The sequence below is a fragment of the Lactuca virosa genome, chromosome 8 (assembly GCF_052849685.1).
Source record: "Lactuca virosa cultivar CGN04683 chromosome 8, Lactuca_virosa_CGN04683_v6, whole genome shotgun sequence".
In the NCBI taxonomy this organism is placed as follows: Eukaryota; Viridiplantae; Streptophyta; class Magnoliopsida; order Asterales; family Asteraceae; genus Lactuca; species Lactuca virosa.
In genome coordinates, this window is record NC_136433.1 from 137,457,174 (window position 1) to 137,529,262 (window position 72,089).

Here is a 72,089-nt window from a genome sequence, read left to right on the forward strand (position 1 = left end):
GTGTCGTGTTCGTGTCATATAAAAGCTTGTCGTGTCGTGTCAAACAAAAACACGACACGATGACCTGATTTGTCACCCCTATTAAAAATACGAGCAAATAGTATTTTAAATTTCAAAACAATATTTGCCACTTTGTTGCTGAAGTAGTACTAATATACATGTTGTCATTGGGTTTTATTTTGAAAATATTTTTAAGAGTTTTTATTTATACACTTCATCGGTTCATCCTATTAAACACTCAGTCTATTTTAACTTTTTCAATTGGACAACTATTTTCAAGAAAGTAATATTATATTTTCCATACTACTCTATTTTCTAGAAAATAAATACATAAAAAACCATAACAATTAAATTTACAATTTCTATAAACTTTAGGGCTAATGTCATAAAAACTCTCAAGTTTTCAAGGTTTTGTCGGTTTTGCCTAAAGTTGAATTTTATGTCCGTTTTTACCCTAACATTTTTGAAAAAATGTTCGGTTTTACCCTTTTACGGTGATAACAGATTTTTCAGGTTACCATTATATTAAATTCGCAAAAAAACCCTTAAGTTTACCATTTTTTTTTGCATTTTTACCCTTAAGTTTATAATTTTTTTTACACTTTTACCCTAAGTATTTTTTTTATAATATACGTATTCATGCAGAAAAATCGTATTTATATACGAAAAAATGTTTTATTAAATATTGTATTTTTTTTCATGTTATATATATATATATATATATATATATATATATATATATATATATATATATATATATATATATATATATATTTGTTTGTGTGTGTTTTTGCAAGGTTATATCATTTAAAAAGATAAATAATATTTTTAGAATTATGAATACGTGTTTTATAGATATAGTTTTTAGAAGTATAAATACATATTTTTACATTTTTATATATTAATATGTATCTATACTTCTAAAATATATTTATACTTTAAAAAAAACATATATCAAAATACATATTTACACTTCTAAAAATATATGTATATACTTATATAAACATGTTCATGATTGAACAAGTTTTTTTTATTGATATGTATATTTTTAAATACATAAAAATACTTATTTGTAGTTCTAAAAACATATTAATTTGTTTTTTTTACATCTTAAATGGTTTATCCAAGAAAAAAACCTACACACACACACACACACACACATATATATATATATATATATATATATATATATATATATATATATATATATATATATATATATAAAGAAATAACATTAAAAAATGTAAATACAATATTTAATTAAATTTTTTTTCGTATATAAATATGATTTTTCTGCATGAATACGTATAATATGAAGAAAAAAAATACATAGGGTAAAAGTGTACAAAAAATTATAAACTTAAGGGTAAAAACATAAAAAAACTGTAAACTTAAGGGTTTTTTGCGAAGTTAATATGATGGTAACCTGTTATCACCGGTAAAATGGTAAAACCGAACATTTTTTGGAAAATGTTAGGGTAAAAACGGACATAAAATTCAACTTTGGGCAAAACCGACAAAACCCTGAAAACTTGAGGGTTTTTATGACATTAGCCCTAAACTTTACTATGAACTTAATCACATTATTAATAACAAAACTTTCAGAAAATGGAAATCATTAAACTAAATAAATAGATGCCAGAAAATATGTTTGTCGGAAAATAATGTCGTTGGAGTTGTTCGCCGGAAAAAAGTAATCTCATCTCTTTACAACTTCATCAACCAAACTAAGTATTCTCCTACTTTTCATATTATTTCCCTATCATTGTCCTTAATTACTGCTTCTTTTAGAGATCACAATTTGTCCATATACTTTTTTCCTTGTAAGAAAGACTAATAAGCAAGACTGTTAATTTGTTTATTGGCTAAAGGAAAGATCGAAAAAAAAAACTAGGCTAGGCTTGTTAATGGCGGTTGAAAAGGAAATTGCTTATATATCAACACATGCATTGTGTCTTTGCTATTGAGCGATTGACCATAACGAAGGCTGGTAATTTTCTCATCTTCTAATGGCAAAGACGACTTGGTGGTAGCCATCTGATGGCGGTGGCGGATGTAAAATCTGTCGAGAGAGAGAGAGAGAGAGAGGAAATAATGGACCCTAATAACGGTGATATGGTGGTTGGAGAGTTCCGATGAGCGACGACTTAGTGGCGACATTGCTCCGACGGCGACATTTACATTTGTCAACAATTGTTAGATGAGTTACTGAGTTCATATGACGAATACGCTAGAGTTTTCGTTGGATGCGATGAATTAGTTACTTCATTGTCTTTCTTTATGAAGACCGAGTCAGCACCAACAAAACACTGGATGCTTATGCCTGAGACAAGCATCTTGATAGTTAACAAGCTTGGTGTGATCGTCCAATTTTTGACCAATGAAGGCTCTATAACTTTTTTTTTCCTCTTTGGAGATGCCCTAAAGAGTTTCAAAATCATCAGGTCCTTACATTTGCACTTGTGTACACCAATCACTATGTGATGATACAATTAGAAGGAGAGTATTCAATGTGACATCCTCTAATTTCCAGAACCAATTAAAAATTTTCTTTACACTTTAAAAATCATTTATTTATATTTGCGGAAAATCCCAGTACAAATGATCATTTTAATTACAAATGATTGTTTCCAAAATGTTAAAACCATGAGGATGTCATAATCAATACAGATACATAAGTTACAACGTAAAGACCTGATCGTCCTGAATACTATTGCAAGATGTCTCTTAATCACTCAACATCCTAATCAAGTCCAAATAGCTTAAGTCTTGATACCTGTGATGCATATAAATTGAGTGGGTCAGGTTGGGGAAACCTGGTGAGATACATAGGGATTTCAATCCCACAATATTGATATGATAATATCACTTAATTATCAGACCTGCAAAACCAACCGTTACCATACAAAATATCCATATAGGCTTACATTTCTACATATCAATTCCTACCGATCCTCACAGATCCTAGTCCACGATTATCAGGGAGAATTATCTCGCCTAATGAACCGTTAAAAGGTTTGACTACACAGCTAGGAGCTTCCTTGGCAAGTGTAAGTCATAAGGCATATGAGCCATTAGAGTGTTTGATGAGTATGATATCCCATTTCATCTACGTTTGTGAGTAATTAGCTCATACTAGAAATGTAATTCACAAGACTGTACAAGATGATCAAGTGTTGTCACCTACTATGAGAGGTGACCAGAAATACCATTACAGTTGTCTGATCTGGACCCACCATTTATGGTCATCCAAGGGGAATATTATAATGTACTCCCATACGGAGCTACCATACATCGACACCTGAAAGTGTCACGGAACAAAACTTTACTATCCGTTCCTAGCTTACGCACATTCTCCTAATGAGACTACCCAATATCAAACTTAACTGAACTACGTATCTTCCATAAATCTAAGTTTATCCCTAGACTAGATTACAATGTCGGTAACCAACTTCTAATACCAACTTTATTCTTAGGCTACATTAACCTATCTTTAGAGTATATATATTACATACAGAGTATTATGTATTATTATTCATTTATCTTATCAGTAATGCTACTTCTAATATTATTAGATAATATTATCTATTTATCCTAACATAAAATAGAACCATATCTGGTTCGCACGTACTCCATAACTTTTCATCTTATGACATTTAATAGATTGGTGAATTAAAATTAATACATAACTTCTACAACTTTTCAACTTATGCTAATTAATACATTAGTTAATTCAAATATTGTTCTCTATAAGGACATAATTTTCATGTTAGCTTGCTTGCATTTGCTTCTTTTTTTTTTTTTTCATTTTGTTATATAAGTCCATGTTGTTTATGTAATTGAAAAATATTAAAAAAACTTGGATTTTAAATTAATTAACCATGAAGATAAATAACATTAAATTGAAAATTATGTTAAATTAGAAATTAGAAATTATGTTAACTTGAAAAGATATTTGAATATATATATATATATATATATATATATATATATATATATATATATGACTAGCTTATTGTATTCTAACTATCTATTGTGTGGATGTAGGATTATTTATGGACCAATCATTTTAGTTATTTTAAGAAAGTGATTAATAAATATTATTTAATTAAAGATAATTGAAAAATACCATCTAATTTTATTGTAAGGGTATTTTAGTCAATTAACATAAATTTAAAAAAGGAAAATTCCAGATTATATGGGATATTGAATTCTCTTGATTTAAAAAATCTGATTTTTTTATTAATTCGATTTCAATTCTAACTTAATTTGTAAGCAAAAACCGATTTTATTTTGTCAGAATATTAGTTTGTTAAAATAATAGTTCTGTGATAATGTTATGTCAGAATGTTATTTAATCATAACATATATAATGTTATTCTGTCAGAATATATATTTAGATTGAATGAACTTTTAAAGAATAACAAATTTTAAATACAAGTTAAATTTTTTTTTTCTCACATTCTTAAAAAATAAAAACATTTATATACTATTTTATGATAATGTAACACTCACTAATAACAAACAAATACAATATATAGATTATTCTATCAGAATATACATTCTATTGTAGAATATTCCGCCAGAATATGACGATAAATAGTGTATTCTTTTTGGAAGACCGGCTTGTTCTAGTTGAGTGGGTTTGTTTCCTCTTCTTCACATGTGAACGTTAAGAGCTTCTTCACAATAGAAAGGCTTTGTTTTCTATCAAGCTTCTTCTTTAACAATGCAGAACTAATCCAACACTACAACAACCAACATTTAAAGATTTTTAACAATTAGTATAATTCGAATAATAAAAAAATCAAAACATATTACACCTTTTAATATTCGACAAGAACCGACCAGAGATATAAAAAAGACATGCACTGTATTTGTGGGTTCCTTGTTCACTTTATAATTCTCAAATATCAAAATCAAATATCCGAAATTCACTAATTTAACATTGAATATTTGAAAAGAAAAATATGAATTCAATTAACACTCAACGGAAGTATATGGACTATGGTACATTAACAATCAATATAAACCATTAAAATCTCACAAGCTAACCAATAAATGATTTTTCATTCAAGTACCCAAGAGAATTGTGAATACAGAAGGGATTCACTAAGTTTTAGGACTTTGGTATTCCAACAACAACCAAAATTATGAATATCAAAATTCACGCTACTATTATAATAATCATAATTAATAATAATGTAACTCAAATAATTTATACGCATTCACACTCCACTCTCTCACCATGAACGAATGGTAGCAAAGGTAAAATACCATTTATTTACTTAAGATGGAAGAAATCATTTACCTCTTAGTTATATTGCAAAACTTTGACGCTGGGATTGAGATATTGGGGATTTTTAATTTCTCACATTGAAACTTGCTTGGATAGAGAAGCCGTCAACAAGATTTAAGTTAGAACCAATGTGATCCTTCTTCAATCGAGTCTGAAAATATCATATGACCATTTTCTGGTGAAGATTGCACCGGTGATTAGTAGATGATGTTCATCTGATTGGTGATGGAGATCGTCGACCGACATTCTAGAGAACGAGATGGAGAAAACGTAGAAATGTTTAGGGTTTAAGAGGTAACAAGACATTTAAACTAATTTCCATTAATTTGCCTGAATTAATGTTATACTAATTTAACATATAATTACTAAAATTAATTAATGGTTAAAATTACCCTTTAACCCTTATTTAGGTTTTTGAAACGATTGGCCTACATTGATTCCTACGTCCTAACATTAAATATCTAGAACATATAAACCCCCTCTCTCTCTCTCTCTCTATATATATATATATATATATATATATATATATATATATATATATATATATAAGTAAAGAAAGTGAATAAATAATCAAATATAGTTTTTAAGTAAAAAGAGTTTAACAATACTCAAAAATTATATATAACTTTTAATTGCATGTAACCTACAGATAAATACAATCAAAATCATATGATTCAATATCATTTTCATAATATACATTTTAATTTTTCAAACATTCTAATTATCATATCTCTTATCATATAAGTTTTCTTTAACAACACATATTTTTCTATATTTTTACAATATAATTTTATTCATGCACAACGCGCGAATGTTTGACTAATAGCCTATAAACCAAGATGTGTTAGATTAGAGTGGAGTGTTCATGACCACCTATTTTTATTAGTATTTTTTGATAATTATATATAGTATTAATTTCGGATGGTCTTAAGAACAATAAAGTTCTGATGTTTCAGACATTGGCCACACTATTTTGAAGGGTTTGCAACTTTAGTCCCTCTCACCTCCCACTCTCACTTATTTCAATCAGATGTACCCAATCACATCCTTCTGATGGTAACGTGGCTTTTTTTTGTTGCTCTAGGATGATTAGGATTCTTCATGTGTTGCCACGAATCATATGTTTGAAACAAAAACATATGTTCCATCTCCCTCTTACCCTAATCCAGACAGCACCTTCCAGTCGATCGGATCTGCATCAGTTGAAAAGTTTCACCGGTTTTCGATGTTCAATTTGCCCTCTGTCGCCATCCTTCTTACCGTGCTTTACTTCACTTGCTAGGCACTTCGTTGATTTTGCGTTGACGAAACCTCATGACCATTGGCTAACGGAAATCGGTCAGCAACACGATACCACCAACGTTACGCGACCACTTATTCTCTCTCTCTCTCTCTCTCTCTCTCTCTCTCTCTCTCTCTCACATACATATGTCAAATAATTGGATTAAAATTTAATTTCTTTTCGAATCCTTCACTATATTTTCAACTTTTAGGCCATTTCAACTGAGATGAATGATAAAGGCTCAAGTTCAGAATAGGAAAAAGTGATACACATTAAGCTGTCAAAATTGGTAAAGTTTTAAAGGAGATTCTTGCTATGTTCACCTATGTAGGACTCCATGACAACCAAAACATATGGTTTGATGATACTTCCAAATTTTCATGTGTAGTTATCTTCAAGAGAATGACTAATTTTTCCTTTATATTGCATATTTGCAGGTGAGGAAGCATTAAAAGGTTGTTAAAGTGTGTTAGCAATCCCTACGGTCAGCAACCTACATAACATTTTGAATGTATAAATGCTAAATTGTGAACTAGATTGGTTCTCATGTATAATATGTATATAAACAGATTTTATGCATAAATGGTAAGCTAATATAAATATGAAAAATATTGCCAAAAAAATTAGAAAATCTTAGGATATTTCTGTTTGCGCAAAAGAAGTGAATGCCCTCTTTCTCCTTATATGGTTTCTAACACTTACTATTGTCGTAGGCTAATGAAAAATGCAATTGTTACAGTTTAGATGCAAGAAAATTAGAAGAAGCCAAGTGTGTGTACATAAATAACATCTTTCTGCAATGTAAGATAGCTACTGTGATTTTAAACAATTTCATTTTTTGATTTTTTTTTCGGATGGTACTTATATAAAGACACTAATAGATTTGATGATGATTTTATAGTATGCATATTAATTACTTACCAACCGGTCGTGAATTTGTAGTTGGATTTTATGACAAAACAACAAGTCTTGCTTTTACTAATTTTTACTTATATTTTCAATACTATGCATGTATCAGATTATATAACTTTAGCAGTCAGTAATATTGTTATTTACATTTTTTTAGTGTTTAGGGGTGGATCTATTGGTTATTGTATACAACACGAGTACCAATGTTGTTGTAGATAAAAACGATATGATTGTTGAAAATAGTCGTAAACATAACCTCAACTCCATGATTAGGTCTAACACAGTTATTAGGCCTTTGGTTTTGCTGACTTACATCTGTTCTTTGATGGTGTTTTATGTGTATTCAACTGTATAAATAAACTACATGAAAATTGGTAAGCCACTTCAACAATTTCACCAATTTACAATGCTAGCTGAATTAAAAGATTAAATTGACATTGACTTCTTTGAAAACATCATATTTTTTTGTGTAAAACCACTATTTCAGTTCCACGATTGACTTTCTAAGGGGTAAATTGGTAATTTCACAATGTCACTTTTTGGTGTTTACTGTTTGCCCTTGCCCTGATGGTAAGGTTTATATTTAAATTATCCATTGGTGATGATCCTAATGGCCATGAGCTTGTCGATGGACACCTGTCCATACGGTACGGCGCGACTATTTTCCAAAAATACCCTTGTAATCTTATCAAATCCAAACAAAGTAATGTACTTTCTTTGTACTTTATAGTTGGAGAGCATAGTGTTGAGCATTATCTTAATGCTTTTAATCCCCAATGACGAATCTCCTGCAAATGTTGAAGTTGCGGTAATGACCATATTGCCCTTGCGTTATTTGTTTTTTATTGAGCATTTGTTTAAGATGTTTGTGTTTATTTTTTTTTGGGGTGATTACAGAAAGAATGCAGAGATAGAAGAGATTAGTTCAGGAAGAGAACAACTTAATGAAAGACTCAATGTATTTTGGCAGCGTATTAACGTTATGAAAATCTATTCCAGTTACTTTCTTGGTTATGTAAAGACTATTATGCAATTTTAGTTTTTAAAACAAAAAAAGGTACTAACATCTTACTTTTTTGTCTCAGTTTTATAAACTTTTCAAAGTGCAATGCTTAATTGGAATAAAGGTAAAAATATTAAAAAAAAAAACGACCTGGGGCGAAGTGTAAAACCCTTTATTCAGGAAATTTCATTTTTGACCCTTAGTATGAAATTCGTTGCAAAATCGTCCCTTTGTCACTTATGTGAAAAATGTGCGTTATGTGAGTACGTTAGGCGTACGCTTATGTACGTTGGGTGTACGTGGATGATGCCCAAACCCTAATTTTTAGGGTTTAAGCCCTATTTAAACATCATTAACTCCTCAAGACCTTTTCCCTCATCAGCCTCCATCTCTCATTTCGTCCCTAGCAAACCCTAATCCTTTGTATGAGCCTTTTGTTGGTGATTTTAGTGTCACCATGTCATTTTAAGTAACTGGAACCAACATGTGAGCTAAGGGGCTTCATAGTTTGTACTCTAATATATGTACGGGGTTGTGCGGAGTGCACGCATGTATAAGATCGAATTAGAAGCCGGTTCGACGACTAGTCGGGGGTCCGGGATTTCCAAAGGGGCAGCGCCCCTTTGCGGGGTCTAGGGGCAGCGCCCCTAGCGGGGTCCAAGGGGCAGATCCCCTGGCTGGAAAATTCAATTTCTTGAGGGTGTTTATGGTAAAACTAACGAAACTCGCTAGTTTTGGTAACCCTAAATCCTCATTAAATCTGGATTAACATTACTTGCTTCCAAAGCAACTAATGACGGCCCAACCTAAAAAAACCATAATATCGTTTATTATATAAACGGCTCTTCTTTTCAGAAGAGGGTTACGATCTTAAGCTCTCGTTTGATCATACTTTCACAGAATCCTCTAGCATATTGGCTTACGATTTCTGTGCCTAGAATCGTAAGTGTCCACTTGGATTATCCTAGGCTGAATTTCTTGTAACCCAGGTGTAACACCCATAAAATTCAGGCCAATTTAAAACATTTTAACCCATTCAAAAACCATTAAGTTATTACAACTTGTTTTCAAAATAGTTTAAACATCAGAGTATCCCCAGAACCAAATCACAAAATCATGAAATATGAGGAGCGGTACGATCACGCCTTTGCCTTGCCACGATCACCTGATGTACCTAAAACAATAAACTGAAAACCGTAAGCTCGAAAGCTTAATGAGTTCCCCCAAAATACCCGTACACACATAACCATACACATACAACAATGAACAGCATACTATGGGTCCAATCAACCATCAGGTTGGAATACCCCAGGACCTCAACCGTCGGGTTGGAATGCCAACATACTACGAGTCCAATCATCCTCGGGATGGAATACTCTCGGCCCACAACCATCGGTTTGGAATGCCCACACGCCTATACATACAATAACTACTATGGGTCCAATCATCCCTCGAGATGGAATACCCCAGGCCCTCAACCATCAGGTTGGAATGCCCACCTACTATGAGTCCAATCATCCTATCGGGATGGAATACTCCTGGCCCTCAACCATCAGGTTGGAATGCCCACCTACTATACATACACTAACTACTATGGGTCCAATCATCCCTCGGGATGGAATACCCCAGGCCCTCAACCATCAGGTTGGAATGCCCACCTACTATGAGTCCAATCATCCTACCGGGATGGAATACTCCTGGCCCTCAACCATCGGGTTGGAATACCCACATACTAGCAACCATGTACACCTATCAAATAACCATATAACAGTCTACAAGACAACATACTAGGTCCCTATCATCCTACCGGGATGGAATACCCTCTACTACTGCTCAAGACGTGCACATATAACAGATAATCTCCTACCAGCATACAGACAGTCAGACCAACTACAGGTCACTAAGCATAGCCACATCTAATCTACCAGAATACCGATCTAACAGAGCATACCATCATATAGCCATCCTATCTACCAGGATGCCAACTAACATAACACAGCAGTAACTATCTCAAATAACAAATCAAAGGGCCGGCCTTCGTGCCTTAGACCCTTGGGTATAGTGAGGATAACTCACCTTGCAACTGCCGAGCCGAACCACGAAAGCACAATCCCGAAGCACTGCCCCAAACTCCAACACCTATAGCCATCAATGATCCATTGACATAAATATCCAAATTACCATAATACCCTTGAAGGTCAAACTGGTCAAAGTCAAAGTCCTGGCCAAGGTCAACTTTCCTGATTGAACCTACTCGCCGAGTCAACCCGCTGACTCGCCGAGTTCCCAACTTCAGAAAACTCTTATATCACAACTCGACTCGCCGAGTCACTCCATGACTCGTCGGGTTCAACAATCTCGGAGTCCTATCATGTCCAACTCACTGAGTCACCACTCAACTCGCTGATCTGAGTCTTAACCAGAAGAGGTTGGGGTTTTGCGTTCTGACTCGTCGAGTCCAAGAACAGACTCGCCGAGTCCACGACAATCTTCAACAGACTCGCCGAGTTGTTCCTCCAACTCGTCGAGTTCATGCCTATCTTCAACAGACTTGCCGAGTCCAAGAACAGACTCGCCGAGTCCCTTCAGTCCTTTATTCATACAGAGGCTTTTCGAGTCATGCAGGGGCTCGAAACTGTAGATCCACTCTTCTAGGGCATGACTCTCACGTAAAGTTGCAAACTTTACGTGGAAACAAAGAGCTATAGGCCCAAATCAATCTAGGGCTAAGGTTTAAGACAAGGATGCTTCACCAACAAGCCAAAGGCTGATACTTTGAGAGTTTCTGGACTAAGACAAGTTTAGATCTGAAGTAGCAACCTCAGATCTAGACCCCTAACCCGAAATAGATCTTTAACATGCTAAAATGGCCCCAAATCTCATTCTTGAATAAATATAAATGCAATAGAGTCAAGGTAACAACTTGTTACCTCCAAAATGTGCCCAAGCTGAAGTAGATTCTGGATCTATACCAATCCCTTGATGCTAGCCTCTTGATCTTTAAGCTCCCTTCTCAATATTCCTCCTCCAAAGCTCAAATCTCTTTAACAATGGAAGCTCACACGATTTTAGGGTTTACTAACTCTCAAGGGAAATAAGGAGGCTGAAGGGAGGATATATGGTCCTTTAAATAGGGTGCAACCCTTAAGATTAGGGTTTTTCTCTTTTCAGCACCAACTCGTCGAGTCCAGCTGCCGACTCGGCGAGTTGGTCACTTAACTCGCGACCAGATCCCGCTCCGACTTGACGAGTAAGCGTACCTACTCGTCGAGTATCTTCTTCAATTTACACTTAAGTACTTCAATCATACTTCTAAATTTTGGGATGTTACACCAGGCATTTGGTAGAAATATCAGTTCGGAAAGTGATATCACGATCCAAGTCGGTATCCAGATCTCCACTATAAACCCTAATTTCCAACACCTTTTTGAGCTTGAGAGTGCATTTTTGGTGTTCTTGAAGGAAGAGGAAGGAATGGAAATCATCTTGGAAGCTCAAGGCATCTTGGATCCAGAAGTGTTTCACCTTGAAGAATCCTTTGAAGGTATAAAGTCTGAAATTTGATGAGTTATTTGCATAGATCTTGTTAGCCTTAAGTTTGTGTTCATTTTGGTCTCATAAGCTTGGTGTTCATCGGTATGGATTACAATAACCAGAAGAGTTGTCCTTTCAGAAGTTTTTAGGTGCTTAGAACCATAAAGATGTGATCTTGGTCCTTATACCCCTTACATGCAAGAGTTAAGATGTCTTAATGGATTAATAGGTCAGGGTTTTAGCTTTTGGACCTTTTCTAGCGATGGAAAGTCATAAACGTGGAAACTTTATGGCTTAAGGCGATGTTTTGGGGCTAGATCTGAGTTTGGATGGAAAGTCCTTGAGAAATAAGCACTTAATGAGAAGAATGCAATTTAGACGAAGTACGTTGGTGGTACCAAAGGGTACGTTGCGTGTACTGGGTTAAAGTTTCGTGTGTTTTGGCTAAGTCTCGACTACGCTCAATGTAGTGACTGAGTATGTTGGACGTACTTGGTCAGGTTGACCTTCTTTGACTTTTTGACTTTCTGCTTTGATCGTTGACCAAGATTTTGACCAAATGTGATCTACAGGTATTCTGGGTATTTTGAGTGATAGTTTGAGTTTAAGGCCTTGGTATTTGTGTAGGAAATCAGTATAGGCAATAATTGGAGCAGTGTTTGGTCCAGTTATCTTTTCAGACTGTGAGTTGAGTTTCACTATACTTGTGGGTCGAAGGAACCAATGTCGGTCCATTCGGTTATGTATCATGGTATCTAGGGTGTTGTTATGATGTAGCGATCTGTTAGATATGCATGATTATCTGTTGTTGGTTACATGTTTATATGTTGCATATGTCGACATAGTGCGGTAGGGTTGAGGAAATACTGCTATGTGCGGAGGCCAACAAAACCGGGAGTAATCCAGTCATGAGCTATGGGCCAAAAAGGCAAGCACAACTCATGATGTGGGCTCAAGGGTAATCCAGCCCGATGGTTGTGGACCCTAGGGTACTCCAGTCCAATGATTGATTGGACCTGTTTCATATTGGTATTCCAGTCTAATGACTGATTGGGTCGGGGGTAATCCAGTCTGATGGTTGTGGACCTAAGGGTATTCTAGTCCTATGTCTTATTGGACCCAACATGCATGATTGTATACGTTATATTGTATGGTGTTATTTTGGAGGAACTCACTAAGCTATGACTTACAGTTTTAGTTTTCTGTTTCAGGTACTTCAGATGACCGGGGCAAGGTGAAGGCTTGATCGTGCACATCCTCCAGCTTTATGATATTTGATTTTGGGATACTCTGATTTGTCATTTTAACTTTTGAAAACTAAGTTTGTAAACATTTATGGTTTGTGGTTTGGTTTTGAAAAATGAAAAATTTTACCTTGATTTTTGGGATGTTACAAGTTGGTATCAGAGCCCTGGTTTGTGCAAATTGGAGAGCATTGTGTGAATCCAGAATCAAACTATGGATCTTCAAAAGAAAAATTTTCAAAATAATTTCCAAAATTGTTTTCAAAATTGTATTTAAGATTGTTTTCCAAACTGTTTTCAAGGATGACCGAGAAGGATGAGATGTGTGCGATCAACCGGAGCAAGAAAGTATACCCCAAGATACCTACACTATTATTTGTCTATCATGATGATTTTGATAGAACTACATGCCAGTTTATAGGCTAAGGATCTTCAGGAATTGCATGTTAGAATTTCCTAAGTTATGATGTCTGATAGCCTAGGAGAATCTCTTATATGATATATGGAATTGACATCATTACTGTAGTTGCTTAGTGTGTGCATCATAGTTGTATATAACTAAGATTTTATAGTCTTGGAATGTTTGATTTAGCTTTATTTCATGTTCCTCGTCTGTTTGTGGTCTTAGGGTAGAATCAAGTACTTGACTGTCTATAGAATCCAACATTATGTATGATTAGCATGCACGGTGACTACAGGGTTGGTGGAAGTTCCATGAATGAGTACAGTTTATAACAGGCCAACGTGGGGAATGATTAGTCACTCTTGAGAGAGTAGATGCAGGATGTATGTGTATCCTTGATGCTTGGGCCTAGTGGTCCAGAATTTGCGTGTAAGGATCTGCCTGATTAGTCACTCTTGTTTTTAAAGTGAAAAATTTTACCATGGTTTTTGGGTCGTTACATGTATCCATGAACTGGTTAGCTGACAGTAATAGGGGTGGTTTTTCAACACTTGATGGCAGGGTGAGGTAGGGATCGTAAGAGAGCCTAGGAAGTGCTTTAGTGCGGTTGCTATGTTGTTTATCATGTATTGAGAGTATTATTATGAGTATGTGATTTAGAGGGCTCAGGATGCTTCTTGAGGAAAGTATGGATATGTGTGGAAGATAGTATTGGGTCCGTACTACTGGAAGCACATGATCCATACTTGAATCGAGTAAAGTCACGAGGATTCTAAGGAGCTGGTTGAGGGTAGATGGCATAGTTTTGATACCATGATTCATGACAATATTTATGTATATGTCGATCTTTTATGGTTGTTTAGGCTGAGGGTGAGTCTGGTGATTGTTTGGGCTTTAGTGGCCATATCAGTTTGGGTTGGAATGGTGCAAACCTAGATGAGTTATTTGATTTTAAGTTCTCGAGATCCTTGCTCGAGATAGTGCTAGTTGAGTCGCGAGACTCAAATAAGAAGCGATTGTTATGATCGGCTCGAGGATTGCAGCCGGAGGCTGAGTGATTGGCAGGTGGATCAGAATGTCACTATCTACGTTTGAGGCTATTTTCTTTCAACTTTCCTTATTCATAAGAAAGATAGAGAGAGAGAGAGAGAGAGAGAGTGTGTGTGTGTGTGTGTTAGAAAAAGAGAGAGAGAGAGAGAGAGAGAGAGAGAGAGAGAGAGAGAGAGAGAGAAAAGGCATATGATTTTCAGAGTTGGGTTGTAGACCCAACATGGGGCTATATGGTTGCGGTTTTTGGTGGAAGTATGATAGTATGGGAATGCACAAGAGGATTCTTGTGGTTTGGTGGCCTTGAGATGAGATCAAGGGTCTGCTTTCTTGGGATATAGGCGGGTCAGGTGTTAGCCGATGGTTTCAGGCGATCAGGGAAGTGAATCGGGAGTGACAAATTTTTTTGTCTCTGATGTATCCCAACTATGAGAATGATGCCTTTTGTATTTATTAATGATTCTCATGATGAATTGACGATTGGGATTTGTTGGCGTACAGTGTAGTAATCCATTTGTTTCTAGATAGGAAGTTGGTGTTTTGCTTGTGCAACTGCATGGAATTCTAGATGTTAGAGGCAGCCATGATTGGGGAGTTACCAAGGTCTCCATCTGAGATTCGAAATATCTTTTATTTTGCTTGGTCTTTATTTGGAATATCATATTGCTTTTTGTTATACATCCCAAGGGTCACGATGCTATGCATATGGGTGAGCCGGTTTGAGTTTTGGTATGTTTGCGATGTCAGTTGGTAGTGGTTTGAACCCTAAGTGGGGGAGAGTTGGATATTCTGCTTGGAGGATCATCGATCTATTCGAGTTCTGGTTTCAAAATAATGGGTCATAGGGATTTGCGGTGCGGGTATGAGAAACTTTGGTTCAGAATTTGGTCAAGACGGGGATTGTAGAGCAAGTTGTCATCAGGTGTATGTGTTTAGGAATGTAAGAGTCGTCTTCGCGGCGAGAAGCTGTTAGACAAGGAGATCGTTGTAGCCAGTGGTTCTTTTTGGGAACGTCAAGGAATAGGTCAAGAGGCATTTGGGTCGCTCAAGTTGAGTATCGATTGTTGAGGGATTTGTCAGCTTGTTGTATAGATTGATATCTATAGTCTGGGTTGGGCAGTTGCTTATTGGTCAATCAGTTTCAGAGTTTGGTATGTTTAGTTCCTCATGGGTTTTTTTCAGTAGTGTTTTGGTTCGATAGATTAGTTGTCAATGCACTCTCGATCATTGGTATCATCGTTCATCATCAATAGTAGAGGTTTTTCGGAAGTTTCGAGTTGTATCTGGTTGAGTTCAATGGATGCGTCAACCTATTGTCAAAATTTGTACGTTGTATATTTTGGTTTCTGAATATGGGTACCCTCAATGGTTCGTTGTGAAATTATTGTTCATAGTAGGCTCGATTTTGGCAAATGCCCTTGATTGTTGGAAGTTAGGATGTTGGGGCAACGTTGTTTAGTTTTTTTCAGGTGTGGCTTTGGATTTGCGCATAATCCAATTTTAGTGTGTCGCGTCGGCGTGGTTGGTATCTGGATTGACCCGACCAGGGTTTTGATAGCATTTCTGATAGTTTTGGAAGTTTTATCGAGCTAGATGTGTATTGGTAAGATCTGTTCGGTTTCAATCAAGGTGTGGAATCTTAGTTTCGACCATTCATGAGGATGTTTCTGTTAGCGGTTGAGGTTCGTCATTTCGGTTAGATCTTCTGGTACAACACCCTGTGGGTAAGGTTGTGAGGAAGAAGGAGTGTAGTAGATTTAGGGTTGGTTATGTGTTTCTCTTGCGAATATATGTAGGCTGAGTAAGCTAGCATGAGAACACTTGGCTCGAGTTATTGGCATGGTTCTTAATTGGTTTGTAGCCCTTTAGTGGGACAAGAGTTCAACCGCCGATCGTATTCTCTGATTGTGTGCGACCATGTTTTCGTCGGATTTTGCATTAGTAGCAGCATGTATTGTGAAAGGAATTGTGCGTGATAGGAGGGTATGGCCCATATTGTGTTCGGAGCGATGAGAGGGATGTTGATTGGGTTCCTGCAAGTCGGTGATTGATGGTTGGGATCTTTAGGCCCCGGTGGTGCTGGTCGTGAGTCTTCAGGCCAGTGGATAATAGCAAGATCGGCTTAGTACCGTGAGCTTATCATTTAGTGGTTATGAGGTGTATTTTTCCTCAAAACCCTTTTATTGCATCATTATTAGTTGGGGTCGATTTTTCCCTTGTAATTGGTATCAATTGTCATCTTCCATGTATTTTATATATCACAAAAAATTGCATTGTTACTATGGAGAAATTTGTCTTTGAAAAACAAAATTCGTAACAAGGTATTTTGTGTTTCTAAATCTGATTAGGACTGTAATCAGGATTGAAGTTCTTTGATTATCCCACTTCCGAGTCCGTATAACCCCAGTTAGTAGGTACGGATTACATATTTCAAAAAGTTATACACCACGTTCTTTGAAATATCCAAATTTATTGTTATTCGAAATTCCTAAAAATAACAATTTACACTTTACATTATGTCACATATCAACCCTAAGGCAAGGATAGTGTAATACATGGCAAAAAAATCTCAAACTCATCCATCCCCGATTACAATTAATGTGGCTCTTGCCCAAACTACTACTAATCAAATCTAATTTGGAGAGATAAAGGATACACGAATCCAGGATCCAAACTCTTCACAAGGGAACCCAAATAAGAGGAATCGCTATGATAGATGCTCTCAATAACGTCTTCAAAATTACTATAAGAAAAAGTTTACTTTTCCAAATCAAAATAAAATTTTCTTCGATTCTAAAAAAAATGATATTTTCTTACCAAACCAAATCCTCAACACCCATGACCTAACAATGTCTACTCAGCCCTTTAGTACACTTACTTGAGTTATGGATGACGCATGTACTTATCACTTTATCAGGTCAAATGTCCACATCTAGATCATTGTGGCTTCTAAGAATAAATTTCCAAACAAATATCACGTCAAAATTTTACCTATAAAGTAAAAAATGAAACCAAATTGCTACATGTCGTAAAAGTTGTGAATGCAACAAACTTATTAAATTATGCTTTAATATTTACAGACAACTAAAATAATCACAATAAGTAACAACGACAATACCAAACATACGGTTGTGCAACCAACTTAATAATAGGGGTGTCAATAGATCGATGACACAACAGAACAAAAATATACTAAATAAAATGAAATTGGGACAAACAAAATTCGAATTTCCCGTTTGAGCATTTATGTAAATATTATAAGTTGTTTGATCGATAGAGAGGGTTAAACTTCATATAAATAAGGGATACATAAAGTGCTATGATTAACCTAAACCCTAAGGTTCTTTGGCCTAAACCCTAAATGCTAACATACTAACATCTCTCTGTAGTTTTATCGAACTAGAATTAAACAAAAAACAGAAAACATAGATGAAGATAAGAAGGCCGATGGAGATCAAGAACGTGAGTCAACAACGATGGCTAGATTTGGATGTGGCGGTGGCAACGACGATTAGATCTGGAGGCAGCGACGAACGGATTCAACGACTATGGTGTCAGCGAAAACGGTGGTGAAAGTAGTTAGGTTTCTGACGATATTCGTAACTCTGGCGCAGGCGGAAACTACAAATTTGATAGAGATAGATTTGGAATGGGGGGTAACCAGAGACAATGACGGCTCACCGAAGAAGAAGAGAGACAAAGCTAGGAGATGAGGCAACAGAAGCAACGACAAGTTGGTTTCGCTGGAGCGAAAAGAAGAAAATAAGAGATTTGAAAAGGGAAGATGGTATTTAGGAGCTCTTACATTGATTGTGTCGCTGCCAGCTACGGTCCCAACGATGATTCGGTTAGAAGAGAGGATTGAGAGTGTTTGACTCTGCTAACATGTAAATATTATAAGTTGTTTGGTTGATAGAGGATGTTAAACCTCGTATAAAAAAGAATACATAAGGGACTCTGACCTAACCTAAACTGTAAGGGTTTTGGGCTTAAACCCTAAAAGCTAACATACCAACAAGTTTTAGTGTAAAAAACACGACGACGCGTCGTATTGTGTTCTTGCCCAAAATCCAACATGATATTAACACATGTTTTTTTATATCTGTCGCGTTTTTGTATAAGTAATCATGTTAATGGCTAGTTATTTTATTTCCGCCATGTTTTTTAGGTTTTAACTGATTCTTTTTACGTTAGTAAGAAGTACAACTTCATATGGCGTCATATTCTTATTATATAAAAAATTATATCAGTATGCCTATAGCTAAAAACACAACATGATTATATATGATTGTCACTCATGCTCAATAACCATTAAAAACAATTTTTAAGTCAAAAACTTTTTCTTTTGGTTTGTTTGCGTGAAATGTCAAAACACAACAAAAATCAACCATAACAATAAATATGTAGAAAATGACTCAATTTGGTGTGCACTTTATTTTCGTGCAGTGTACTGTGTAACACCTAGTTTTTAAGACATTTTTATCCATTATTAAAATTAAATAATAGATAATAAAAATAAGAACCAATAGTGTAATTAAATAATATTAACAGTTGAAATATAAACATTGGGTCATATTTTAGGAAATTAAGAGTTGGCTTCATTAAATTAGGAAAAACTAGGTGAAGCCACTTTTTTGGATTAATTTTTGTTATTAAATAAGTTCGGTAGGGTAGATTTAGTAAATATAAAAAGCTAGTCATTAATGAGGGTTATATTTGGGGCCAAATGAAGAAAATAGAAAGTTGAAGGACCATAAGTGTCAAGTTGGAAAAGTTAAGAATATAAACCCCCGAACTCCCTTATATCTTTCTCATAACATGATGAGTTTGGAGTGATGATTTTGTAGATAAAAAGTGAATTAGATGCTTTCTCATAACATGATGAGTTTGGAGTGATGATTTTGTAGATAAAAAGTGAATTAGATGCTTAATTGAAGTTCTATCGAAGCATTTACACTTTAATTATCAAAAACATTCATTGGTGTTGCTTGATATCAACTTCTTGAGTTGTTTTGACGTTCATAAGCCTAGATTAATGAAATGTTAATCTATGATATGTTGGTGATTTGTTATCAATTATCATCAATGTTATTTAAGTGTAATGAGATTATTTTGTTGACCAAAAGTGATCTTGATAAATATTAAACAAGTAAGGAAGGTGTGGAGTACACACTTGTTTAAGTTTGATCAAGTTTCAAAATACACTGTCATTTAGAGGCGAAGCCCCTGAACGAACGGGGGTCCGGGGGTAGCACCCCTGGGAGCGGGGTCCAAGGGGCGGCAGCCTCTGGCTGGGGTCGATAATTGACCATTGGTTTGACCATTATCCATATATCCGTTTTTATGACAGTTTTTATGGTTTTATGACAGTTTAAAACTGTTATATGACAGTTTTCAGACAAATATCTTAAAGTTGGTTTTGATCTCATTTCTAGTACATACAAAAATATCATCAAACATTCTTTGTTCTTGTCTCTCTGAGTCTTATCCAATTGAGGATTTGGGAGTACCACCCAAATACTTCGATTTGAAAGTGATAATCACAATTCTCAGAATTTTCAAGCCTTTCTATACCCAAATTTCTAACATGATATAATGGAACCGATGATTAAATTAGATTAGAACTGTGCTTTGGGGTCTCATACCTAATAGAGGAATTAAAACATAAGGCTAACAACTTCTAATTTGTAAAATGCATGAGTTCAAGCTAAATTTGGAGTTCATGAGATCATTTGATGATTTTAAATCTAAATTCGCATATACATATGTTTTATTAGTTGGTTTATCAACCTATTTCACTAATTTAGTTTGAAGTTATCAAATGAAATTATCATTTGGAATCAAATCGCATCTATAGATGATTAATCATTTATAATGAAGCTCATGGACTCATTTTAAGAAATTAAGAATCTAAATCACAAGATCTTTATTTTTAGCTTGTGAGTCATTAGATTAATGATGAATTAAGATGTTATCTACTGTTTAAAACTAGTAACTGAATGTTAGCTAAACTTATAAGGCAATTAGGAATAAAAAGATGGAAGTTAGGATTAGTTTAGACATGTTTTAAGAGCTTAAAAGTTCTTAAACTTTGAGATGTTGTCCGGTGGATCCACTCGATGGAGCGGATTTGCAAGGCATGATATACGCAACCAATTAAAAACTTGTTATTAATACTTGTAAATTGTGTAACTTTTGCATGTGGGATCCAAATCAAGTATAAATTCTTTCAGTGCCTTTCTATGATCATATGAATGAATTGGAGACAATATTTGTTATTCGAGCTCTATAACGTTAACTTGTGGTGCTAAGTATATTCTAATTGCAAAAAATGGTGACATTATAAATATATTACTTAATTACTTGATTTTTCTGTGGTTTGAATCCATTCAGCTTGCAAATTACTGGTAACGAAGTGACTAGTAGGGATCTCTAATGAACTTATGACAAATTCTAAGGGATACTTATGTATTATGTGATTCGGAAAAGTGTTCTAATAATGGCAAAATGTTTATGAAGAGAAACATAAGGGGAATGGAGGGCAAGATAGAGGTTTTCATTAGGAAAATCAAGTCTCAATATTTTCAGAAAAGTTACATTTTAGTCCTAATATTTTTTTTTGAACGAAAAAGTCCTGAAAACCGGCAAAAAATTGCAGTTTGACCCTTTTTGACCGGTTGAAACCGGTACCAAATTAATTTGGGACTATTTCGTAAACTAACCCAAAATATTGAGACTTTTCTGTAAACAAAAAATATTATGATTTTTTTGTAAACAAAAATATTATGACTTTTCTACAAACAAAACCCTTATTTTTATTATTATTATTATTATTATTAAAAATATAAATAAGAATACTATTTTGTGAACTTGTTATTATTAATATTGTTACTAATACACATAAATGCATTTAAATAAAAAAAATATTATTAATGACATTGTTTAAGTGTGGAGGTGGAGGAGATGGTGATGCTTTTAACATTGAAATCGTGAATGTATGCTTGTATATTTTTACTTGGATATGGTCATTTCACATTTGTTATTATTGTTTTCAATTCAGAATATTAATACTTAACAATTTAAAAGAAGTTGCATATTTGTAAAATTGTTTATAAATAGTTTAAGGTAGAAGGGTTTCTCACTTTGTATATAAAATTGTTTAAGGTAGAAGAATTACTTTCCAAATCCAACAAATCCACTACAAACATCTACATAGGTAACCCATATCAAAATTCAAAAGTATTAATTACAATATCTTGTTTAATAAAAAGTAATAGGAATAATTCAAAAGTATTAATCAAAATTCAAAAGTATTAATCCAAAAAACATATCCTATTACTTTTTATCAATCAAGATATTGTAATTAATATTTTTGAATTTTGATATGGGCTACCTATGTAGATGTTTGTAGTGGATCTGTTGGATTTGGAAAGTAATCCTTCTACGTTAAACATTTTTATATACAAAGTGAGAAATCCTTCTACCTTAAACTATTTATAAACAATTTTACAAATATGCAACTTCTTTTAAATTGTTAAGTATTATTATTCTGAATTGAAAACAATAATAACAAAAGTGAAATGACCATATACAAAGTAATATATACAAGTAAACATTCATGATTTCAATGCTAAAAGCATCACCATCTCCTCCACCTCCACCATTAAATAATGTCATTAATATTATTTTTTCATTTAAATGCATTTATATGTATTAGTAACAATATTAATAATAACATGTTCGAATCGTATTTATATTTTTAATAATAATAATAATAATAATAATAATAATAATAATAAAGGTTTTGTTTGTAGAAAAGTCCTAATATTTTCGTTTACAGAAAAATCATAATATTTTTTGTTTACAGAAAAGTCCCTATATTTTGGGTTAGTTTACGAAATAGTCCCAAATTAATTTGGTACCGGTTTCAACCAGTCAAAAAGGGTCGAACTGCAAATTTTTGCCGGTTTTCAGGACTTTTTCGTTCAAAAAAAAATCTTGGGACTAAAGTGTAACTTTTTCGAAAATATTAGAACTTTTCTGAAGATTTCCCTTTTCATTATACAAAATCAGAACATAAAACAGTTTTATTGTACAAAATAATAACATAATAGTTTTTTTGTGCAATGAGTTATAATTGGTTAGGTTTTTCTTAGGGTTGAGCATGGGCCGGTTTTGGGGTAAACCTGAAACTAAACTGACAAGTCCAACTTTTGGCTTTCGAAACCCATTATGTATAGGGGTGTAAGCCAAACAAACCAACTCGCGAGAAACTCGAAACCGACTCAGAAAATACTCGAAATCGACTCGACCTTAATCGAGCCAAACTTGAGTATCTTATCGAGCCGAGCTTGAACACTAAAATACTCGGCTAGTAAAGCTCGCGAGCTTAATCGAGCTTAGTGTAATTTACATATATGTCATTTCTTTAAATAATGTTTATTTTTGGTATTTTGGAAGTATGTAAAAGTTATGACATATATTGTTGATGATGTATTGATATTAGGCGGTTAATTGTGATATTTTTTGGTAGTTTGGACATATGCATGTGGAATATTTTAATATTTTTTACTCAAGTTAGTGATTTTTTTTTTAAATATTAGCCGAGCCGAGCTCGAGATTGTCGAGTATTTCACGACCCAAGCTCGAGCTTAAAATCAAGGCTTGGGTCGAGTTTGAACCAAGTTTCGAGCTCGAGTCTTTTAGTCGAGCCGAGCGTCGAGCTTGGTAGTACTCGGCTCGTTTACACCCCTAATTAGGTACGATTTTTGAATGAGTTCGGTTTTTGGTTTCTTAGATCGGCTTTCGGTTTCAACCAATGGGTCGTTGGGTTTTGGTTTTTCGGTTTCAACTTAGTAAGTTAGTATACAATAATTATTCATAATATATTAAACGTATTAACTCATGCTTAAGCACTAACTTATGCTTCTAGTTCTAACTTATAATTATACAATAATTATTAATAATATATTATATTATATAATGTATAGGTTGGTATCGCTTTATGGTTTGATTTTATATATTGGGTCGGTTTGGTTTTGTGTGTCGGGAACAAAAGTTCATCGCGAACCAAAACCGAACTTTTCAGTTTTAAAAATCTAAACTCAAAACCAACGATTTGGGTTTGGTTTTGGTTTTGCCAGGTTTTTATCGGTTTCTTTGTTTTCGATTTCGGTTTTGTTAAGCTAAGGTAATTGATTCTCAAGGGTTTGTCTGTTATAAAGCATTTTATAGGCATGAACATAATAATTTTTCACGTATTTAATAATAATAGATTGAATAGTAATCTTATTTAAAAGGTGGAGAGAGATTAAAAAAAAAGGTGGAGATTACTTCGTATTGATGAACAAAAGATTGCCATGGCGTGATTCTGAAAAGACCCATCATAAAGTCCCTCACTTCCCTTTTTCCCTCACTCGTCGCTTCTAATACCACCCAAATTCTTCTTTTCTTGACCCGACACCACCAGAAAAAAAAGTGTAAAAAGCATTAAGAACTCATGCTTACTATCACTTTGTTGTGCAAATTTCTGAAAAATTGACACAAAGAGCCTTTCTTGGTTTCATAAATTTGAATACCAATCTCCAATAGATATTCCCTTACTTTCTCGTCTCCTTTTTCACCATTCCAACATTCCCTTCATTCTTCATTCTCTTTGTTTATGTGTTTTCCGTATAAAAAGCTTCCCCTTTCTCTATTCTTTTCAAAACCCCACTTCAATTTCATCTTTCTGTTTTGTATTTCCTGTTTAAATCCTAAACCCATGTGGTATTTGGTTTAAGTTCAAAATCCCATGTCAATTATGCAAAAATCTTGAACACCCATCTCAGATTTGTCGTTAAATTATTGAAATACGATGGTTGGGAGTGGTATATCGGAGGTGATCACTAGCAATGGTTGTTCAAAGATGTATTCAGATATAAATTGTACATTGAATACTAATTCTTCCAGAGATCTTCATCTTCAACCTCCACGTCCTCCTCTTCTTCGTTCTACCTCGAATTCCCCATTTTCTGGTCTTGTTATTTGTGTTACTGGTCTATCCAAAGGTGATTCAATCTTCCTTTAATCATCTCTCTTTTGCTCTTTAACCGTTTCTGGTTGATCAATCTGTTTTATTTTTTGTCATCTCTCTATCGTACAAATTTCAACGATTTAAAGTACTTATTATCTTTGTAATCATATTGATCTTGGTGTTCTTGGATATTTTGACTCGTAGTCAAACAATTTGAATTTTATAAAAGTTGCAACCTTTATGAACAATGAAATAATGTTTTATGATTTCGATTCGCCTCTTTCCCTTTTGATTCAACAACTTACATATTTAGAACATGCCATGCATCTTTGATCTTTCTTTTGATTTTTGTTACAACACCAACGAAAAACTTTGACTTTTGCTATGATGAAAGGTTATTTTTAAATTCACGCCTAAATGATTATGTTATTACTTTGAAATTTAAAACTTCAGTATTTTCATAATCGAACACAATCCCTTCTTCTCTTTTTAATTTGCATGATGCTAAATTTTGAATGGTGAAATTGATTACTTTGACCACAAAAGTCGACACAAGTATGGTTTTTGGACTTATTAATGTTCTTGTTTTTATTTACATCTTCCATTCTTGTGTCATGAAGTGCATTCATTATTAATTTATTTGAATTAACGAACTCTTCTGTTTGGTTTCACCTACTTGTCTTACATAAGATTTAGAAGAAGTCTTGCTGGCCATATCTTTGACATTTTCTATGATTTTCTTCTTGATGTTGACCGACTCACAGAAGCAAGAAAACAAGTGATGCATGCAACTGAGAGATTGGGTGGTCAATTTAGTTCCCATTTACATCCAAAGTGTACACATTTGGTGGTTCAGATATCCTTTTTCCATTTTTAGTTTCATATTTATACCCAAAGTGTACACACTTGAATAATTATGCCAAATAACTATTTGTCAAATTAAATATCTAACAAAAAGATCTTGTGAAGAACCCATATCAACATAATATTATCAGTTAATCTAAAAAACTCTTTTTGGGAAAGGAAATGGAGAGAGTATATGATCTTGATGAGTAACTTAACGAATATCTACAGCTTCCATGAACGTAAATCTGAGTATGCATCAAAGCACGATCTCTTCATCGTTACACTTGGATGGTTTGTTGATAGCGTAAGAAAAAACGGTAAAATATATATATATACTTCAAATTCAATTCTTCTTTGTGATGATTGGGCTTGTGGGCCAGCTCAAGACTTCCCAAAAGAATAGCCCTTTTCGTCGAAACTAATGTTGCTCTTTTTTTCTTGTGTTTAGTGAGATTGAACGAATCATTATACGGTGTTAAGAATTTTGGAGAGGATTATATGGCGAAGAAGGATCTAAACCGAAATTCTTGTCTTCCTAATGCTATGGTGGATAATGTTAAAGAATCTAAATTGATACAAAGATCAAGATTACATTTAGAAGAAAAGAAAAGAAGAGGTTCAATGTTTTCGGGTGAAAGCGTGTATGTTGATCCCGATGTTTCGGGTGAGCTGAGGAACAAGGTTGTGGAGGCTGCTAGGGAGGAAGGTGGTTTGCTAGTGAATGAATGGTTGGTTGGTCAACATGCAACTCATGTGGTATGTGAAGCTTCTTCGGTTGGAAAGTATCTCGGTCAATCCAACAATAATCTTGTTACTGTAAGTTTTACAAAATTTATATGATACGTATATATAGCTCATCATCTATATATATATATATATATATATATATATATATATATATATATATATATATATATATATATATATATATATATATATATATATGTTTTAATGATCACTACCAAATGATGTACCACAGCCTGTATGGTTTCTGAAGACTGTGAAGGAGGCAAGGACACAGAGGCTTGTCCATTTGTCTGCTGACTTGGCACGCCACCTAGGAATGACGATGCGGAATGTTCCAGGTGGCAATGATCAAAAGGTATAAAATCCCAGTTTAATTTTGTTGTATCTACCGTAGCAAAATGGTATTTTGGTCAACTTACATAAAAACCTTTCATAAGTAGCATATCAATGCTTCCAAGTTCCAACAAGGCAATAGTATTGACGTAGGTCCCTACAGGGGTTAATAGTAATTTAATTTACTATAAAAACTTTCAGAAAATTAAACTTCAGGTCCTTTTTTTGAAAGGCTACTAATCTACTTCTAAATTAGACCTTCGTGTCTAAAACAAGATTTGACCCCTCATGCCCGCCTTTCCAACTAAGATACCCTAACCTTACGGCTTAGGCTATAAGCTCTTTGGTTACATACATCCTACACATTTTAATCATTTATACTTAGTCAAATATTAACATTGATACAATAATATTTTATTTACTTAATAAAATAATTATTAAAATAAATAATAAAATCATGAAAAAATATTTCATTTTTATTACACTTTTAATTTAACCATAAACTAAGCACTTTTCTAGAATAAAAAGTTAGATATACAATTTCATGAATCAATAAGAACGATATGATAATATTATTAAAATAAATTAATAATAATATAACAAAGTAATATAAAGTAAATGACTTGACTTGATCGAGTGACAAGTCTTTGCAACAAATGGTAACATGGGCAAATCAATTTGCAATTCAATTAAAAAAAAAAAGTAAATGTTAGATACTAATGATTTCTATTAATCATTGCATATTGTTATTGTATATGTAACTTTATGAATTTTAGGATGGAAATATCATGAAATCTAGCCATAAAGAAAATCAAAACATTGCAATGCATGCTAAAATGAGAGTTAGGAATCGCCGTGCCCAGGCGATAAAACCATCAGCTCCAAACGTCCTTCTGGATTCAATAAACTGGATCATGTCAGAGCCATCATCAACCGCATATATCTGTAACAACAACTCATTCAGTATTGATGATGCCAACACATCTGTTCCAGATGCTTGTTTCGTGAACTTCTTGCAACCACTCTCGGAAAGGTTACTTTTTCACATCATCTTTTCTTTTCTTTTCTTTTCTTTTACCTTGTGCTGATTTGGTAAGGTCACAAGGCTTGGCCCATTTGTATCTCTATGTTATGATATTTTTTTATATATAGATTTTTTTTTTGTTCTTTTTGGTGCAGGGAAAAGAATGAGTTGATTTTTGGGAACCATTTCATTACAATATTGTTTCCAGTGGACCGGTTTGGGGAGATGGGCCCGTGTTCGAGGACGTTCTTCAGTAACACAGGCTTCACATGTTGGCAGCTATTACATCACGTCTTTACCTTTTATCAGGTAAACGGTTTTCTCTTATGTATTGTTGAGCCAGTAACCCAACAATTAGACTGAGTCAACTCATTGCTTAAAACTCACTATTCAACATTTGTTGTTGTTAGGAGAAGATGTCAACATCCGAGATAGAGTTAGCCATCCACACTGATTCCCGCCATGCTGAACGGCTACGGTCAAACTACTCCACCAAAGAAGCTGTGGAAGTCAAACGCATTGACTTCTTAGGGAGTCGAAGAAGGTTTCAAATGCTCAAGCGTGTATCCGGGGACCACAATAAAAATGTATACGAGTTGTTGACCAGATCATAGTTCTTGTTCCAATTTGACCTCATTTATGAGAACAAGACTTATTCTAGTAAGCTATGTATTATGTATGGATGTTTATTTTTGACTTAATACTGAAAATATGAGAGAAAGCAAGTTTTCCCTCCATTAAATCCTTTTATTTATTTATCTACAAACATATCCACTTTCATTCTTCTAGCCAATTTTGAGCTTTCCGAGTCGTTGGAGCTCATAGAGCATGAGTAAGGCAGCAGAGTCAAAAGAAGTCTTCTTATCTGCACGTGGGTCCCCCGTGAGTTGTATAACACCATAATTAGGAATAGTCAAGCTGATATGTGACTTGAAGGTATTAAACCCTGTTCTTTTCTCAACCCCTTCCCCAATTTCAACCAGAGATCTGCAAATTCATTATTCATTTGGAAGCTGTTTGTCTCATTCATGTACAAATAATATGAAGCAAACAATAAATTTTTACTAACGTTGATCTTTGTTCTGATGCTGTAATATTGGGAATGGGCCACTGCATTTTCTTGCACAGCTCATAAAGTGCAATCCTTGGTCCTCCCTTCTTCATGTTGATACACTCTATCACTGCCATGCCATTCAAACCAACATCAAATTCAAAACTTGTTGTAGATCAAAACAAACAAACATCTATCATCTATCATGATTGATTACCTGGGACTGGGATTTCAACCTTGGAATTAGATTCTAATTCCTCCTCCATTGATGGCTGAGGATCAAACAGAGTTATCTTAGCATCCTTATTAGGGCTTATCTTTGATGGGGTTGTCTCATTTTTCTTATTTTTTTCATTATCACTTTCCCCATCTTGATTATCCTTCCTCAAAATCCCCTTTTTCTGTCGAATTAAATCACATAAACATGTCCAAGACAAGGTTAATAATTGCAAGGCAAAAAGAATATAATAAAAAGAAAACCCTAAAAACCTCTAGCTGTTTTAACAATTGAAGAGCAGCTTGACCCCTTGCAACTTTCCTGGTTTGACCCGTTCCATTACCAACCAACAAGGCGTCTTTGAGCTGCAACCTTAGCTCAGAAATTACCATATCACCATTGCTTCTACACGTTTCTTTCGTGAAATAACCCATTGAGTCGCATAACTCCATCAATTCACGTAGAGGAGGAAGCTCAAGTTTATTCAGTGTTACAATTGGAGATAATAATGGCTCAAAGATTCTCCAAACTTCATCAAGATTGAGCTTGGTATCAACTAGTATAGCCCCAGCAATGCTCTCAACCAGGTCACCAAGTGCCTATATAACAACAAACACAAACATCACAAACCAATTAAACAAGGAATCACATTTTTTCAAGAATGCTCCATTTGATTTAGATCAATCACTATTAGTGTCCAGTTTATGCAAGAAATAGAAGATGAGAAGTGGCAAACTGACTTTTGGGCTTTTCTTGGTTTGGAGAGAGTTTGTATCAGTGGAAGAGGTGGCCACAAACTTCTCATACTCTTCAATCTGAGTTTTGAGAAAGCCAGAGCGATACTGAAGGTGGTGATGAAGGTTGCGTCTCACAGCAGCATATGCAAAATTTTCATTATTAACTGAAGCCGAACGTAGATCCGTTAGTTCTCCAGGATCAATGTCTTTGTGTTTGTTGTACAGATACCAAGTAATCAGTATGTCCAACACCGAGTCCCCAAGAAACTCCAACCTCTAAAAGTATAACATTATTATTATCATGTTGTTGTAATAAAAAAAGGAATGATAGGCAAAGTAATAAGAAATTGTACCTGATAACAGTATCCAACTCCTTGCTCTTGACCAGATGCATGAGTTATGGCTTCCAATAACAAACCCTTCACCACAAATTCATACCCAATCTTCAACTCTACACACTCAAGCACTTCAAGTTTTGGGGTGTATGCATGAAGTGAAGCCATTTTAATGGCTTCATTGATGCGCGATTCATCAAGCTCACAGCTCAGGCCCAACCATTTCATACAGTGAAGAGCACCTGTCAAACCAGCTTCCACATAATAAGCTCCCACAAGGGCCTCAACACAGTCCGATATTGTCTTTGAACCCATCCACCTGTGGCCCACATCACACCACTTTCCAAGTAAAGTTTTCATATCTTCACTCTGGTATTTGCTGTCGAGAGGCACATCTGCCGTCTCGATGCCATGATCACACGGGTAAAGTCTTAAAGGATGCTGACCTGGCGCTGTCCATCGAGTAGGGTCAAATGCACTGTCTCTTATGAAACCCTGTAAACAATTCAAGAAATTTTTGTTTCAGAGATTTTGCTGATATTATTAGCAATGGATTACAATCTTTAGAGCATACCTGTAAATGGACGCCTATTCCCAAATCGTACAAGGTGGAATTACAAACTTGCCATGATCTCCGAGAAGACAGCTGTCCTTCATGTTTGTTTGGGTATCTGAGATAAAGATCACAACTGACTGCATATTTCAGCACCGAATCACCAAGCAACTCCAATCGTTCCATGGAGAAACTTTCATTGCATCGAAGACTCGTGATGGCTTCTAAAATCTAAAAGGAGACAAGAGTCATGATATTAATGGTATGGCAAACATTCCTTCAGATATGCAGCTGTGGGTTGTACTCTTGGGGTAGTGATGTATGTCTAAAGTACAACCCACAAAGCTTCAATGAAGATAAAAGTACAAACCAATGAGCTGGAGACATGTATGTCAGTTGAATGGGCAGTGATCTGTTGACGAAGCTGGCTAGCCAACATCAAGGACTCAAGGCGATGCATGAATGAAGGTAGCAAATAAAAGGGTTTCACAACATCAAGCCTTGCATCAATAACTACCAAAAGTTCAGGTGGTATACGCGCATTGTATCTCTGCCTCTCTGTATTCACCTTACAACTATCAGCCCGTATCTTCTTTCCATGTAAAATACCTAAAAATACCAACAAACAAATCATTAACTAACAAATTCGATTTTATATGGTTAAAATCATCACATCGTATATTTCAAGAAACCTTCATTATTGAAGTCCACAAGAAGATTATGTGCCTTATGGCTTTGCTTTAGCAGCACCATGCGTTGTCCCGGGTGTTGTAGAACAATTCCATACTTCTTGTCAAAATAGTCAGTGAATGATGAAAACCTATTTCCATCAAAAGGACTATCTGCGGTTTCATTTTCAAGCACCTCGAGAACCGTGTAGATTTTCCCAGTGTGAAAAGCCAAAACTACAACGTCTTTTATGTTATCTTTGTGAAAGGATTTGTTTGCAAAGTGAACCATATCTGTGCAATTGGAATCAATCATGACTAAATCCAAACTCTTTACTTCACTTGTGTCATTACGAGCCTTGATGAAGTCAACAGCGGATACACTAGAGTCAATTGCCTTCCAATTGATTGTTAAAGGTTCTAATGACTCCAAAGGCAACAATAAGTAAATGTATGATGAGCTCCACAATGTTGTTTGTTTGGATCCAATATCCAACTTCCCAAATATTCCATTGAAGAATACTTCTTGGAAACACTTTGCTTTTGATATCTAGCAAAAGAAACCAAAAACATAGCATTAAAAGATGGAGGTCAAGAGTTACCAAAGAAAAAAGATTTGTCAATGATTGAACATTTGTTACACATGATAGGATATGGCCCGGATGACATGGAGTATGACTGGGACTGATTTCATTGGGACAAAAATTGCAGCTTTTTGTCCTGCCTAAAACCTTGCCTTTCACAAACTATTTTTAAGTGAGTGTTAAACATAAGTTTTTGCTCATACCTGTTCTCCATTGAGATGCAACTCCACACATGAAGAAACAATGCATTTCACAAATTTTGAAACCAAGTACAGTTCAATTTCAATATTGCCAACATCATCATCTAGTTTAGATTCAACCAAAAGAACGAAACTTGAATATTGCACATCGACAATGCTACATGAGAAAATGATTTTGTAAGCAAAAAAATTCGCCCCATCATCAATTTTGTCTCCCCAAGTCCCTGATAGTGCACGAATGGGTGTGGTTCCATGTAGCTCCTTCCTCTTTGTAGTCCCTGTCATAACAAAAATAATATAAAATGATTTTTGAATTAATATAAAAAAACGGAACACAGAAATGAATATATATATATATATATATATATATATATATATATATGACAAAATTGCAAAAATGGTCCTCGTGGTTTCTTATTTTATGTGGTTATGGTCCAAACGTTTGAAAAGTTGCAGATTTGGTCCTTTTCCACAAGTTTTATTGTGGTTTTGGTCCCTCATCCGTTAAGTTTAACTGGTTGGCTGTTAACTTTTTTAAAATGACAATTTTACCCTCAGGGACCATTTTCGCAGTTTTGTCTTTTTACCATACCATAAGGACCATTTTTGCATACATTCTTTTTTATTTTATTGAAGTATTATATATTAATAAATATTATTTTTAATATATAATATTATATATTAATAAATATTGTTTTATTGGATTATTAATTTATTATAGTTGATTTTTTTTAATTTTTTTTTGTTAGAGTAATTCTTTTTATTAAGTTATTATATATCAATACATATAGTTTTTAATATATAATATTTATATCATAATAAATATATTATTAAATTATTAATTTCTTTTAGTTAATATTTTTAATTCTTTTTTTTAAAATTATTTTTATTGGATTATTTAATTTATTATTTTCTTCATATACTAAATAATGTTTTATTGGATTATTAATTTATTTTAGTTAATTCTTTTTTGAAAAAAACAATTGTCGAAGTAATTATTTTTTATTGAATTATTATATATCAATAAATATAGTTTTTAATATATAATATTTATATCATAATAAATATTATATTATTGGATTATTATTATCTTTTAGTTAATTTTTGTAATTTCTTTTTTTAAACTATTTTTTATTGGATTATTACTTTTAATTTATTATTTTCTTCATATACTAAATATTATTTTATTTGATTATTAATTTATTTTTAATTATAATAATAGTTCTTGTTAATTTTATTGGTTCCACCATAAAGTCATGGGATACGCAAAACCGTCGTCTCTCATCATCGAAATCGTTAGGATTGCTGCCAAACACTTTCATTTCATCTAGCTTATAATGAGAAACCATAGCGAAAATACCATCACCATCACTCGGTCACCACCACCACTTATAAATGTTATAGGGGTTTGTTGCGCATTATGTGGGATATGAAGGATTTCAGTGGATTATGAAGAGGTTGTCGCAGGTGGCTACCAGCAACGCTAGGTGGAATAGGGTAGGGTATCTATTGAACCTCCAATGAAGGTGTTTGGAGGTGATCCTGCCAATATTTGACGATGATAAGCGACACTTTTACGTATTTCGACGACTTTGTGGTGACACTAATAAAATTAAAAACAATTAATAGTATACATTAAAAATAAAATAATAATCCAATAAGATAATATTTATTATATTAAAAAAATAATATATTAAAAGTAATATTTCAACAAATTAATAATTCAAAAAAACAAATTACAAAAATTAATAATCCAATAATGTATTATTTATTATGATGTAAATATTATATATTAAAAATAATATTTGTTGATATATAATAATCTAATAAAAAAAATTGCTCCAACAAAAAAGAAATTATAAAAAGAATCAACTAAAAGAAATTAATAATCTAATAAAATAATATTTTGTAATATATAATAATCCCATAATATAATATTTATTATGATATAAATATTATATATTAAAAACTATATGTACTGATATATAATAATTCAATAAAAAAGAATTACTTCGCCAAAAAAATTAAAAAATATTTAATTAACTAAAATAAATTAATAATACAATAAAACAACATTTAGGTCCTGTTTGTTTTTTTAAAAAAACCTCTTCAAACCACTTTTTGCTGCGCGGCGCAGCACACGCGCAGCACTTTCCCTCTCGCAGCAGTTTGTTTTTTGGAAGGCTTCAGACTACAAAACCTCTGCGCGTGTGCTGCGTGGCGCAGCACTTGACTTGCCTCTTCAAACCTCTTCAGCCTTCATTTTTTTCCAAGTGTTTTTTTTAGAATTTTGGTATAACTTATTTTTTTTTTAATCTTGTGATTTTTTTAAACTTTTATTTACGGATTTGATACAATTTCTTTTTATAGTTTCCCACAAATTTTTTAAACTTGATTTAAAAAAAAAACTTTGATTTTTTTAATTTTTTTACCTTTTCTATTAATAATATTTTTAGTTTTAGTTGTATCTTTTTTAACGTGTGTAATTTTTTACGAATTTTGTAAACATCGTTTGCAATACTTTCTTAATTTTTTTTTATTTTCTTTTTTTATGTTTTTTACAATTAGTTTTTTTCTAGAATAATGTTAGCTTCTTTTATATTTTTTAAAGTTTTTTTTAAAAAGTTTTATATTTTTGTTTTTTTACATGTTCTTTTTAGTATTCTTTCAATGTTTTAAGACTAAAATTATTAAAATTTCGGTGTTGAAAACTATTTTCAGTTTATAAAATTAGTTTATTTAAAATTCAGTTTACTGCAGCAGTCTGCAGATGTTAAAAAACAAACACGCTTCTTATTACAGGCTGCAGCCGTTTGTTCCACCTCTTCTGCTACAGAGAATTGCAGAGGTGGTCCGCAGACTTAATGAAATTTCTCTTCGAAAAAACAAACAGCACCTTAGTATATGAAGAAAATAATAAATTAAAAGTAATAATACCATAAAAAATAATTAAAAATTACAAAAATTAACTAAAAAAATTGATAATCCAATAATATAATATTTATTATGATATAAATATTATATATTAAAAACTATATGTATTGATATATAATAATTCAATAAAAAAGAATTACTCCAACAAATTTTTTTTAAAAAAATCAACTAAAATAAATTAATAATCCAATAAAAAATATTTATTAATATATAATATTATATATTAAAAATAATATCTATTAATATATAATACTACATTAAAATAAAAAAGAATGTATGCAAAAATGGTCCTTATAGTATAGTAAAAGACAAAACTGCAAAAATGGTCCCTGGGGTTAAAATTGTCAGTTTAAGGAAGTTAACGGATGAGGGACTAAAACCACAACAAAACTTGTTGAAAAGGACCAAATCTGCAACTTTTCAAACGTTTGGACCGTAGCCACATAAAATGAGAAACCACAGGGACCATTTTTGCAGTTTTGTCTATATATATATATATATATATATATATATATATATATATATATATATATATATATATATATATATATATTCATTATATAATATGCACCTGCACCAGAAGATGGTTCTTTTTCTTTAGTCTTATTAGAGGAAATAGGATCTTCATTGTTAGGAAGAAGATGGTCATTGAGTCCCCCCATTTGGTGCAACTTTTTACAGGCCTCCAAGCATACAAGCTGCTTTGAAAGATGTGATGTCTTAGACCGAGGACCCGTTATGGTTTGAAATGCAGCATTGGGAGGTAAAGTCATTTTACACTCGTATGAATCCTCCACCAGTAAGAACTGGAAATCTGGTTTTGGTGTGTAAAACCTATGGCTCAACACAAGTAAGCAAAACTTTAGAATATGAAACACTAAGTTCATAAACTTTTTAATAAAAAAAGGAATCAATCGTACTTGTTGCCAGGGAGTTTTGAACAATATATATGAATGAGGCTAACACTAGAATCTGCAGTGACTGAAGCTCCAGTTGCCTCAACAAAATACGTGTCTGTTTCTTTGAAGTTGCATGGCTCTACAACACATGTGTTGGGGTCTCTTTTTTTGGAACTTTCCATTATGGTTTGTTCACTTCGAATGATATCACAAACATGCTCCCTTTGTTTGGCATTTCCCCTGTAAAAAGTTAAAACATCTTATAAGAATATAAAATATAATTTCTTCATGGGAAGAAGTTATGATGATGATGATGATGATTACCTCTGAAGCATGATGATGAACTTGGAGTTGGTTTGACGGGCCCTTCCACGTGATTGGACATTGCTACGAACTGTTTTTGTGATATCAAAACGGATGACAGTTGAACATTTTGGCACATCAATTCCTTCCTCAACAACATCCGTAGCAATTAGTAGATTCACCTGATTCAGAGACAGACACCTCACTTTCACTTTTAAGATTCAAACCAAAAGGACTAAATAACAAGTATGCCTATGGCCACATTCATAAACGACATTAAAAGAGGTAAGCATTTGCTATCATGGACATGGATATCAAATGTAAATCTTACTAATGTAATAAAATTTATAAGAAAATTCTGCAGCAGTTTTTTGAAATTGGAACATAATAGATATGAAGTTGTATACCTTCCCAGAGCGAAAAGAATCAAGAGTCTCCTTCTGCAGTTTTGGAGACATTGCATCAACGGATGTTGCACTACCAGTCAAATATGCAACATTCAAATGAGACAAGTCTTCAACTCTCTTCAAGATTATGTCAATGACTTTAGCTGTTACAATTCTTTCTACAAAAATAAGGCACAATGGTTTTGCAGCCTCCCTGAAAGAAAAATCCCCAAAATAGTTATTGGACTTGTTAAATCTCAATGTACTTTACTTGTTACCCATAACAGCAACGTACTTACATTTCTTTACCGATAATAGCAATGTACTTCATTTTTTGCTTATTAAGCAATGTAGTTACATTTTGTTACTGATATGGACATTGTACTTTATTTGTTACATATTGCTATAATCAATTTATCAGTAAAGAAATGTAACTAAATATGTTCTAATATAAGGAATTGTAAGTAAGTTGCTATTATGAGTTACATATTGCTATTATCGGCAAAACAATGTGAGTACAGTATTATTATGGGTAGGTATATGTAAGTATACTGATATTATGGGTAAAAAATAAAGTACATTGCCTATATTGGTAAAAAGAGTTAAGTGTCTTGCTATTTCCTACAATTTGCCCTTCTAAAATCTACCGAAAACATAATAATTTAAGGTGTTTGTAAATAGTGAACTTCAAATATATACAAGTAATATGTTCAAGTGGGTTTATTTGCATCTCAAAGAAAAGATACCCAAATACTTATATTTTGAGCAAAATAATCATTTATATAAGGGTTTATTCAATAAAAGTCCCTACACTTTGTTTTTTTCCGTTTTAGACCTAAAAGCTTTTTTTTTCAAAATAAACCCAACTTTAACCTATTCCTCATTGTTTCATTAACGGAGCTTGTTACCAACAAGTAAATTGGGTTTATTCTATAGAAGAAGCTATATTTAGCCTTTTTCCATTTTAGACCTAACACTTTATTTTTTTCAAATTAAACCTAACTTTAACCTATTCCTTGTTATTTTATTTATTAATGGAGTCAGGTAACTCTATATCCTCTAGGTCATGTGCATCTTAAGTATCAATCACCTAAAAGAAGAACTTTATTCTAAAACCCTAGGTCATGTTTCTCGTCTTCTTCTTGTACACCACATTGGCTCCCCTTAAATGAATTATTCGTCAAGCATTAGGAACCGAAACGTAGTGAGAAATGTTGAAATGGAATTATAATATTGTGAGGATGAAGCTCCCATATTTACCTCCTGTAGCAAGGTTGTTTTCACAAGACTGAGTCTGTTGTCAAAGGCTATCCACCAGTTGTTTTCACAAGTTCTGATGGTATGTTCATTTTAACAGTATATGGGGACCGTTTTGCAAGTAAGTTTGACCTTTAAACCCATTTTGACCTAAGTAAGTTGCATGCTAGTTAATTTTTTTCCTAACAAAAAATAACAACTTATTTGCAAAACAGTCCCAATACACTGTTAAAATGACCGATGGTAGCTCTTTCAAAAAAAAAATGAACGATGGTATGTTTTCGGACAGTTTTGCAAATAAGATATTTTTAGTTGGCAAAAAAATAAACTGGCATGCAACATACTTGGGACAAAATGGGTTTAAAGGTCAAAAATAACAATTGCTTCTAAAACAGTCCAGATACACTGTCAAAATGAACATGCCATCAAATCTTGTGAAAACAACATTAGGACAACCTTTAAAAACAAACTCATTCTTGTGAAAATAGTCTTGGGATAGGAGGTAAACAGAGGAGCTTCAATCTCATAATAACAGAATTCCATTTCAGCATTCCTTACTACGTTTTTGTTCCTGGTGCTTAAGAAATAAGCATTTCAGGGGACCTAATGTGGTGCAGAAGAAGGAGGAGACACGTGACCTAGGTTTTAGAATCAATTCTTCTTTTAGGTGATCGATGCTTAAGATGCACGTGAGTTTGGGGGATATAGGCTTACCTGTTGGTAATCGGATCCATTAATGAAATAACAAGGAAGAGGTTAAAGTTGGGTTTATTTTGAAAAATAAAAGCTTTAGGTCAAAAATAAAAAAATAGGCAAAATGTAAGGTCTTTTATAGAATAAACCCAATAGGTTTACCTGTTGGTAACCGGCTCCATTAATGAAATAACAAATAATAGGTTAAAGTTGGATTTATTTTTAAAAAAAAAAAAAATAGGTTTAAAACTAAAAAAAAACAAAATGTAGGATCTTTTATGGAATAAACCATTTATATAAAGATAGAGAGGCTACATGATGAGCTGAGGGAGTATTTAATTACCCAAATGACAGCAAAAGTTGCAAGAATTGATATAGTTTTGGTGAGATATAACCAGCTGCAACCATGTTCTTATAATCACATCCAGCATCAAATATATGTTCATGACCTGAAGAAATAAAAAGAAATTTAAAAACTAATCATTCCACAAATTCATAAAATTATCAACTATGAAAGATTATAGTCAAAGAATAAAAGGTGCCAAATAGCATACCATTTGGCAAAGATTCCTCGATGATAAACAAAGCTTCCTCAAGAAAATAAAAACATTGTGAGCAGCTTTTCTGAAAAAAATCACATTCTTCTACAGCTTTGGGGGCATGCTCTATACAAATTTTAACAGCCTAAAAAACAATAAATAATATAAATTAGTTAAACTAGTGATTCTGAACTAGAAGTTTACTCTTTAAATTGCTTAAAAAACAATACCTCATAAGCACACAAAAGCCCCAACTCATCAAGACAATAAATAATCTTAGTGTAATCATTGGACAACCTCTTTCTTAGAATTTCATGTTTTTCATCGGTATCTTTGTAGTTACTTTGTAGCGACACTTGCAACTCAAGCAGTTGTGCTTCAAACTGTCATTAAAACAGGGGAACAAAAGAAAATGAAATGATTTAATTCTCAAGGTTCAGTTTTTATTGTAAAAAAAGTCTGTATTTTTATAATATTCACCTTGAATCTTGAGGATTCCAGTTTGGCTTTTAGTTCAGAATGAGAAACCTTAGATGGCTCATAGAAACAATAGGAATGTGAGGCAGATGGGGTGACATTCTCCAGCTCTGTCCTGTTCCTTACTGTGTAAACCTTCACATTCACAAAACGAATTTTAATCAACAAATTTTCATATTCCAAATAACTTTTAAATAAAGATTTAAACTTGTAAGTTATGATTTGTGATTTCTACTACCAGAGAATCCAAGACGCTTTCAAGCATTGTCATTTGAGCTTCACAGTCTTCAGTCGAAGAGACACCTAATGTAGAAATTATAGTACAAAGATGTATATAGTTATGTGTTGATTACCTTCAATATTGGAAAATTTGTGCATAAATACAAGATTAAAAAAGTATCTAAAGGAAATATGTCAAAAACAACATCTACCACCAATGTGTGCCCTGCTACTCACGTTCTCAGCCTGCATCACTGAATATGATCCGTGTATTGCAAATCATATTGAGCAACGCAGAATGAAATGTAAGTTTCAAGCCAATCATGGATGATAGATCTTGTTTCTTATTATTTCCACATCAATTTTTCACTGGATAAATGATGTTAAAAAGGTATTTTGTTAGAAGTTAGGACTTAATGGGGAAAGACTTCTTTCCTTCACTTTCTCTATTAAGTTGTTCTCTTTGCATTAAGATAACAAGAAACACCCATATATAACGTCTACCTTGTTACAGAAATGCAACATGATTTAGACCCCATGAGTGGACTGGAGAACTTCATATTTTATACCTCAATGTTATAAACAATTTCAAGGTCTTTTGATGTAAAAAGATGGAAGAAACTAAAAAAGACTAACCTTTTTTAGTTACCGGGGATGCAGTCATGCCAAATACTTTTGGCTTGTTAATAGCTTTGAGATAGAATTCCTTCCAACAAAAAAAAAGATAAAACCTCACTAACATATTTTTTTCATCACAATCATATATATAATATATTAATAGTGACAGATAATTACCTTCATTATGCTTACATAAGGATGATTACCAGTAGCTCGGTGACATTCATCAATAATCAATAAACATATTGTTTCAAAGTTCACAAATGCATTCCTCAAGGCATCCAACAATATTTGAGGAGTCATAACCATTATCTGTGAAAATATAACAAAAACAATATGAACACCAGCACTCATATGCAAAAGCTTTTATTAAATTATAAGCAAATGATGATGTGAACTTCTAATCTTTCATAAAAATAGCTTCAACAGAAAAAAATAATTTAGAAATAAACTCACTTGATTTTTACTTGTCTCATGTTCCCAAATGGAAGCATCCCATTCATCAACCTTCTTTCCATCGATATTTTTACCAACTCCCACTTTAGTCCCATGGTAAAAATCAACCATGAGGTCTGTGTTTTCCCTAAGAACCTTACATTGCTGCAATTCAAAACAGATACCACTTATCTTCAAAATTGATTTGGATTTTCATAGCAAAATTTGCCTACTTATTAAAATTTTCTCTAAAACTACTAAAAGGATCCAGATCCACCACAAACTTGTTGAGAGGATTGAGCAGTTGACCTTAAGTAGTAACTCTATATCTCTCGTTTCTCTATCTTCAACTAAGTTAGCAGAGTCTAATAACCCTAAATTACCCAATATTTATAAATGGTGTTCATACTATACCTGTTCAACAAGATTACGAGTTGGGGCCAAGAAGATCATCAGTTTCTTTTCAGATAGTTGATTTTTAAGAGAAAGTGCAACTTGTTTGATGATCATGACGGCGATCATTGTTTTTCCGGCGCCGGTGTCCAGATGAGCTATGGTATTTCGCCGCATAGCCACATTAAACACATCCAACTGATACCTAAAATTCAAGATTAGCAGAAAGGATATCAAATCAAATAGAAATAGAGAATTGCAGATAAGAAAACATAATCAATCCAATAGTCTTACTCTCTGGGTGACAAATTAGTTTGGGGAATAATCACGTCTTCCGAACTTAATCAAATAAATCCACATAAATCAGAACATAGTTAGTTTCATATGATATCACATTTAGTAATATAAACTGAAGAAACTCAAAAACACTTACGGACTGGGTTGTTGGCTATTAGACGAATCATCCATCATCGTTTCAAAACTTCTCTTCAAAGGGTTTGTAGGGTTTCCTGAAATCTCCGAGGAATGCATGTGTCCGTTCAACGGATAAGCGACTCAACTCAGAATAAATTTGGTGTGTTTTTTTGGGGGAAGACACGAAATCTGTGTGTTGTTTTTCTCGAGAAATCTGGCGAATATTGTAACACTTCTGCAAAAATACCGAACACTGAGGTAGTGCGACGAATCAATCCACTGTACGTTTTTGCTGTGTTTTAAAGAGGGTTTACTTTTGAGGAAACTTGCATGAACATTGAGAATTCACGGAGAGGACCGAGTTTAAAGTACTTTCCCAAAGTGAAAAAAGAATCTCTTTGGTATTGGGATGATTGAAAGGGTCGTTTTTCCCAAGTTAAAAAATACTTTATGCCCTATGGTATTGGGATGATTAATGGAGGTGGTAGCCTGATAGGAGAATATTATTTAGGAGTGTAATAAAATTTTAAAATTGTATAAAAGGCATCATTTAATTTTATTACAAAACATACAAACAAAAAACTATAGTATTTGTATACACATGATTATTAAAGTTATTATTATTTTCTTTTTTGAAACGGCAAACGAATTAAGTGGAAGCCTACTCGCAATATTTCAACGAGCACCCCGAGTTCGAACTTCATTACATGGCAAACCCAGCCCCCATAGGGATTTCTAGGAAAAAAAATTTCCACATGTGGCACCACAAGAGGTAGTTTAAGGGAATCGAACTCCCAACCTTACGCCCCACATGGATATAAAACCCGGTGCATCAACCCAGCTAGGCTGGACATCACTTGCAGTTATTACTTATTATATGGTGTTTTTGAACAAACTAATAAGTTATTACTTATTAGTTTGTTTAAAAACATCATATGTCACCGACAATAGTAGATTTTAGTCCAATTTTATCCGGTCAAAATAAAATTGAAGAAAAAAAAACTTATTTGTATAGATTTTAGGGACTTATTACATGGCCTCTCCCTTACCCCAAATCAGAACACTTGCATCTTCAATTAGGGTTTCTCTCTAAGGGTTTCATGTTTGAGAAAGGTGGGTGTCTCCAATGAAAAGTTCCTCACCATGGATGTTTACTTAAAGGGGGTTTTTTTCTCACCAAGCCTATATATTGTACTCCAGCCCCTCTGTGGAAGTAGATTTTAGAACCATGGGTTTCAAGGAGTTGGTAAAAGGATAAGTGTAATAATGTTTATTATTATGTTGAAATTGATCCCTTGGAGATGGGTTGAGAGAAGTCATATATAATAATTATTATGCAAGGTTTTTTGATGTTGGTTATGGTAATGATGCAAAAATCAATGTGTACACTGATCACAACAAATAATCAATTTTATAATGGAGTGGAAAGAGAAAGCCAAATATTGAGGCACATATACCGATAGTTGTGGTGATCATGTAGATTCACTCATTTCAAATGACTTATCAGTGGATCATGAAGATGATGATGAGGTTATACAGTGAGATTATGAAGATGATGGCAACACAGAACTTCCTTAATATCATGTTTGTGATTCTAACTAGAAATGGGATACAATACTTAGGTATGAGATTATGTGATTGTTTAGAATTTAAACAAATATTAGCCAATTATGTTGTTGCTAAAGGTTATAAATTGTGGTAAGAAAAAATAAGCCAAGCAGATTGTTAGTCATGTGTTGTAAACACGAAGCAAAGTCATCTTGCCCTTTTAGATTATGGCTACTTGGATAAGCAAAGAGAAATCACTCAAATTTATGTCATTAATTTATAAACACATGTAACATCCCAAAAATCATGACAAAAATTTTCATTTTTAAAACCATTCCAAAAATCCACAATTTACACAAAATATAGTTTCAAAACCAAAAACATGAATCAGAGTATCCCAAAATCATAATTCATATAAAAATCTAGGATGATGTGCACGATCAAGCCTTAGCCTTGTCCCTGACCTCTGAAGTACCCGAAACCATAAAATCAAATTGTAAGTCAAAGCTTAGTGAGTTCCCTGAAAGTACCCACACCGCCAAACAAATAACAGCATGCATACATGAGCCTTCAACATGACTGGATCGTCTCGCAGGGCCTACAGCTTATCTGGACCGCTCTCCGAGCCTTCGGCCTGACTGGACCGCCTCACAGGGCCTACAACTTATCCAGATTGCTCTCCGATCCTTCAGCTTGACTGGACCGCCTCGTAGGGCCTACAACCAATTTGGTCTAGAAGGTAGATGAAAGTTGAGATCTTCAATTGTCAAGCTTTAAGGATCAATCTTGCATGAAAACATTGCTCTAAAACCACCAAAAATGGATGGAAAGGAGAGGGGAGGCTCAGATCTTAAAAATACAGGTTAGGGTTCTCCCAATGAGTTCTAGATGTGATGGAGGCTAAGAAAATACCCTAAAACATGAATCCTTACCTTTAAATACCTTGAAAACCCTAAAATGTGTGTGGGCTTTGGGCTGCACAGTTCTCATGTCGTGAGAATATATTCTCACCTCGTGAGGACTCTCACGTCATGAGAATTACTTCTCACCTCGTGAGGACAAGTTTTCACCCAATTTCACTCAAACTTTAAACAATCATAACTTCTTCGTTTCAACTCCGTTTTCGGTGATCTTTATATGCAATGAAAGGTATTGAAGAGCCCCACAACCATATCTAGTTACTTTTGACTTAATACATGTCGAACTAAAACCATAATCCATGCAAGAAGCCCGAAATATTACTTTTCCCATTTTACCTTTTTTTCTTCCAAACACAAATTGAAGGCTTTAATCACTTATCCAACATTATCATCATCCAATAAGGTTTAAACCCCATTCCCTTGAAGCCCAATGCCTTTGCTTGATACTTTATTGTCCACAATCCCGAAATAAGAAACTTCTCGAAACAGGATGTTACAACACAAACGGCGTAGGGCCCTCAATTTAGGGTTACTTATCACATATGCTAGCATATTGTAAAGGCTCATGCTTAGTTATGGGAAAAGGAAAAGCATAAGTCCTTAAAAAATTTAATCTCAATGTTAGTGTTGGTTAGCATGGAAATGCCAACAAAACTGCACTATATGAGGTAGAGATCAGTTGGTAGCATACTATGGAAAGTTAAGGAGTTGTGATGAAGAGCTATTGAAGTCTAATCCAGGTCCAATAGTCAAAATAGATGTGTGTTGAGAGAAAAACTTTGAGGAACACTTAAACAAACATTAGTACAAGATAATAAGTTGCGGAATAATTTAATCTCAAGGATCTCGATATCTCAACAATAATAAGGTAGGAATGTTAGATTGTTAGATGCGGAAATGTAAAGGAAATATAAATGACACCAAGTTATATCAAGTAGACACCAAGTTGGTTCATAACAAGGTCTGCAGCTAAACACAAGTTAGTAAATGCGAACAACTTAATGTGAAGAGGAACTCGATTTATCAGAAGATAATAGATAGAGATGATCTTTGTATTGCAATAATAGTTCAGAAAGATCGTGAAGGCGTATCAATACATGAAGTGGGATACTCTATTTATAGAGTACCTGAAAGTTACATATCGAAATAAACAACTATTAAACTACTGACTTCAATGACCATCAAAGGTTCACCGGATAATATAAAGTAAACACGCTAATTCGGTAATATAACAAAACATATCTTCATGCAATCTTTATTTCTGCGGTAACTGTTGCGGTTGCGGTTCACAAGAATCTTCTCCAACTTCAGTAGCTAACTTCTTCTACGGTATTACCAACACTCCAGACTGCGGTTCCTTAGCTAAAGAGGGTCACTTTTTGTATCAACAATTTCCCCCAAAGTGACCTCTTAGCTATCTTCATCATTTTTGCAACTTGAGGAACCGGATAATAATCCACCAGAATTTTCTAACTTCAAATAACCACTGGATTCTCCTTGAGATTTCAAACTTGATTTCATCCGTAGTATGTTTCGATCTTTGGACTGAAGCCAGAGTGGTGTCTAGTTGCATCTTGGTGATTCGATGGATTGCGGTCACCGGAATGAAATACTTGGGACCATCTTGAGCTCTTTTGTAAACAAATCCTAGCTCTTGGTAGTTGGTTGCTCCAAGTGACATTTCTTAAAATCCATTAGTGTATGCTGGTGTAGACTCGAATTCAGGAAAATTAAATTTCTTGGCAATGACTGGATGAATTTCTGCATCAATCTTTCCGAAGTCGCATACCAGAGCCTTGAGGAATTCACCAGCTTTTTCACAAGTAATCTTCATCTTAGGGTATTTTTCAGCTTTGACTTGAAACACCCTGGCAATCAGAAATACTTCCTCCGGGTTCATGCAAACAAAATCAGCTTGGGTTCGGATGTATTCATCTCCTCTTCTGGTCCGGGTATATTAAAGAAAATCAGTTTTCATGATTTTTCTTATCTTGTAGTTCTTGACCCCGTCTGGTCTATCATTAGACCAGATTTTCTCAAACTCTAAACCATGATTAGCATGAAAAAGATCCAGACGTTCAAATTCCATTGGGAGTCTTTGATCATCCGGAAGGCTGAGATCAAATGGTTCAAATATTGGGAAAAATTTGGAGTTTGGAGAGATGGGTATGTCCCAGTAACCATCTGATGGAGGTTCAGCATATGTTAGGATTGGTCGATAGTCATCATCCAGAAGCATGCGGGTAGGATTTACCCAAGATTTGATTAACGACTCGTCCATTGTTGTATCGAATCCATATGCTCTCCAAATTTGTTCAGCAAACTTTGCGGCCCTCCAATCACGTTTCTTTTGAAGAGTGGTCGGGGAGTCATTGGAGTGATCAGAAGACATTGCGGGTGCCAGAATTTTGAATTGAGGAGGAGTCCGCTGTTAAGAGTTCTATTGAGGATCTTGTTGCGGGGGAGTTTGTTGTTGAGATGGTTACGGTGAAGACCGTGGAGTTGGTGGTTTGTTGTGCTCTTCAGTAGGAGGAGGTTGAATTCTTGGAGGTGTTTGATGTTGATGAACCGAAGGGGTCTTTCATTGAAAAGGATCTTGATCTTGTTCTCTTCTTGGAGTGCCTTCACTTCTCCCTTTTGAGGAAGCAACCTCCTGTTGCTCCTCAAACCATTGCTTGAGGCCTTCAATTTTTGAAAAGGTTTCATTAAATTGTGGCTTCATTTGATCACAAACTTTGAGATTGTTGGGGATTTCCTTGTTGAAGAGTAGTTGATAAATCTCCTTTGTAAGATGGAGAATTTCATCAACACTTGACTTTGTAGTGAGTGATCGCCGTAACCCATTGATTGTGTTTTGGAGAGCCATAAGACCTGATTCGTATGCGGTGTGGGTTTCTTCGACAAGCTGCTTGGAATGAATTGCTTGTTTTTCAATGGATTGATTGAAGTCATTCTTCAGTTCAGTTATCTCTTGGATGAGTTTTTCAGCAGTTAAGATGAACTCCTTGTGATTTGCGGTTCTTCTATTGTCCGGTTCTCTTATACCCATTTCAACCCTGATAATTATTCGTTCTGCGGCCATTCTCTCCCTTTTTTCCAATCGTTCAACGAGTGACTACGGGGTTGCAAATTCAGTGTTCTGCGGTTGATTGGTAGAGACTGCGGCCAAGATCTGGTCGATTTGTTTTGCGGACTGAGGAATTCTTTTATGGACACCGCAGTCTTTTTCTTCTTCTTTTGCTTTGGATTGGAGGTGGAGTGTTGTAATCCACTCGATTCCTCATCATCAACTACCATGATGAAATCATCTGAGGGAAGGGGCTGTTGAACATCCTCAAAAGTGTCATCATCCAAACCGAACATGGGAGCTGAGCTTATTTCAATTGCGGTACCATCGTCATTGGAGTCGCGATCTTCTTCATTGGGGGGAGGTTTAGAAGTGCCAACAATGTTCTCCAGTTGATGAGCATTTTGAACAGTTGCCTCCATGGTAGACATCTATTGTTGAATGGAAAGGATATCGTGAACCGTTTTGGCATTGTTGATGGAATCGTCCCAATACTTTGCTACAGTTTTAATGGATTCCACCTTCTTTTGTTGTTGTTGGACTTGTTGCGCCTTTCTTGCTTGCACTGCCCTCTTGAAAGCTTCAAATTTTCTGATTTTGGACTCGGTATTTGGACGATATTGAGTCCAAGAATCATCAGAGTTGTAACCGTCAAATCCTTGATTCGCCGAGGTGTCCCTTGGGTTCGTGGTTCCTTGCACATTTGTGCTCCCCACGCCTAGACCACTTGATCGTAATGTCGATGGAATAGGATTTCTTGAGCTTCCTTGGTCTCCTTGACCTAAAGTCAAGATTGTCGTCGGCTCAATTCCGGCAAGGGCTAAGAAAGGAGTGCCCTGCAGTGCAACTGATGTATCGAGTGTTTGTGTGACACGAAGTAAAATGGATTTCAAATCCTCAGGATCAATAACGTGCAATCTTGATGCCCTGGAGACCCTAGGGCGACTCGTCACAATTGGATCCGCTTGGGTTCCAATTGGGGGTGTGTCTCCATGATGAGATGATATCTAAGTGGTGAGATTGGGTTTTAGAGGGTGAGTCTGTGGTGACTCGAACAGTTACCGATGTCTGTTGAGAGACTCCGGTATGTGCCATCGTACGCATTTGGCTATGACTGGGAGTTAATTTGAGTTTCTTTCTTCTAAAAATGTCTCCTGATGCCGAAGGCTCACGATGACTGTCATCAATGACATTACCCTAGGGTCAAAAGCCTTGGAAGGAGAGTGATGAACCGCAACAGAAGAGTCTGCGGTCTTGACTTTTCGTTTCTTAGATGGAATAACTCCCTTTTTCACTATGTTCCTGGGAGTCTTCTTTGAGACAACAAGAGATTTGACTCTTTTCGGTTTTGGTTAGGTATCTTGGTCTACGATAGGCTGGGGTTCCTGTGTTGCGGTCAACTGATTGGTTCTAGGCGAGGAAGAGTGATATGGGGCAATATCACTCATATCCTGTATGTGGTCAGCTACCTCTACGGTGGTGAGTCCAATGGACTCCAAGATGTACATAGGTAAACGTCTAATGGGTCCAAACATAGTTTGATCTTTAGAAGCAGTGTACATTTTGAGATCGCGGGTTGAAAACAGGTTTGTGACGTTGCCCATATCAAGCTTGGCCTCCTTGTGAAGATCAAAGATGCAAAGTGATAAGAATCGAGCAAAAGTAAGCTCAAACACACCCTATTGTGGAGCATCTTTGGGGATGTATTGCAAGAAATCATCCCATAAAATCTGGACATAGTTGATTGCGTTGCCCGTGTAGATACACCAAACGATCTCCAAGAGTTTGATTCCCATGTTATCAGTACCACCAGTCCTTCCTGAGAGACATCTAATGACGAAGTGGCACACGAATTTCCAAACTGCTGGTAGTTGGTTCTTCTTGAATTCACCAACACCCTTGAGCTTCTTTTGGTACCCCATTTGATACAGGGTAAGAATACGTCGTTTGTGCTTGGAGAGTAAAACTTTGTTGACTGTTGAACCCTGAGATTGATTGCATTTAGAAACTTTTCCTTCGTTAACACCACCAGATAATCATCCACAAGATTCAGATGAACTTCTTGCAGATTGTGGCTAGGTCGAAATGCTGAGAAGACACACTTGAACAACACAGACATAGGAACAGCCTCTGTGAAGAAATCGAAAGCACGAAACAGTGGATGAGACGGGAGGAACTTGATCATTAACTTGATAGCTTCATTGTATGATGGATGATCTTCAAAGATTTCTCTGAAATTGCTTGAGGCAATCGATGGTGTTTGATCTTTGATGGTGGATTCGGAATCGATGGACGGGCTGAGGCAGATGATCTTGATTGTTTCTTTGAGATTCCAGATTTCACCATTGTTGCACAGAAAAAGGTTTGAGAAATTGCAAAAAATGTTTTAGCAAGAGGATGAAGAAGATGAAGTTCGTCGAAGGAAAGTTCAGATAGCGTAAAAGCTATCTTGGAAAGAATTGGGGGGTTTTTATACCTCCGGATTTCAAAAATTATTGTTATCACTTTAATTACAGTTGTTAAAGTGAAAAACCCTTAGGTTTTTACCATTATCAGCTAAAATTAAAGAAAATCAAAATTAAATTATTTTCGGGAAAAGATGAGCATTAAATGCATTGCAGAACCATGATCACACGCCGACTGATAGGGTGAGGGTCGTTTATCCGTTGTGAAAAGTGGGGAAATGGAAACGGATTAGACTCTAAATGGATGGGTAGCATGACTGTTTAAGGAAAAAGATTTCTTAAAATATTTTGTTTATGGAAAAACGATTCACTTGTTTTTTATCCGAAAAAGGAACCTGAATAAGGAAAGTCATTTGAAAAGGGTTGAAATATCATGTGCGACAAAACGAATGATTGAAGAATGTTTTTTTATTAAAGTCCATTAAGTAGCACACAATATTAAAACGTTTATGAAGTGATGACTGCATGTTCATTCAATGCAATCGCGGTATGACTGCGGTATCATAAGGTATGACTGTGGTAGCAGTAGCTGAAAACAAACTTGATCATGAAGGTTAGAAATAAAAGAAATAAAAGACCCAAAGAATATATTGATATATGTGATTGCAGTATACTAGGTATACTGAAAAGAATATGAAGAATATATTATTCTAGAACCGCAGTGAAGAAAGTGCTTCAAGAGTTTTTGAAAAGAAAAGAAGCAGTTCCTTCACCCTTGGAGACCTGAAGTGGTCTGCGATACTTATTAATTCAAAAAGAATTGCGGGTCTGGGTTCATCATTCCTAGCATTTCCAAAAATCCATTTAGCTTTGAAGCATTGAGTGCCTTAGTAAAAACTTAAACTATTTCTTCATGAGTGGGCACAAAAATGAGTTCGATGTTACCTTTGAGGATGTGGTCTTTGATGAAGTGGTACCATAGTTCAATGTGCTTCGTCTTTGAGTGATGAATAGCATTATGAGAAATCGCTATTGTACTCTCTGAATCACAGTAAATGGGCACCCGTAGCATCCTGTAACCGTAGTCCATAAGTTGAGTCTTCATCCAAAGGACTTGAGAACAACAGTTGGTTGCGGCCACATATTCCGCCTCTGCGGTAGACAAAGAAACACAGTTTTGTTTCCTTGAAGACCAGCTAACTAATCTTCCTCCTAAGAACTAGCATCCACCCAAAGTGCTTTTACGATCTAATCTGTACCCAACATGATCTGCATCTGTGAACGCTTAAAGACTGAAGTCATTGCTTGCAGGGTACCAGAGGCCTAATGCTTTACTTACCTTTAGATATCTGAGGATTTGCTTGACTGCGGTCAAGTGAGATACTTTAGGGTCAGCTTGGTACCGAGCACATAAACTTGTTGCAAATACAATATTTGGTCGACTGGCAGTGAGGTACATCAATAACCCAATCATTCCTCGATAGGTTTTGTGGTTAACTGACTCTCTGTTAGGGTCAGCTGAGATCTTATACCCAAAGGTCATCGGGACCTTGGCTGAGGAGCAATTGTCCATTGAAAATTTCTTCAGCAACTCAGTGGTATACTTTTCTTGATGAATGAATATCCCTTGAGGGACTTGTTTGACCTGAAGTCCTAGAAAGAAGTTTATCTCTCTATTCATGCTCATTTGAAACTTGTTTGTCATGAGCCTTGCAAAATTATTCACCATACCCTGATCTATTGATCTAAAAATGATATCATCCACATATATTTGAACAAGCATCAAGTGATTATCATTTGCTCGTCTGAATAACATGGAATCAATCACACCTCTTTTGTATCCCAACATGACAAGAAACTCAGAGAGAGTCTCATACCACGCCCGCGGTGCCTGCTTAAGACCGTATACTGCTTTCTCCAGCTTGTAGCAGTGGTTTGGAAGTTATAGACTTTCAAAGCCTAGAGGTTGTTGAAGATAAACTTCCTCTTTCAGTTCTCCATTCAGAAAGGCACTTTTTACATCCATTTGATGCACTTTGATGTTTTTGTGTGCCGCATACGCTAAGAAGATGTGTATTGCTTCTATTCTTGCTACGGGGGCATATGTTTCATTGTAGTCAACGCCTTCAAGTTGATTGTATCCCTTGGCGAATAATCGAGCTTTGTTTCTTACCACCGCACCGAATTCATCTAACTTGTTTTTATATACCCATCTTGTACCGACGATTGTGTGACCTTTTGGCTTCGGTACCAACTTTCAAACTTTATTTCTTTCAAACTCAGCTAGTTCCTCTTGCATAGAAACAATCCAATCGGGCTCCTTGAGTGCTTCTTTTGTTGTTTTGGGCTCGACCGAAGACATGAATGCTGCATAATGATAATGGTTATTCAAATCAGATGAGGAACGAGTTCGAATACCTGAAGACGGGTTGTCGATGATTTGACCCGGTGGATGATCCTTCGTCCAAATGTGAAGACGAGTTTGTTGGTGATATGCAGGTGCGGTTGAGGGAATATCTTCAATGTTAGAGGATTCTGCAGTTGGAGAAGGTAGTTCCCCCTCGACTTGGGAGCAGCCCGCAGATGTATCTTGGATTATAGAAATTTGATTTACAGCTGTTGAAGGAGGTTCCCTTTGAATTGAGGATGGGAGTTCTCCTTGAACCGAAGACGGTTCCCTTTGAACCAGTGACATCGGTTCCCCCTGGACTAATGAGTGTGTGATAATCCTTGAATCTGATCTTGTGTCAATGTTCTCAACTTCCTCATCCTCAGAGTCTTCAAAAACATTTGATTGGTTAGTGACTTTGCGGGTGCAAACTGGAGTGGCATCTTCTAGTACTGGAACCTCGATGGTTGTTACTTCCAACGGAGTTGAACTTTCCCCCTAATCCGGTGAGGTGGAAAATATTGAGTGACAAGTCTTCAGACAAGGTTGGGCCAGATACCTCAGCGTGTTGTTGTTGGGCTACCAGAGACACCAGGATTTCTGAGAAATGAGTTGTTTCTGCGGGGTCAAAAAGATCATCATAGTTGATTTCAACTATGTTCAACGGACCCGAAGAGGCTGGGATATCACTTTCCAGGATAGATTTTGTTTCAGTTGAAGGAGCAGTGTTGCGGACATAATAGTCATCAAATTTGACATCAAAGCTTTTGACTATCAGTCTTGTACGTCTATTGAAAACCCCGTAGGCCACTTTGTTGGTTGAGTAGCCAAGAAAAATGTCTTCATTTGATTTTGGTGCAAATTTGTTAAGGTGATCCTTGATGTTGTTCACAAAACATCTGCAACCAAAAATATGGAAGAATCAGACATTAGGTTTGCGATTGTTGAGACCCTCATAAGGAGTCTTGTTAAGACGTTTTCAAATGATACTTTGGTTTTGAACAAAGCATGCAGTTGCCACTGCTTCTGCCCAGAAGTAGAGAGGAAGATTGGCAAAGTTCAACATCGATCTAGCTGCTTCGACCAGTGTGCGATTTCTTCTCTCTACTACTCCATTTTGTTGTGGTGTGTAGGGTGCTGAAAAGTTGTGACTGATGCCCTTAGAAACTAAAAAACTATTCAAGAGTTGATTAGTGAATTCAGTTTTGTTGTCACTTTTAATCCTTCTAACCCGTAGCTTGATTTGGAGCTCTATTTCTTTTATGAAATTGATCATTGATCTGCGGTATGTCAGATTTGAGTCTCAAGAAGAAGACCCAGGTAAAGCGAGTAAAGTCATAAACTATAACCAGAATATGTTTCTTGTGATGAAGACTGGCTACGGTAGATGGACCGTAGAGATCAATGTGAAGTAGCTCTAACGGTTCAACGATCGAAGAATCGACAATCAGAGGATGACTACCCTTGGTTTGTTTTCCACACTCACAGGTTGGGCACAACGTATCGTTACTGTACTTCAAGATTGGGAGACCACAGACTAGTTCTTCGGTGACCAGGTTGTTGATGTATCTGAAGTTGAGATGAGCAAGTTTGCGGTGCCATAACCAACTTACCTCAGATACTGCCTTTGACAGAAAACACAACTGCGGTTTGCCAATGATCAATGAGACATCTAAAGGATACATTGTCCCTTCAGCTTTGGACTTAATCAAGCAAGTGTTTTTATCATTTGTCATTATGTAGCAATATTCATTATTCACTATCAAATTCAACCCGATGACCAGCCTTGCATAATTGACCCACACTGATCAAGTTATGCGTAAGGCCCTCTACATAAGCAACTCTTTGAATTGAGAAAGTTCCCGTGGTCAGTACACCATAACCCCTGATGATTCCATTTGCATTGTTTCCAAAAGTGACGTGTCCACCATTACAGATTGGCCTGAAATCGCGAAGGTATTTTAACCTTCCGGTCATGTGCAAGGAGTAGGCAATATCGACTAACCCCTCCTCTTCTTGTTCCTCCTTGCACATTGCCTGCAGATTAAAGGGTTAGTTTGGGCACCCAAACAAGTTTGGAGCCCGGGGTCACATGAGAAATTTTCTTAGTGGATGCATGCACGTGAGATTTAGGAACAAGTTGCTTTTCAGAATTTGAACCTAGTCCATGGTGTTTCACAACTTTTGGAGTTTTACGAGGTTTGATTGGATGTGACTTTTCTAATGGATACAATCCAAAGGAAAGATTTTTCTCGTTTATCCAGACACCGTATTTTGTCAACGGTCCGGAGGATGTGGTTGGGGTCTTGTGACCGGTCCTTGGGTGATGTTTGGCTAAGCTGGATGATGAGGGTTTCTTCGATATCTTGAGTGATTTTTCCGTGCATTGAAGTTGCGGTTAAAAGGTAGTTTGGTGAACTGTTGGTTTTTACGAAATGATGGTGGTGGTAGCATGTTGAATTGTTGGCTGACCAAGGCGATGCCATTTTGAAATTCTTCTTCGTCATCGATTTCAGCATCAGCTTCATATGACTGCGGTGGGCTGTCGTATGAAAGTTGATAGGATGATTCCGTGGGATATGAATACTGAGGAGTTTTGGCTTGTGGAGTTTGAGCCATCATGGCGAGTGGTCCACCCATGTCTGCACAATCCTTTAGTACAGTTGATTCTTGTGCTTGAAGTTCTCCATATAACTTGAACAAGGATAAAGTATGTATCTTTCTATCCTCTTGCACAATCATCTTTGCAGTAGACCAATGTCTTCCCAAACCGTTCAGAAATTACAGGTTTGTTTCATGATTACTTCGAACTGTACCAACATTTGATAACTTCGTGATGGTGAGATTGAATCGTTTGAACGAATCGTCAAGACTTTCATCGGGAAGAGCTTTAAAGTTATTGAACTCATTGCGTGCAGTGGTGAGTTTCTTATCCTGAGCTTGTTCTGACCCCTGATAAAGATTTTTGAGTACATCCCAGATCTCTTTGGCAGACTTGCAGTTGATGATGATGTCAAAATTATCTGGAGCAACACCACAAGAGATTTCATAAAAGGCTATGGCATCATTCTCATTTTGTCAAGATCATCTTTTGTTGGTCGACTCATTGCTGCTTGAGCTCCACCTAGTCGTGCTTGAGCACCATCTGTCACACCCCCAAACCGGAACGACGGAAATGTTCAGGGGCGAAGGACGTCATGTATAGTATCACAACAATGCATAATAGTAATCAAAGTACAACAACCATTGTAATTACAAAGTTATAAGTTTTACATCTGTGTTCAAAACATAGTATATATGACACCAAAAGTACAAGTTTAAAAGACATGAGTTTATAGAGCTCCGTCTTCTCAAAAGTTGTGGGTATACCTGTCTACTGATTCCCTGAGAATACAAGTAGTTTTGAAAAGATGTCAACAATTAAGTTGGTGAGTTCATAAGTATGTTTATAACTGAAATCCGTTTTCTTGTTCTTTGATAATGTAATCATGTTTTCCCAGAAAATCCTATATTTCTTGTTGTAATATAATGTAAGTAAAACGTGTGAAAGTTACTGTACTCTAATGTGGTAAATTGTAATTTGGTTCGCTTAAAATCATGAAAAGTATGTTTCTCTGTACTGAAATAGTATTCTGTACTTATACTTGTAAAATGTTGTATTATAGTTTCATTAATATAGAACTATATGAAATTGTTTCCTTATTCATACACTAATCATTTTGTTCAATACCAAATTGTAAGTGATTATAACCATGCTAGATGGCCTGAACATGACGTTCTTCAGGCGTCGCAAATGTTACGACATTTGTCACCACAGGTCTTCCGACCTAGCTGTTGCAAGCAGCTCTGGTGCAGGATTGTCAGTCCCGTATAGATCTATACACAAGTGTCACGCTCTCCCTCCAGGAGATTCTGGTTATAATTTCAGGACTTCGTTGGTACTTAGAAAAGTACGTGAAGAATGTCTCACAAATGCTATATTGATGATTACGTGTGAAATAATGAAATGTTACTTTGAAATAAATACACTGTAAGTAAGTTTCATAAATTATATTTAATATAGTTTATATGTTTCATTTTCAGTAAGATACTCTGTTTGTTTTCTGTAATGTACTATGTTTGTTTTCTGTTATCTAAACTTTGAATTTAATAAATAAGTTCCCTAAACTATACCTATTATAGTTTAAGTGTTTGTTTTATCGTAATGAAAACCTTTGTTAACTTCTGTAATACTGTTGTTCTATGTAATTTACTGTTTGTACTCAAATAGTACAAAATAGTTTGAAAACCATTTTATATTTATATAAATATAATATTTATATAATTGTGATTAATTAGACCTTCGGATAAATAACTTTACCCCAAGCCCACAACCAAACAAGAAACAGGAAATAGGGTCAAATTACATATTCTAAATCTTCCGAATCCTAATTATATATATATATATATACTAGTCGTTTACCCGCGCAATGCTGCGGCGACGAATAATTTCATTGCACCGAATAGTTTCTGAATGTTCTATTTGGAGGGCAGCATATAGTTTGGTTTTGTGTATTGTTTCCTTTTGGGTGGATGTTTATGCGCTGTAGACGGTTAACCAAAAAAATAAAATTAAATATATTCTAATAGATTGTTTATGTTTAAACGTTAAAGTTAATATCAAATTATTTCTTAGAAATTTCGATTTACGATTAATAATAGTTATATTATTTACATTTGTCATTTTAAACCAATAATTGTCATCATTAGTATTTGTTATAAATATGGATAAGTTAATATAGATTTAAAATGTCATTTGCATTTCATCATCATTTCACATGGATAACTAAATATTTGACTATCTTTTATCTAATAATTAAAAAATACATTTTTGTATTAGTCAATATTATTTTCCATATTCCATGTATATTTGATAATTCATCATCATTTGATTATTAATAGAAGCAATGAGTACAATTAAAAAAATTGTGTGGGTTATTCCTGCTTCATACACGTTTTTACTTATAGTATCTACGTAAATATCAAATATGATTTACTCTACCAAATGATAATTTTTTTAATTGTAGAAGGTCTCACAAATTGTAACCACTTAAAGAAAACGACATCAAGTTTTTTTCTCTCTACAAACAAATTATTGTGTTTGTTTGCATTACACAAAATGAAAGTCATTCACATTTTTTGTTGTAACATACAAGGAGCCATATTAAGTATTATTAACAAACTTTATACATTGAAATTCGTTTCTAACCACAGACAGTTTACCTTTCGACTTATATAAAATAATTTTCCAAATTATTATCAAGTTTTATAAAGCATAAGGACCTCCCATCTCTTATTAATTTTCAATAAAGTACAACTTTAATCCTCCATTTTATATTTTGTTTTTAATTCCAGTTATATATTCATATTGTCAGCGTAAAATTAAAAAAACATTACAACTATTGTATAGATCAGAGGAAGCTAAATTCACATGTCATACATTTTTAAAAGTTTTTTAGTAATTTTATAAGCAAATAGTAAATTAGATTGATCATCATAATATCAGTACAAATCAATGCGTTATTTGACAAAAAATGAAATTAGAAAAGAGAAAAATAATTACATCAGATACAATACATACATTTACACATCAAGATTGTTATATTTGGCATATGCTAACCACATCTTTCCTATAAAATACAAAAAAGTGGTTTAATTTATGGTTAGGGAAGAAGTTGCAAAACGCCAAAAGGTTATTACAATGGCATGAGAGCATACTTTTGTACAGGCTTCAACTTCGATGTTCAATAGACCATTAATGGTTATGGAGCTACCTTTTGCCTGAAAAAAGAATAACCGTAAGGTTTAAATTGACTTTGAATGAACAAAAAAATGGAATATAAAGTCTAAAAAACGTTTTTTTAGAACGGAAAAGTTAGTCTCCTAGTTAGTAGATTAGAGTCATGCAGTGACATCCAAGTGGACAGAAAGTCTAAAAGGCTTCTCATATCTAATGAAGGTTACTATAAAGAAACCTGGTTATACAAAGAATAAGTTTGAAAAAATAGCTATACATTAGAATGATATAATCACACATATAAAAGAAATATCCAAACTTTGTCCATACAACTACAAACTTTCAAGATAATACTGATTTTTTAAGACTATTATTCCAAGAATTCTATATTATGAGCAAATTGCCCCTTCCTTTGAAAACCATCCATTATCAAACAAAGACCATTTAAAATCTTAAATATTTATTTTTGGAAAACAATATTTGAACATTTGAGTTTTGCTGTTCATGGAAAAAAAACCAAGTTTTTTGTTTTGGCAATCGACACTTTTTTATATATTTTCTTATTAAGACCCTTGTGCCCACAATTATGGTACAGGTTCTTACTTCCAACATATTCCAAAATTACTCTTGTAAAAAAACCGAATCTCCTAAAAATCCTCCCATTTCTCTCTCTACAAGTTTAAGAATACACTTTTCAAGATTTTTAAACTCACACAACCTGTTATAATATAGAAAAATATACTTACACCCTCAACAAAAATGACATCTAAATGCCTAGTAAAGAATAAAACTCAAAAAACAAAAGTGGCAAACTAAAACTCCAAAAATATGTACCTAAATAAAGCCAACTCTTCGGTGCTAACACCATTTCACACATTAGAACCACCATCTTCTACAATTGGATGAGAAACCCCAACATCAGTTACTGTGACTGATGGTTTGTTAATGTTTGGGTCTTCAACATGTTGTAAAGCTTCCCAAAGAGTCAAACCTGCAAGAGGACACCTCTAAAGAAACACTACATTAGCTTCATAATCACTAAATCTTAACCCTGTTTATCTATAAACTCCTTTAACCTTTTAAATCAACAGTTGCAAATATACATGAAATTTGAGGAGAAAGAGAGTGGGTGGTGGTTCGCAGTGGCGGTGAGCAATGCATATGATGGTTGACTAACTGTCTCATAATCTTTTTTTCTTGGTTATTGTATATCCTGAAAAAATTCATTCCCGTTAGACATGAGCATAGTCAAACTAAACCCAATCTTGAAACACTCAAATGGGTAATTCTTGTTACTGCTTCCCAATTCAGTTAAAAATAACATATGTCAGCATAATTAAACTAAATCCAATATGGGAAAACCTATTTGCAGTCACTTAAACATTCATCTGTTACAACCTACCTGCAAATCAAAAAAAAAGCACACACAAATTCAGTTAGAAAGCATATAAGTTTTGGATATGTATTCACAAAAAAAATAATACAAATTAAATTAAGGGGAAATAAAACAGATGAATCAAATCATTAAAGAGAAATATCAGATACATACAAAACTAAAAATTAGAGCATTAAAAGCATGATGCCATTCTTTAAAACTGATGGCTTGCTTCGAAATTAAGCATTAATAAATCACAAATTTAAAATTCGAAACACAAGTGTATCTAAAAATTTGAGCATTCAGGCATTCTTCAAAACTGATGAGTTTGCTTCGAAATTAAGCATTAATCAATCACAAATTTAAAACTCCAAACATAAGTATATATGTAGAATTGTACCTTAGTGTTATGAATAGAAGAACTTGAAGAAGAGTTAGCGACACCACCGGATAAGGGCAGAACTACTTGCGGGTGCTACAAAGATAGATCTGAAGCGACAGTGGTGAACAGATCGGGGTTTTTGAGAGATAGAGAGATAGCGGAAGGGGGAAAGAAAGCAAAGAGTGGCTTTTGGGCATTTCAAACCCCTGATATAAGTGTGCTTGCATCTATTTCTGCAGGAGAGGAAGCGAGATACCCGAAGATCTGTGATCACTAAAAAGTCAGATATGTGTGTAGGAGCAACGGTGGCAAGGATAGGGTTTTCATGTTTTTTAGGTAAACTGTAGAGAGCTTTTGAGTTTTCAGATCTTTACTGGAATAAGTCTTCCTGCTGTATTGCTTTGAATTGAATGATTCTACCGATTTGGAGATGGCAAGGATAGGGTTATATTAGACCTACCATGATTAAGCAAAAAAAGCTCGAACTTGATCTACCAGGGTTGTGTTTCTGGAGCGGCTCACGCAAGTGGAGTGCGAAAGGGTTTAAAGAGTTTGTGGAGTAAAAAAATGTACCTGTTTGCGATTCCAGAAGAAGCATCAAAAACATCAGTTTAATTTAAAACACATATATAATCAAGGTCAAGCGCGTTACCTAGAAGTGGAGAACCGAATCCCCATCACTCTTCCATACTTTCGATATCATATCTTGAATCCAACAAAGACTAAAGCCACGATCTCGATTGTCTATCGATTGTGTCTATGATTACAAATAAGAAAGGGTAGCAGTACCTGTTAGTGGTGATGTACCAATAAGGGCGAAAACATGGGGAATCTAAAACTTAATCTAGTAGAGGTTATTTTATCATGCGAGATACTAGGATTCAATAAGACCCGATCAAAGATCAAATAGTTTAGGGTTAAAATCTTGTTAAAAATAAATTTAATACAGAAAGATATGCAGTGCTTGATTGTACATTCAGCATAAAGATTTGAATGAATTTAAATTTAATATTATTTTATTAATGGTTACTTGTACCGTTGGCTTAATGGTTTGAACGTCTTAAAAAAATATTATTATTATATTAAATCTATTTTTAGAAATAGTTAGATTTCTTTTATAAGATAGTAAAGATATATATATATATATATATATATATATATATATATATATATAATTTTAATAATGATAACAATTTAAAAACATTAAAAACATTTTTAGATATTAACACAATTTTTATTGTGTTTCACTTGTATCCCCCCCCCCCCTAAAACAGTTAAAAATCATAAAAATGTAGGTATGAACTCACCTTTTTTGAGTGATTCGATTGAAGGTTCGATTTAGGATGTTATTTCCACGAGTGAAGTCTTGTAGCAAAACCGAGTCCTAATTAGAATTTTATGCAATATATATGTATACAATTAGTATATATACACATAAGAATGATAAGGAATTGGACTAATTTGTAAGTTTAACTTACAAATAAGAGTGTTAGAAGTAAAATTGGAAGGCTGCAAAGGGTTTACGGCCAAATCTATAGGTTCACAGTTGAGTGTTCTTGATGAATGAAGGAGATTCAAGGGTTTACGATTGGTGTTCTTGAGTTTACGGCGGGTGTTCTTGATGAAATGAATAACACTTGGTGATTTAAGCAAGATCCTATGAAGATTCAAGTGATTTTTGTGTGTTCTTGAGAGGGGAGGCTTCGCATGTTCTTGAGGAGAGAGGAGGGAGTTTTGGGCTGAAGTTGAGAGAAAAAGGGTAGTTTTCGGCTGATATGTGAAGAAATGAGAGAAAATTTTGGTGTTCATTAATATATAGGTGCGAGTTCTCGGCTGTAAACACAGCCCGAGGCGAGGGTTCACGGCTATGAACTCTTTCCGAGGAGATAAGCCTTCTAGAAACCGCCTCAAAGTTTGCGGTCCGAAGGTTTGTGGCTGCGAACCGTTTGCGGTTGCGAACCGTTTGCTACTGCGATCCGTTTGCGGTCCGAGGAAAGAAGGAAAAAGCGAGGCTTCTTGGTTCCTTCTTGTTTTTCACTTTTTATTTAAACATGTAACACCCAAAAATTTCAAACCAATTTAAACTTTTAAAACATGTCAAGTTCATCAAAACATTACAACTTTGTTTTCAAAATATTATTTATCAGAGTATTCCCAGGAACATAAATATAATATGAGGAGCTGTACGATCATGCCTTCGCCTTGCCGCGATCCCCTGATGTACCTGAAACAATAAACTGAAACTGTAAGCCCGAAAGCTTAGTGAGTTACCCCCAAAATACCGATACACATACAGTCCACATAGCCATGTCAGCAATATCATAACATAACAAACCGAACATCATATAATGAGTCCACAGCTTTAAAGACTGGATTACCCCTGAGCCCACAGTGTGAGTCTGGATTGCCTACCGGGCCCACAGCTCACATCTGGATTGCCATCGAGCCCACAATACGAGTCTCCCTCAGCTCATATCTAGAATGCTCCACCTACTAGATATCCACTGGGCCCACAGTGTGAGTCTGGATTGCCTTCCGGCCCACAGCTCACATCTGGATTGCCATCGAGTCCACAGTACGAGTCTCCCTTAGCCTGTATCTAGAATGCTCCCGGGTTTGTTGGTTACCGTATGGTGCAGTATCACCTCAACCCATCCCACATAACATATCAACATATAACATAACTACTGAGAATGCAAATATTCATATAACAACACACGTAGTCCTACAGATCAACCTAACTAACATAACCACTAGCATGCAACACTAACTCATACTCAACATAACCACTGCTAGGATAACATATCCAATGGGCCGGCGTTGGTGCCTTAGACCCCTTAGTATCGTGAGGATAACTCACCTCGCAACTGTCGTCTGAAACTAGAAAGCTCGACTCCCGGATCACCAACACGAACTCCCCCACCTATACCTACCATAAAACCCTTTTTCATAAGTTTCCAAATTACCAAAATACCCTCAGAAGTCAACTGGTCAACTCTTGGTCAAAGTCAAAGTCCACAGTCAAAGTCAACAGTCCATGTTGACTCGACTCGTCGAGTGTAGTTCACCGACTCGTCGAGTCCTTCCTGAACTCGAGAAGTCGTGAAATCCTTGGTTGGCTCGTCGAGTTCCCTTTAACTCACCGAGTCCATGCGTGTCCAAAGTTCGGGAGAAACCCTAGCCGACTCGCCGAGTCATTTGGCTGACTCGCCGAGTACATGACTGTCTTCATATGACTCGCCGAGTCGTTCATACAACTCGCCGAGTCTCTTTAGTCCTTTATTCATACAGACGATTTTAAGCCATGCTAAGGCTCCAAATTGTAGATCCAGCTTCCCAATGCCCGTTTATCACGTAAAGTTGCAAACTTTACGTGCATACAAGGCTCTAATGACCCATAATGCCAAATCTAAACTTGAAATGGGGTTTAACTCAAAAGGAAGGGTTCATACTTGCTAAGACTGTAAGCTTTATGGACCTAAAGACCAAGGAGGGTTCAGATATGAAGTTGCAACTTCAGATCTTAGCTCATACCCAAGAATAGCTTCATAACATGATGAAAAGCCCTAAACTTCAACCCAAAGGAGATCTAGAAGGAAAGAAGGTCAAGGTAACGACTTGATACCTTCAAATGGTGCTATCTGAGGTAGATTTCAGGTCCACACAAGCTCCTTGCTGCTAGCTACTTGATCTTCAAGCTCCCTTTTCCAAGAATCTTCTTCCCAATGCTTGAAATACACAATGGAGCACACACACACGTATTAGGGTTTGAGAGGGACAAGAAGCAGTAAAGGGGAGGCTGGGGGAGGCCAATGATCCTTTAAATAGGGTGCAATACCCCGAGATTTAGGGTTTCATCCTCCAGCTCCTACTCGTCGAGTCCCTTATTGGACTCGGCGAGTAGGTCACTAAAACGCGCGACCCAACCCGCTGCTACTCGACGAGTAGGGCAACCAACTCGTCGAGTAGACCTTGAAAACAAGAAAATTCTTATATAAAATCGATACCTGAAAAATCAGGGCGTTACAATTCTCCCCCACTTGAACTAGACTTCGTCCTCGAAGTCTGCTGTGGCGAACAGTTCCGGATAATGCTCCCGCATCTCCGCTCCCACGTTCACTCTGACCCTTTCCGATGCTCCCACTGTACCTTCACCAAAGGTATCTCCTTGTTCCTCATAATCTTCATCTTTCTCTCCAGTATGGCCACAGGCCTTTCCATGTAATTCAGGCGCTCATCGACCTGAATATCATCTCGCGACACCACCGCCTCCTGATCCATGATGCACTTTCGCAGCTGCGAAACGTGGAAAGTGTTGTGGATCCGACTAAGCTTTTCCGGCAGCTCTAACCTGTAAGCCACCTTGCCAACCCTGGCAACGATCCTGAACGGCCCAATATATCGGGGACCCAATTTTCCCCTCTTCCTGAAGCGGATCACGCCCTTCCAGGGCGAGACCTTCAGGAGTACCATGTCACCGACCTGAAACTCTAGCTCGGATCGGTGTCGGTCGGCGTAACTCTTCTGCCGACTCTGAGCGGTCTGCAGCCGCTGCCTAATCTGTTGAATCTTCTCGGTATTCTGCAATACCACCTCCGTCCGACCCATCACGCTGTGACCAACCTCACCCCAACAAACCGGGGTGCGACATCTCCGCCCGTACAACAGCTCGAATGGCGGGGCGCCAATGCTGGAATGATAGCTGTTGTTGTAGGCGAACTCTGCAACCGGTAGGTGGGAATCCCAGCTCCCGCCAAAATCAATGACACACGCCCTCAACATATCCTCGAGGGTCTAAATGGTCCGCTCGCTCTGACGATCTTGCGGACGTACACGTCGGCCAACTTCTCGGCCGATGAACTCTCCCGTATGGCCAAGAAATGGGCACTCTTGGTCAATCGATCCACGATGACCCAAATGGCATCAAATCCCTTCGCCGTCCTCGGCAGCTTGGTGATAAAGTCCATCATGATCTGTTCTCATTTCCACATGGGAATCTCCAGGGGCTGCAGTTTGCCATGCGGCCTCTGATGCTCAGCTTTGACCATCCTACAGGTCAAGCACCTCGCGACATACCAAGCGATTTCTCGCTTCATGCACGGACACCAATAGTTCAAACTCAAATCCCGATACATCTTGGTGGCCCCCGGGGTAAATAGAGAAGTGAGACTTATGAGCCTCCTCCATGACCGTCAGTCTGACCCCACCAGACATCAAAACTCATACCCGACCGCACCGGGTCAATAATCCCTGACTATCCTACACAAACCGGGTATTCTCACCCTTGATCCTCTCCAGCTTCCAATTCTCCGGTCGCATGCCCTCAACCTGGGCATCTCTGATCAAGCTCACAAGCGGAGAATCCACCGCTATCTTCATACATACCGCTGGGGTAGACGACCCAGCTGACTTGCGGCTCAAAGCATCCACAACCACGTTCGCTTTACCAGGGTGGTAAAGGATCTCGCAATTGTAGTCCTTGACTACATCCAGCCACCTGCACCGCTTCATGTTCAGGTTCGGCTGATCCATGATATGTCTCAAGTTTTTGTGATCTGTGTAAATGGTACAGCGGACCCCATAAAGGTAATGTCTCCATATATTGAGAGCGAACACCACTGCTCCCAGCTCCAAATCGTGCGTAGGGTATCTCGTCTCATGCGGCTTCAACTGCCGCGACGCATAGGCTGTCACTCGTCCCCTCTGCATGAGGACTGCCCCTAAGCCTGTGATGGATGCATCACAGAACACCACGAAATCCTCAACTCCCTCCGGGAGTGTCAAGACTGGGGCCCCACACAACTGCTGACGGAGGGTCTCAAACGCCCTCTGCTGCTCAGGGCCCCACTGGAAATCCACCCCCTTCCTCGTCAGACGAGTGAGGGGTACCGCAATCTTGGAGAAGTCCTGAAAGAATCTCCGGTAGTACCCTGCCAATCCCAAAAAGCTCCTGATGTCTGAGGGAGATTTCGGAACCTCCCACTGCATAACCGCCTCGATTTTGGCCGGATCGACCAAAATCCCTTTCTGGTTAACGAGATGTCCGAGGAAATGGACCTCTCGTAGCCAAAACTCACACTTCGAGAACTTGGCATACAGTCGTTCTCGTCTCAGAACCCCCAATAACTCCCGTAGATGCTCCTCATGCTGCTCTCAGGTCTTGGAATACACCAAGATATCGTTTATAAACACTATGACCGAGCGGTCGAGCATCGGTCTGCAGACCCGATTCATCAGGTCCATGAACACTGCTGGCGCGTTGGTGAGCCCAAACGGCATCACTACGAACTCGTAATGTCCGTAACGAGTTCGAAACGTGGTCTTCTCCACGTCCTCCTCTCTGACCCTGACCTGATGATACCTAGACCTCAAGTCTATCTTGGAAAACCAAGATGCGCCCTGCAACTAATCAAAGAGATCGTCTATCCTCGGGAGTGGGTAACGGTTCTTCACCGTTAACTTATTCAACTCCCGGTAATCAATACACATCCGGTGCGAACCGTCCTTCTTCCGGACAAAAAGAATCGGTGCTCCCCATGGAGAACTGCTAGGTCGAATGAATTGCTTGCCCAACAGTTCCTGTAGCTGTGACGACAGCTCCTGCATCTCTGGCGGTGCCAATCGGTACGCCGCCTTAACAATAGGAGCCGCACCTGGCACCAGGTCGATCCTGAACTCGACCTGCCTCTCCGGAGGTATCCCTGGCAACTCCTCCGGAAACACATCTGCAAACTCCCTGACCACCGGAACATCGGAAACCGAAATCTGATCCCTGGCTCGCGTATCCAATACATACGCTAGGTAACCCGCACCCCCGTGTTGAATATACTGTCGAGCCCTGGCGGCTGAACAAAACCCTGATCCTGCTCGGGTGCCCTCGCCATATATAATCAACTCTCCCCCACTTGGGGTTCGAACCACTACCCGCTGACCCTCGCAATCAATCATGGCACCGAAACGACTGAGCCAGTCCATCCCCACAATCACGCACACATCCCCCATGGGGATCGGAATCAAGTCTATCGGAAAAGGTACCCCGAAGATCTCCATCTCGCACTCTCGGTAGATCGAAGAAGCAGAAACCCCGTGTTCGTTGGCGATAGAAACTCGCAACGGACACTCTAGCTCGCCCATTGGCACTCTGAACTCCCTACTAAATGTCTGAGACACAAAAGACCGACTCGCCCCCGAGTCAAATAAAACCAATGCAGGTAAGGAGTTCACTAGGAACGTACCTAATCACAAGTATAACATATAAGCATAAAACAGATATAACCAATGGGAGTAAGGATAGAAACATACCAGCAACCACATCTGGTGCTGCCCTGGCCTCCTCGGCTGTAAGCTGGAAAGCATGATCCTGAGCCTTCGGAGGCTCTGCCCTGACTGGTCTCCCATCCGTGATCCTCAAAGTAGTCGGCGCTGGAGCCTGTGCCGGCTTGGCGGCTAGCAACGGACAGTTGGCCTTAACGTGGCCAACCTGATCGCAGTGATAACATAACCTCATACCCTGAATTGGGACTGTCTGGCGACAGTCCTTCGCGTAATGCCCCTCCTTGCCACACCTGTGGCACCCACTACCAGCTCGACACACACCAGAATGACCCTTGCCACACTTCCCACAAGTGCGGCTCTGCTGACCCCCGGTCCTAGTATCAGCGGTCTTAGACTGCTTTGGCGCCGGCTGAGACTGTGTCGGGGCCTGTCGCTGCTCTCTCAACTGCAGCTCAATATCCAACTCACGCCATCTGGCGGCCTCCTGCAACTCTAGAAGAGTATCACATCGCTGGGTAGACACAAACTGACGGATATCCGTCTTGAGCATGCTCAGATAACGGGTCATCTGAGCCTGCTCTGAAGCAAACTCCAGGCAAAACATCGCCCTCTCAGTGAACATACGGGTGATCTCCGTCACCGACTCCCCATCCTGTCTCAAACTCAGAAACTCTTGTGCCAAACGTTCCCGCTCAACCCACGGAATGTAACGGGCGCGGAACATGTCCTTGAACTGCTCCCAAGTAACAGCAGCTCTCTGATCATCAGTGTACGACCTAGTCGCAAGTCTCCACCAGTCCTTGGCCCCGGACCTAAGCAGGTTCAGAGCACACCTGACCTTCTGGTCAGTAGGACATGAGCAGGTGAAGAAACACCCCTCCACATCTGAAATCCATCTCATAGCCTTGATGGGATCCTGCGTCCCATCAAAAGTAGGGGGCTTCGTGTTATCGAAGTCCCTGTACTGAAAACCCCTACCAACTCATCCCCCTGCCGCGGATACAGCTGATGCAGCTGCTGCGGCAGCTGTCTCTGCAAGGGCTGCGTAGCACTCATCAAAATACTCCACCATGGCGGTCTTAATCGACCCGAACATCTCCGGCAGCTGTGCCCGGAACGCAGCAGCAACCTCATCATGCAGTATCTCTCGAATCCTGGCATCCAACTCCTCTGTACTCATCTGCACCACCGGCTCAGGTACTGTTGGCCCCTCCTGGCCTCTGTCTCCTGATCCTGACCCCGAACTGGATCCAGCCACAAAGTGTCTCGTCATCACCATTCTGAAACATACCACAAGATGTCATATAATCCACATAAATATCTGGGAGCCAACTCCCGACTAACCCTAGGAGTTGTGACTTCCTTGCTACGCGTATGGGTCCTGTGCTTTCATTAGTATAGGCCCCTACTACCTTCCACACTTACCCATATTTGTCTCAAGTATCACCACAATACCCTAACACTATACATACACCTGGTGGTCGCTTAACCTCACTCCTAGAGGAAGGCTAACTGTCTCACAACTGACCTACCAGTCTCACACAACCCACCCATCCATGAAACTTCCACCAACCCTGCAGCACTAGTGTATCTAGCCACACATACCGTTGGACCCTGTAGACTTTCGAATATCCAATCCTACCCTAAGCTCCCAATCAAACATGAATAGAACATAAGGCCAAATCAAACATTCTCAGTCTATAAGATCTTAATTATGTATAACTGTGATGCATACACTAAGCAACTACAGTAATGATGTCAATCTCATATAAAGGAAACCCTAGGCTAGCAAGCATCATGTAATCAGGCAATTCTATCATGCAATTCCTAAAGATCCCTAGCCTAGTACTAGCATGTTGTTCTAACATATCACATAATCAAATAACTGTATGGTATTTTGGGGTCTGCTTACTGGCTTCGGCTGATCGTACACCCTGCATCCTCCTTTACTTATTTTGAAAACCTTTTTGAAAAAAAATCATTTTGGAAATTCTTTCCTTGATTTGAGGCTGGAGTTACACGAGTGTCCCTCCAATTCACTCAAACCAAGGCTCTGATACCAACTTGTAACACCCAAAAATTTCAAACCAATTTAAACTTTTAAAACATGTCAAGTTCATCAAAACATTACAACTTTGTTTTCAAAATATTATTTATCAGAGTATTCCCAGGAACATAAATATAATATGAGGAGTTGTACGATCATGCCTTCGCCTTGCCGCGATCCCCTAATGTACTTGAAACAATAAACTGAAACTGTAAGCCCGAAAGCTTAGTGAGTTACCCCCAAAATACCGATACACATACAGTCCACATAGCCATGTCAGCAATATCATAACATAACAAACCGAACAGCATATAATGGGTCCACAGCTTTACAGACTGGATTACCCCTGAGCCCACAGTGTGAGTCTGGATTGCCTACCGGGCCCACAGCTCACATCTGGATTGCCGTCGAGCCCACAATACGAGTCTCCCTCAGCTCATATCTGGAATGCTCCACCTACTAGATATCCACTGGGCCCACAGTGTGAGTCTGGATTGCCTTCCGGCCCACAGCTCACATCTGGATTGCCATCGAGTCCACAGTACGAGTCTCCCTTAGCCTGTATCTAGAATGCTCCCGGGTTTGTTGGTTACCGCACGGTGCAATATCACCTCAACCCATCCCACATAACATATCAACATATAACATAACTACTGAGCATGCAGATATTCATATAACAACACACGTAGTCCTACAGATCTACCTAACTAACATAACCACTAGCATGCAACACTAACTCATACTCAACATAACCACTGCTAGGATAACATATCCAATGGGCCGGCGTTGGTGCCTTAGACCCCTTAGTATAATGAGGATAACTCACCTCGCAACTGTCGTCTGAAACTAGAAAGCTCGACTCCCGGATCACCAACACGAACTCCTCCACCTATACCTACCATAAAACCCTTTTTCATAAGTTTCCAAATTACCAAAATACCCTCAGAAGTCAACTGGTCAACTCTTGGTCAAAGTCAAAGTCCACAGTCAAAGTCAACAGTCCATGTTGACTCGACTCGTCGAGTGTAGTTCACCGACTCGTCGAGTCCTTCCTGAACTCGAGAAGTCGTGAAATCCTTGGTTGGCTCGTCGAGTTTCCTTTAACTCGCCGAGTCCATGCGTGTCCAAAGTTCGGGAGAAACCCTATCCGACTCGCCGAGTCATTTGGCTGACTCGCCGAGTCCAAGGCTACCTTCATCTGACTCGCCGAGTTGTTCATCCAACTCGTCGAGTACATGACTGTCTTCATATGACTCGCCGAGTCGTTCATACAACTCGCCGAGTCTCTTCTATCCTTTATTCATACAGACGATTTGAAGCCATGCTAAGGCTCCAAATTGTAGATCCAGCTTCCCAATGCCCGTTTTATCACGTAAAGTTGCAAACTTTACGTGCATACAAGGCTCTAATGACCCATAATGCCAAATCTAAACTTGAAATGGGGTTTAACTCAAAAGGAAGGGTTCATACTTGCTAAGACTGTAAGCTTTATGGACCTAAAGACCAAGGAGGGTTCAGATCTGAAGTTGCAACTTCAGATCTTAGCTCATACCCAAGAATAGCTTCATAACATGATGAAAAGCCCTAAACTTCAACCCAAAGGAGATCTAGAAGGAAAGAAGGTCAAGGTAACGACTTGATACCTTCAAATGGTGCTATCTGAGGTAGATTTCAGGTCCACACAAGCTCCTTGTTGCTAGCTACTTGATCTTCAAGCTCCCTTTTCCAAGAATCTTCTTCCCAAGGCTTGAAACACACAATGGAGCACACACACACGTATTAGGGTTTGAGAGGGACAAGAAGCAGTAAAGGGGAGGCTGGGGGAGGCCAATGATCCTTTAAATAGGGTGCAATACCCCGAGATTTAGGGTTTCATCCTCCAGCTCCTACTCGTCGAGTCCCTTATTGGACTCGGCGAGTAGGTCACTAAAACGCGCGACCCAACCCGCTGCTACTCGACGAGTAGGGCAACCAACTCGTCGAGTAGACCTTGAAAACAAGAAAATTCTTATATAAAATCGATACCTGAAAAATCGGGGCGTTACAAAACAATACTTTACTAAGTGTTTAAATGTATCAAACATATTTATTTTAACTTTATTAAAATAACAAATCACTAAGTTTGACTTTTATTTGACGGATTTGACTTGAGTTGACTTTTGTTGACTTTTACAATATAGAAAATAACGGGATGTTACACCATCTTCTTGAATGGGAGTGAGAACAGGGACATGGGGTCCTTCTTCCACAGCCCTCCATACATCTCTACCGAGCCTCTTGAGATACATTTCCATTCTCTGAGACCAATGGTGGTATTCATTTGCAACAAGTATTGGAGCTCTGTTCGAGCCTCCAACACTGTTGGTAACGTGATAAAGCTTGTGCCATATTTCCTTTGTTTTTATTTTATTTTCAAGAATGAGCTTCAGTGGTATAAAAGGCATTTTAAAAAATCAGGTTTTTGTTTAAAAAACAACCACTTTGGCTCTGATACCAATTGTTGAGAGAAAAACTTTGAGGAGCACTTGAACAAACGTTAGTACAAGATAATAAGTTGCGGGATAAGTTAATCTCAAGGATCTCGATAGCTCAACAATAATAAGTTAGGAATGTTAGATTGACGGAAATGTAAAGGAAATATAAATGACAACAAGTTATATCAAGTAGTCAGCAAGTTGATTCATAACAAGGTTTGTAGTCAAACACAAGTTAGTAAATGCGAACAACTTAAGGTGAAGAGGAACTCGGTTTATCAGAAGATAATAGATAGAGATGATCTTTGTATTGCAATAACAATTCAGAAAGATCGTGAAGGTGTATCAATACATAAAGTGGGATACTCTATTTATAGAGTCCCTGAAAGTTACATATCGAAATAAAAAACTATTAAACTACTGACTTCAGTGACCATCAAAGGTTCACTGGATAATACAAAGTAAACACGCTAATTCAGTAATATAACAAAACAAATCTTCATGCAATCTCTATTTATGCGGTAGTTGTTGCGGTTGCGGTTCATAAGAATATTCTCCAACTTCGGTAGCTAACTTCTTGTACGATATTACCAACACTCCAGACTGCGGTTCCTTAGCTAAAGAGGGTCATTTTTTGTATCAACAATGTGGATATTATGTCTGATTCAACGATATATTTTTCAAAGATGTATGTTTACCTGAAGGGTGTCAATGATGGTTGGTTTGAAGGGTGAAGAAGGGTGATTGCTATAGATGGATGTTTTATGAAGGGTATTTATAGGCGTTAGCTACTTAGCTGTTGTCAGGAACTCCAACAACCAAATATACCCTCT

The 72,089-nt window shown here is 36.5% G+C and overlaps 2 protein-coding genes across 2 annotated transcripts; one reads left to right on the forward strand and one right to left on the reverse strand.

Annotated features, from left to right (window-relative positions):
- The first annotated feature begins 24,145 nt into the window (after positions 1-24,145).
- Positions 24,146-28,428, forward strand: LOC145133804 (uncharacterized). The gene is made up of 8 exons (XM_079068762.1): positions 24,146-24,770; positions 25,501-25,592; positions 25,809-25,899; positions 26,031-26,398; positions 26,562-26,684; positions 27,439-27,695; positions 27,842-27,995; positions 28,097-28,428. Exons 1-8 carry the CDS (start codon positions 24,578-24,580, stop codon positions 28,298-28,300), a joined length of 1,482 nt encoding a protein of 493 aa, XP_078924888.1. The 5' UTR covers positions 24,146-24,577; the 3' UTR covers positions 28,301-28,428.
- On the reverse strand, positions 28,412-41,994 carry DCL3 (dicer-like 3). Its single transcript, XM_079068761.1, has 25 exons — positions 41,618-41,994; positions 41,479-41,523; positions 41,206-41,389; positions 40,813-40,956; positions 40,534-40,668; positions 40,375-40,444; positions 39,758-39,822; positions 39,523-39,654; positions 39,273-39,425; positions 39,058-39,187; positions 38,847-38,952; positions 36,575-36,767; positions 36,189-36,349; positions 35,886-36,104; positions 35,537-35,799; positions 32,035-32,309; positions 31,272-31,797; positions 30,950-31,188; positions 30,601-30,810; positions 30,045-30,521; positions 29,695-29,967; positions 29,227-29,553; positions 28,955-29,138; positions 28,756-28,867; positions 28,412-28,673 (listed from the first exon to the last, which is right to left on the reverse strand). Exons 1-25 carry the CDS (start codon positions 41,713-41,715, stop codon positions 28,472-28,474), a joined length of 4,923 nt encoding a protein of 1,640 aa, XP_078924887.1. The 5' UTR covers positions 41,716-41,994; the 3' UTR covers positions 28,412-28,471.
- Positions 41,995-72,089: the final 30,095 nt, after the last annotated feature.

Coding starts and splice junctions, on each gene's coding strand:
- LOC145133804 (XM_079068762.1), top strand. CDS start 24,578: ATGGTTGGGAGTGGTATATCGGAGGTGATCACTAGCAATGGTTGTTCA. Junction 25,900..26,030: donor TGATAGCGTAAGAAAAAACG/GTAAAATATATA, acceptor TCTTGTGTTTAG/TGAGATTGAACGAATCATTA. Junction 27,996..28,096: donor ACGTCTTTACCTTTTATCAG/GTAAACGGTTTT, acceptor TGTTGTTGTTAG/GAGAAGATGTCAACATCCGA.
- DCL3 (XM_079068761.1), bottom strand. CDS start 41,715: ATGCATTCCTCGGAGATTTCAGGAAACCCTACAAACCCTTTGAAGAGA. Junction 40,957..41,205: donor CTCGTAATCTTGTTGAACAG/GTATAGTATGAA, acceptor TTTGAATTGCAG/CAATGTAAGGTTCTTAGGGA. Junction 31,189..31,271: donor TGTGGACTTCAATAATGAAG/GTTTCTTGAAAT, acceptor TGGTATTTTTAG/GTATTTTACATGGAAAGAAG.